At 37.3% G+C, this 72089-nt stretch overlaps 3 protein-coding genes and 1 long non-coding RNA gene across 4 annotated transcripts; 3 read left to right on the top strand and 1 right to left on the bottom strand.

Moving 5' to 3' along the window:
* Positions 1 to 18300: 18300 nt before the first annotated feature.
* Positions 18301 to 19477, top strand: LOC136225665 (acyl-CoA--sterol O-acyltransferase 1-like). The gene has a single exon (XM_066013772.1). The coding sequence runs from the start codon at positions 18408 to 18410 to the stop codon at positions 19383 to 19385; it is 978 nt and encodes a 325-aa protein (XP_065869844.1). The 5' UTR covers positions 18301 to 18407; the 3' UTR covers positions 19386 to 19477.
* A 15883-nt stretch (positions 19478 to 35360) lies between these two features.
* On the top strand, positions 35361 to 37414 carry LOC136226958 (acyl-CoA--sterol O-acyltransferase 1-like). Its single transcript, XM_066015671.1, has one exon. The coding sequence runs from the start codon at positions 35586 to 35588 to the stop codon at positions 36735 to 36737; it is 1152 nt and encodes a 383-aa protein (XP_065871743.1). The 5' UTR covers positions 35361 to 35585; the 3' UTR covers positions 36738 to 37414.
* Positions 37415 to 42080: 4666 nt separating this feature from the next.
* LOC136226677 (endo-1,4-beta-xylanase 5-like) lies at positions 42081 to 47451 on the bottom strand. The gene is made up of 7 exons (XM_066015297.1): positions 47231 to 47451; positions 46763 to 46809; positions 46442 to 46667; positions 45985 to 46151; positions 45774 to 45872; positions 43491 to 44282; positions 42081 to 42574 (listed from the first exon to the last, which is right to left on the bottom strand). Exons 1-7 carry the CDS (start codon positions 47316 to 47318, stop codon positions 42224 to 42226), a joined length of 1770 nt encoding a protein of 589 aa, XP_065871369.1. The 5' UTR covers positions 47319 to 47451; the 3' UTR covers positions 42081 to 42223.
* Positions 47452 to 60715: 13264 nt separating this feature from the next.
* On the top strand, positions 60716 to 68449 carry LOC136227672 (uncharacterized). Its single transcript, XR_010688177.1, has 4 exons — positions 60716 to 60832; positions 60920 to 61151; positions 61311 to 61857; positions 68169 to 68449. It is a non-coding gene; the product is annotated as an uncharacterized lncRNA (long non-coding RNA).
* The last annotated feature ends 3640 nt before the right edge of the window (positions 68450 to 72089 follow it).

Here is a 72089-nt window from a genome sequence, read left to right as displayed (position 1 = left end):
AATTCTCATATATATTTCAAACTTTCTTCTATTGCAGATCTACTCAAGGAAGAATGAAGTTTATCTTCTTTCTGTTTTTTCTTGTTGTTTTTTTTAAGTCGATGTTTATATATATTTTTGGATCTCTTTATCTGTTTGAGTTGTATCTTCTCTTTCTTATTCTTTTATTTATACCTTTTTCCGGATTTAGAAAGAACGGAAACAATTTTTATTTTTTTGTCCGTAGATCAATAGATCTATATGGTTACAACAAAAGAAAGGAAGTGTAACTATAAGAATAAATATTAATGGAAGTTTTTTTCTTTTGGTTGCTACTGTAACTATAACTATTAATGTACTCTTTTTTTAAGAGATAAGTATTAGTATATATATATATATATATATATATAAGTATTTACATAAGTTTTATTTATATAAATTTGGGATCCTTGTGGGAGTTTTCGGGGATCCCCGTATGGATCTTTTCGGGGCGGTAAAGGGAGTCCTACAATTCGGGGATAGTAATCCATGCTCCCACCCACGTTTAGGTTTTGAGGGTAAAATACCTCCTATCTTCACAACCACCTTTAAATATTTCGGGGTTTCCCCATTATCAACAGTTCGATTCCACGTGGGTTTCGAGGAATCCCCGTCCCGTTGCCACCCCTACATACATTGAAGGGACCTTAGGCCAAGTACAACAACCAAATGAATACTCAACAAAATCTTGTCTAATCTTAATGAATGACACTAAGAGATTTTTTCTCTTCCTTATTTATATAAATGGGATAAGTTTGCCGTTAACATTTTTGGGAAGTGCATATTTACTTTTAACGGTTGAAATGATGTAACTTTATCTCTAATGTTGCCAAGAAAGTTCAACTTTACCCCTACACAACATAAAAATGGAACTAAATGATTTAAAAGGTATTCGACTATCACATCTGATCTTCCAAACAAGTTTATCGATAAAATAAAGCAGTTAGATATATTTTAATGGATTGTTTATACATGTTTTAATAATATGGTAATCATTTTATGCCCTTTTTGTAATTAATTTGTATCTGAAAGATTGAAATATTGTCATTTTGACAGTTATTTGTAACTGTGTTAGTAACAGAATAAATATTTTAGATATAATTAGTGTTTGAATGGTCTGATGTGATAATTAAATAACAAGTTACTAATAATATAACGTTCAAATTTTTCTGTTAGGTATGAGTAAAATTGAACTTTCTTGGCAACGTTAAAGGTAAAATTGCACCTGTTGGGAATGAAATAAAAAATCGTTTGATTTCATTAAAATATCAAAAAATAGCAAAAATAAGGAAAAATAATTAGTCTATCTTAACGAGACGGGGTGTTGGAATTTTTTTTCTTCAATTGCCTCGTCTCGACGAGACAAGTCCTGATCTCGGAAAAACACGATCCCCAAGTTGTTTTTCTCGATATTTACTCACACATCCACTACCCACGTTTGGATCAACTAAGCCATTTGACTTAAGTAATTTCGTTAGTAGCTCTAGAAATGGCTTCAACTATGTTCAAGCATGAGGTCGTGGAGGTCGTCAAGGGAATGGGAATAGAAGATATGCCCTGATTCGTGACATCACCAACTCCTTTAGTTTGCTTCAATACGATGTCCCGAGTAATGAAGTTGACTCTTCAGAAGGAGATAAAATCAGTGATATCAATCTTGATAATTTTTTAATAAAAATATCATATTATCATTCCATTAGAATAAAAAGTATGGATAGAGCATAGAAATTAAAAGGAATAAGACCTCCCACCCATATCAATCTTGATCTTAATGATATTATTAGTAGAGGTAAAATAAGCAAAGTGGTCTAAGCATCTCTCCTTAGCACCTAACCAGTAATGTGGGAAAGGACTGGCCTCCCATTTTTAGTGGGATTTTTTAATGAAGCTCCACATTGTGATGAAAATGGTGATATGAAATGGTATTAATGATGTGATCATGAAAGTGATATAAAAAAAAGTGACTAATATAATATCTTAGAAAATAGAAGAGAAGCTCTTGAAGTAAAGCAATATGAGACTCTTCTAGAAATAAATATAATATCAAAATTCTATTAAAATGTAAGGAAGTTTAATGAGTATTAGAAGCTTATTGTTTCTTCTCATTTATTTGAAATCTCAAAAAGCGACCTCCACACCTTGATTGCCTCTCGCCCGATGAGGTGATATGGTCGCCCTTAGCACCTTGCCAATTTACAAGGCACTGGGGCAATCGAAGGATCACCTCTCACCTGAGGCGACTGAAGAGATCATCTTTCAGAGCTACGCCCATGTTCTCTAAATTAACCCTTCCATTTGGGGCTAAGCCATTCTCTAACAACCATTTAGGGCTAGGCTCAACCATCTTAGGCCTACTTTAAGCAAATTAACTGAGCTCCAAACACTTCTCCAAACAAAACTGGGATTAATGCCCAATTTGGAGGTAAGGAAAGTCCTCCAAGGGTAGTATTTAGCTTTGAACATTCGACTCACCAAAGCATTAGGCTCATTAATTAACTTTCATCCTTGCTTCCCAAATAATGCTATATTGAATTCTCTGAGATCCCTAAATCCTAGGCCACCCACACTCTTTTTTACACACTTGCGTTTCCATTCTAACCAATGGATCCTCTTCCTTCCATCTGCATTCGTACCCCACCAGAAAGAATTCATCATCTTCTGCAGCTTATCACATGTAGATTTGGGGAGTAGGAATGTGCTCATACAAAACGTAGGGAGAGCTTGAGCTATAGATTTCAAAAGTACCTCCTTTCCTGCAACCGACAGGAATTTAAAGGTCCAATTATCTAGCCACTTTGATAGCCTCTCCTTTAAGAACCCAAAAATAGAAAGCTTCGACCACCCTATTAAAGAGGGCAATCCCAAGTATCTCCTAGTGTCTAAAGGCGTTTTAATCTGGAGAATATCGTTGATAGCTTCTGTAGTCTCACTTTTAACGTTTGAACTAAAGAAAATCTCAAATTTTTCCAAATTAATAGCCTGGCCAGAAACTCTTTCATAACTTTCCAACAATTCTTTGACCCGATTACTCTCAGCCTCCGTCACATCAAAGAACAAGAAATTGTCATCTGCAAAAAAAAAGGTGAGTGATACTTGGAGCTCCACTACAAATTTGACAGTCTCTTATACTTCCTTCTTCCTCCTCTCTCTATATCATTTGGGAAAGGACCTCAGCACACAATAATAACAAATATGGCGATAAAGGGTCCCATTGCTGAAGCCCTCTCCCTGGTATAATAGGCCAATAAAATTAGAATTCACTGCAACTGAGTAAGAAACTATGCTAATGCAAAACATGATCCACCTGATCCATTTATCACAGCAGCCCAACCTTCTCATAACTTCCTTCAAGAAACCCCAATCCACCCTATCATAGGCTTTGCTTATATCAATCTTTAAGGCCACTTCCCCTTTTTCCCCTCTATTCTTTCTCTTCATGTAATGGATAATTTCAAAAGCCACCTGCACACTATCAATTAAGGACCTGTCAGGGACAAACGCAGGTTGACTTTCTGAAATAACCTCAGGGAGGATTACTTTCAGCCTATTAGCGAGTACCTTGGCAATTAATTTGTAGAGTACATTGCATAATAAAATCAGTCTCAGTTCTGTCATACTTTGGGGGTTTTCACACTTTGGTATCAGGGTGATAATGGTATCATTAAGATTTAGAGGGAACTCATTCTTTTCCAACCATTCAACACAGGCAACATAAACATCTCTTCCAATTACAGGCCAAAAGTGTTGAAAGAAGCCCGAGTTAAGCCCATCAGGTCCAGGGGATTTATCAGGGTGCATCTGATTCACAGCCTTGGTAAATTCCTCAAAAGTAAACGGACGAATGAGATCCCCATTCATAGCTTCAAGTACCTTCTCAGGCAGATTCATTATTTCATCATAATTGACTACTATACTACCAAGGAAAACCCTCTCGAAATTTACCTTGGCTACATTGCCAATTTCTTGACCACCAGAGACTTCAACTCCCTCTTCATTCAATAGGCTTGAGATCCTATTAATCTGTTTGCGTGCTTTTACACTTGCATGGAAAAACTTTGAATTACAATCCCCTTCTTTCAGCTAAAAAGCTTTCGCTCTCTGATACCAGTAATTCTCCTCTTGTTCAAGTAGTACATTCAGATTCCTGTGGGCGTGCAGAAACGTCTGCACTCTACTAGGGTCAGTGCAATCGCGAGTTTATTCCGTAATCAAACTCCACCTGCTTATCTTTCTATCAAAATAGGCCTTAAAATGTCTGCCCTACACCGACATCCCCTTACAACACATGTCGAGTCGTTTAGCAAGCTCGACCTTTCGGTTATGTTGCCAAATACTCTTAACCAAGCCATCGAACTCCGTCTCCTTTGTCCATGCTCTATCAAACCTAAAGCGATGTTTAGCTTTCTTCCTTGGTAAACCACCAGGCTCAACAAAGATAGGTGAATGATCCGAGTAACCTGTTATCAAATTTGTAACCACACACTATGAAAATCTGTTACACCAGTCAACTGACCCGAAGGCTCTATCTAGTTTTTCTCGGATCCATGCCCTTGATCCTTTCCCACGCTCCCAAACGAAATGGTTGCCTGTCATATTTAGTTCTATCAATTCGCAGTTGGCAATGATTTCAGAGAACTGATTCATTAGGTATTGTGGGTAAGCCAATCTTCCAACCTTCTCTTGCTGACTCAGAATACAATTAAAGTCTCCCACCACCAGCCATGGTAGTGTAGGGTTACAGGCTAAATTCCCAAGTAAGTCTCAGGATTCCTTATGTCTGAGCCCGACTGCATATCCATAAAAACTAACCAATCTCCAGTCTCCTTGAATCACCTCCCTTACTATAGCCTCAATATGGTGGTCCGAATAAGATTTCACCTCAACTTCATTCGATATTTTCCACAGTAGTGCCAACCCTCCACTATGACCTCTCGCCTCCATGGAAAAACAATCCGCATATCCAAACTTACTTCTAAGCACCTTCATTCTCGCTTTATTTACAATAGTCTCAATCAAAAATACCAATCTCGGAGCGTGAGCTTTCAACAGCTCATTAAGCGATCGAACTGCCCGGGGGTTCCCCAGACCCCGACAGTTCTAACTGAGGCAACTCATTATCCTTAGCGGACCTGATCCTCAGGTATTGCCAAACCATTAACTTTAGCGATAGACTTATCCTTGCTTTGCATGGAAGGTTCTGCCCCTGTCATAGTACCATGTTCACTTTCCTGATTACCTTGGGGATCTACATTTTCCTTGTCCCCATGCCTTCATTTCATTGCCTCCACCAGCTCCATCTCCATTTCCTTATTGAGGTCCACATCCCCTCTAGTCTCCTGACTCACTTCCTATAATACTGGATGGCTCCCCTGTCCGCTTCTCTGATTCCCATTCCTCCAATGACCCCCTCCTTTTGCTCCATAACCAGACCCGCCTGATCCACTACTACCACTAGGCTCCCTCCGCCATTTGGAACCATTCATGTCATTATTTCTTCGGATAGGTGCTCTTAGCCAGTCACCCCACTCCCTTACTACTTCATTAGGTGCAACCCGAAACAGCTTCTCACAATATTGATCTGTGTGTCCCAAAAGGCCACAGATGTAGCAGAAATTACATAAGCGTTTATATTTGAAACGAATGAATGCCCAATTTGTAGTTGATTTTTTAATTTTTTTGCACCTCTTCAGTGGCACTCTCGTATCCACAACTACTCTCAGCCTCATGATCTGTCTTCTCATACCACTATTATTATTGATGTCATATTCAATGAATGATGCCACGAAATCTCCTATTTGTTTACCAATTGCTTTAGTCATACACCCAATTGGTAATTCATGCACCTGTACCCACACATCCACCAGGTGTAAATCTGCTTCTTCCGGTAGGGTACCACTTTTCCACTTGGTTGTTACCAACATATTGTTGTCAAAAGACCATGGACTTCCAGCCATAACTATCCTTATCCACACAATGAAAGATTTCAAAAATAAAAAGATTTGACTCCACTTCTGAAATAGCCACTCCTCTTCCCGGCCTCCATATATCTGCCAATTTCGTCTTCATTGCAATGAAATTCACAGGCCTATTAGTAAGAAACCTACCTACTAGGGACAGTTCAATATCATCCTGCAGACCCCCTTATACCGGCCTAGAAAAATCAAAGGAATCAACCTCCTCATTAGACAATTCCAATTTCTCAAAATCTGCTTCCATCAGAGAAAACAGGGGCAACCCAACCCTACACAATCTAAAATCGAGACACTGCCAAGCAAAACGAACAGCAAAACAAGCCCGCAAGGAAATGAATATATACTGACTATAACAATAACAGCCTAGGGCTGCACAAAACTAACCGGAAAATCGAAAAATCGATTTTCGAAACCGAAACCAAACCGAAAAATAGGTTAACCGTAACCGATGGACTAGTTTATGGTTTTTATTTTAAAAACCGATGGTTAACCGAAACCGAAAAATAAACCGATTATGTATTAATACACATAAAACTAGTACAAATATATGTAGAATCTTAATTATCAAGCAATAAATATACATATTTGTATTTAATTTTTAAGTTAAAAATATCAAAATAACTTAAAACTTATTTGTTTTGGCAATTTTGTTAATTAAATTTGAAGTTACATATTTTTATTTAATATTTGAATAATTATATATTTATATTAAAGTGAATAATTATAGATGTAAAGTGATATTTACTGCAAAAAGTCACTAATGGTTAACCGACCGAAATATAGGTTAACCGACCGAAGTTTATATTAACCGAAATATGGTTAACCGAATTAAATGGACTGGTTAATGGTTTTTGTTAATGGACTGGTTAACCGACCATGTGCACCCCTATAACAGCCAAAACCCTGTAAACTTAGACCAAACCGCCGCCACCACCACCAGTAGCCGACCGCCTCCACAACACACCCAAAGCGCAGACCGATACCCCTCCCTCAAGAACGCACAAGATGATAGAAGCCACACCAATACTCAAAACCAGATATTGCACACAGACAACCAAAAATCACAACCAAGAAAACCGAAAACAAACAACAGAAAAGAGAATCAACTAACCAGGAAAAAACCAAGCGAACGCTATCGTCCGATGATAGGAAAAAGCGGCCGCCGGAAAGTCACCTTCTCACACCGACAAACGATGAAGAGACACTCTCACCACCCTAATCGCATTCGCAAGACGCACGAGACGCATGGAGCGGAGAGATTTTTAAAAAGCTCTAAATCTAAATCTCCTTTTTTATATAATAATTTTTTATTAATAAATAAAAGAATATAAAAGTACAAAATTAATAATCAATTAAAATCCACCCACCCAACTAACTAACCATATATACATCTTTTCATAAAAATAAAAAAAAAACTAACTATATATATAATTAATTATGATGGACGTAGTGAATAATAAATATTAAAACCAAAACTGTGGGATTTGTTAGGGAGAACCCCAATTATCTGCCGACAAAAAACAATAAAAATTACTAATAAGAAAGAAAAACATTAAGCGGAGAAATACTGATTTTAATAGTTTGACCTAATCCAAAATTATGATTTGATATAATTATAAATAGTTTTTCAAAGATGAATTTCTATGTAATTTTCCTATAAAAAAGGCTTAATACACCATTTGTTTCTAAATTTGTCTAAAAAATTTGATTGGTATTTTAAATTTTCAAAGTGTTTTGAGTCTCCTCAACTTGTATAAAATATTTAAATAGTCTTTCAATTTGCGTAAAATGCAATTAAATAATCATTTGGTTACAAAAAAAAAAGTAAATTATATGCAGAACGTATGTTGCACACATCTTAGAAAAGTAACACAACCAAAATCGGGATATACGGTTCTAATATTAGATAACATAAGTTTTACAGTTAAGCAAGAGATAACTTTCTTTTTTAATAATGTTTTAATCCATTCTCTGAATTATGTAATAACATTTTAATGTGCGTGCAATATATTTTTCGCATACAACTTACTTTTTTTTTTGCAACTGATTGATTAATTGATTACATTTTATGCAAAATGAGTAAATTTTCTAAACATTTTATGCAAGTTGAGAAAATTATTGAGATATTTTAAAAGTTCATGAATCAATTAATTTTTTTTAGATAAATATAGAGTACAAATAATGTATTAATCCATAAAAGAATATTTTGTTTTTTCTTGCATCCCTAATTCTGACATAAATAAAAAGTGAGAAGTTTTAACCATGTTCTCTCAAGGATTTCCCAAGTACTCCATACAAAAGGTTCGATCGTATATTATTCATTTTTTAAAAAAAATGATGGTTTTATGTTTTTGTATATTGGTATTTGTGATTTTTTTTAACAAAATAATTTTAATTTACATCGTTAATCAAATCAAAACAAATGATTTGATATCATTAAATTGCTGAGTGAGGGGAGACATTTTTGGCAATAACTAAGTTCTCTAAAAACAAAACTAAAAAAATGTACAAGTTTGAGATCTACTAGACAAATAATGGTTACATTTAGCTAAATTATATATATTATAAAAATAATTGATTTACAGTAAATTTATTAAAAATAGATTAAAATATCATCTATCTTCTTTTATTAATAATTTTCTTTTTTTCGTAATCTTAACTCTTCATTTATTAAAAATGATAAAATATAATTAATCTATCTATACTTCTATACTAAATTTGTAAACAGATTGAACACGTGGCAAAAAATAGAAAGCATTTGCTGCTGACATGTCATGTTCTCAGTTTTTACCTTATTTTTTTTATTTTAATTTTTTGCTTCTAAATTCATTTTAGTTAATTAAAACTATTTATACCTATCACGTTTATCTACTTAACAAACCTATGAACAGTTGCACTCTCAAAGAAAACCACCCCCACATCCTCTCCCACGTTGTGCATCTTCTTAACCGGTTTCCTCTTTCTCAATTCTCACACATTCAGATGGTTGAGAAGCTGTATTTCTAATTATGGTGTTGTTTGATAAAACTGAAAATTAAGTGCTGAAAAAATAAGTACTGAATTTTAAGTGCTGAATATTATAAGTGCTAAAAAGATTGAATGATATAACTTTTATAAAAATATTAGTTGTTAATGTTTAACTTAAAATGTTAAGTTAAATATTTTGACTTGTCAAAATAAGTGATTTTTAGCTTAATTAACGAATTTAAGTGATTGTTATCAAACATATTTAAATTAAATAAGTGCTTAATATTTTAATTTAAGTGATTAAGTGAGTTATCAAACGGGCTATGTTTAAAAACCACTTATACCTCTTCCCTTAGTATTCACTTCCTCTCTCACTCTCAGGTACACAAAATGGGGAAGGACTTAATATTGTGCCCATGGTTTCTAAGGTTCTCTTCTTACTCTTCTGGCCCAGTTCTGTTTCCATTTTCCTCTTCTATGTCTTCCTCGATCTTAGATTCGTCGCTAAAGCTGGTGATTTTAATTTCTTCTCTTTCGTTTATTGATTCTCGATTTGAATTTGGCAGTTTCGTGATTGATTTATAGTTTACGAGTTTTTATAGAGTGTGATTTTTGCAATGACGATTGCGGATTCAGGGTGTTTGATAGAGAATGGGGGCAGTAGTTACCTGCCTTGCACGCACAAAAGGGGAGAGACGGATCATCAATAAGTTGATTTCAAACCCTAATCGAAGGTTCGTTCGCATAATCTTTGTATGGTCACTATACTTTTCTCTTTTTTTCTTTCTTTTCTTACGTTTTCTATATTCTACATTCATAAATAATGGAGTTTTAGCTTTTCAATCATCTTCTTTTTTTTTTTTTTGGCTTAATACATCATTTGACCCCTGAACTTATCCAAAAAGCTTGATTGGTCCCCTGAACTTTCAAAGTGTCTCGATAGGTCCCTGAATTTGTATAAAATGTTCAGTTAGCCCCTGAACTTGCACAAAATGTAATCAATTGATCACTCAGTTGTAAAAAAGTAAGTTGAATGTGAAAGATGTATTGCACGAGTCTTTAAAAAAGTAAAATGAACGAAATCGGGATATACGGTTCTTAGATTAGAGAAGACAAGTTGTATAGTTCAGCAAGCAATAACTTCCTTTTTAATCTATTTTTTGAATTATGTAATAACATTCTAAGATGCGTGGAATACATCTTCTGCATTTAACTTACTTTTTTGCCACCGAGTTATCAATTGATTACATTTTACGCAAGTTCAGGAAGCTATTGAGACACTTTGAAAGTTCAGGGGGCCAATCAAACTTTTTGGACAAGTTCAGGGGCAAATGATGTATTAAGCCTTTTTTTTACTATGTGGTGATTCTTCTTCCTTCGTGTCTTTAACTATTTAGTATATACTTTGGTGTTCTACATTTGGGCAATTTTCATTGCTTGGGTTGCTTTTATCTTTTTCTATCCTTCTGAATTTGCCAATGGGATTGTTTGAGAAATGGATTTATGCTACCCAATGAATCCTTTTCGGTTTTTCAAGTTCAATCTCTCTCTCCTATTTCTCTTTATTTTCTCTGTTAAGTATCTTTATGCTTGCTATATTCGAATACTCAAAATTGAATCTGCCAATTGCAAATTGCAGGAAGCATTTTCCTTCTAACCTGAACTACACCAATTAACGAGGAAAGTATTAAAGGAATCGTTTGATAGTAAGAGGATAAAAATTATAGTTCAACATCTGAAGACTACCTCAGGTACCTCAATTCTAAACTCCGCTGCTAAAACGAGGCAAGTTTATCATTCATTTAGGTAACTGGGGCATGGTTACCATGTTTAACCATGGTTTCTATCCATATATAATATAACTAAATTGGACTATCTCCAAGTTTAAGGTTTATACAGTATTTAAAGACCATTGACTTTTATCCTCTCAATGCTTAACCAATAAGTACTGTTGATGATTCAAAATTTAACCATGGTTTTTATCTATGATAGTGAGAGGATAAAAATTGCAGTTGGACATCTTAAAATTGCAAATTGCAGGAGGCATTTTCCTTCTAATGATCACAAGTAACAATAGCTGCTAATAACAGAACCCACTGGTATTGTATATGAGAGATGATGAAAGTAGTTAGTAGTTACTGATAACTGTATTTTCTTCTGAACTTGAATTTTTTTAGGGGAGAGTAGATGTTACCTTGAAGGGAAAAGGACATCAGAAACCTTAACTATGGATTACCACAGAGGTGATGATGTTGAGGTAAATAGTTTTTATTACCAAGTGTATTTAAGCTACTGTGACTTGTGATCATGCTCAAAGTGATTAGGTAAACTTAAGGCCTAATTTTCAGAATGTATGAGTACTTAATAAGTTATTGTTGCTGGGATTGGGATTGGGATTGAGAATTGAATTCTCATTGGGATGGGACTGGTTTATTCTTTTTTTTTATTTCTAATAATTTGAGGGTCACAATGGGACTTTTACCCACAATTTATTAGGTATTATCAATTGCAAAATCTTATAGTGTCTGCAACAAATGTGTCTCTGATTGAAAATTAATATCTTATACATGAAACTAAATTTATATTATGATTGCACGACATCAAATGTAGACACTATAGTATGTTACCTAGAATAACTATATTTACATGTTGAAATTTTGAACTGTTCATTTTGAATCAATTCCTATCCATATAGTAAATCTTCATCTTATTTGCTTCAAAGGCTGTTAACCTTATTTGTTTAACAGAAACTCAAATTTTACATTGTATAATCCATTAGGCTCTATTGTCTTCAATGTAGATATATCTTCACTTATCCTTAGAGTCTATTGTGAATATATCTTTACAATTCGATTTTTGTTTATTATGTATAGTTTCACTAAGGTTTTTTCTTTCTTTTCTTTTACAATAATATTAAAATAGCTTTGCTATGTTAACGTTCTGAATTTATGGATGAAGAGTTTGTTAGGTTTGGTTGACAAATTATATTTAGTTATTTTTTAGAAATTATATTTTACTTATTTTTTATACAGTTTATGGTTATCCTGCAGGTATAAGAAGGTGAACAGCTTTAGTAAGATCTAAACGGTTGTGAAAAAATTAAGTTTCTTAAATATGATCAACAATTGTCAAGATGTTTTTGTTTCAAGAGTTAGCATTCCCATTATAATTTCGTGACATTTTGAATAATCTAATTACTAAAATGAGTTTTATTTTTATCTTAAAGGGTTAAATAAAATAAAAATATGGATCATTAAACATGACTTATTGGTTTCCTATTGCGAGATGGTTCAAGAAAAATTAATACACAGTCTATAAAATTAAACTTACTTACATATGGTATGAATCAAGCAATAATTTCATATAAAAATATTTTAATTATAATAAAATAATTAGAAAATTATATTGCATCCCGTGCATTGCACGGGTGTTCATGCTAGTGTTAAACTATTTAACTAAGGCGAAATAGAAAAAAGTTTAGATTGAAAACTTAAAGTAATAAAAATCTGAAATATTTTTTTTTGCTTCGTGTGATAAATAATATGAAAAGAAAATAGTAATTAAGAAAACAAAACTCTAGACAAATTTAGTCAGTCATTAGAATGACATGGCTTTTTAAAATACTTAGCTAAATTTATTTTTACTTTTTCCCCGGATGTTGGGTTGCTTTTTTTGTCGAAGCTTTTAGTTTCAAGAAAGCTTTTAGTTAGATGAACAACCTTCATCTCGATAGGACCGTCTTACTCTCAACTTCTAACGATTGTTATTAACGGAAATATTTCCCTGAACTTTTATGTAGATTATCTTATTGATGAATGTAGAATACTTTTAAAACTTTTAGTGCCGTTAAAGTTCTTTTGTTCGTAAATCAACAAATCAGGTTGCTCATAGGGTTGTAAACGACTCGAGCCGAGCCAAGTTTTGGTCTGCTCGAGCTCGCCTCGGCAGTTTCTTATCGATCTAGCTCGGTTCGAGCTCAATTTGTTGTTCGAGCTCGGCTCGTTTAGCAACTTGATTGTTCATGAGTTGCTCATGAGCCGAGCTCATTTATCGAGTTCACGAACATCTCATTTTATTTATTCGTGAACAGCTCATTCGTTGTGCTCGCGAGCTTTGCTCACGAGCAGCTCATTTATTTTTCTATAAAAAGAACGGTTTTGAAAATCGGACCAGATCGGAATTCACTGACCCCATTTGAACTAGAAAAACTGGTGAACTGGAAGTAGAGGTGGGCACGGTTCGGTTAACCGGTCCATTAGGCAAAAAAATTAATCGAACCGTTATCAACGGTTTTTTAACCATCCAAACTGAAATCGGTCCATATCAATCGGTTAACCATACAACCGGTTAACCATTAATTTCGGTTAGGTTTTTCGGTTAACAGGTTTTAATCAATTCTCACTAGTTAACCAAAAATCAACGGTTAACCATAATTTTTACCCAAACCTAAAATTTTAAACAATATTAAAATACACATAATTTCAAAAATTCAAACGAAACGAATTCATATAAAAGTTCAGAATTCAAACATAAGTACCGAACTAAAAAATAATCCATCAAATTTACATTTAAAACATAAAGAAATGTAAATAATATTTCATTGAAGTACTTATGTTTAAAAGAACTTTGTTTTTGACAAAGTAAGTATTACTTTGTTTTTTCCACCATTAGATGGTGAAGAACTTTGACAAAGTAAGCTTATCCAATGTTAGAAAAAACAAAGTAAAACTTACTTTGTCAAAAACAAAACAAAGTATAGAAGGCACCCTATATTATATATTTATATTAATATCTATATATATATACTAAATCTGTATACAATATTGCTGATGTGCTATGTTGCACGGACACGGACACGGATACGGTATCCGACACGGACACGGACACGGGAAACGTCATTTCTATAAAACACAGGACACGGATACTTGGGGGATACGTGTAAATATTAAAAATATTGGGGTAAATTTATAAATATTAAAAATATATCCAATCTCCAAGCAAAACAATTAGAAATTTGAGTAGGAACAGGAACGTAAGAATTTAGAATGTTAGCAGCCCTATTTATATAGATGGATGGAGAAGTTTGAGAGTTTTTGTATTAATGGCATATTAATTCCCCCTGTCCCTGTCCTTTGGAGTTTCTGACTCTCCAATGGAATAAGAATCAATCGGTTATTGAAGGAGATGAACGGAATCGGAAAGGATTTTTCGGTTTTGAAGGAGATGAACGGAATAGGAAAGGATGTAATCGGTTATTGAAGGAGATGAACGGAATAGGAAAGGATGTAATCGGAATCGGAAAGGATTTTTCGGTTTTGAAGAATTAGGGTTTTTTTCCTGGGACACGCGTATCCTTCACTGATACGCGTGTCCAACTTTCCGAAATTACAGACACAGTCCCGACACGGTGTCCCTGGAGTGTCCGGCCGTATCAGTGTCGGAAACGTATCGGACACGCGATAAGTGATGATTCCGAAGTGTCCGTGCATCATAGCTGATGTATCAAGTTCTAAAGCCTTCTTTTACTGACATGTCATTTTCTTAAAGCTTCCCATTCTCACGTTTCACATTCGTTAACACGGTTCACTTTCCCCAAATTATCTAGCTTTTCAGCGCTCATGCCCACGTTCTCCGATTCTTTTGTCCACATTCTCAAATGCCGTTAACAAGATCTGTTTCCCATTCTCTAATTCTTTTTAACACTATGTTATTTGGGTACAATTTCACATTCGCTTGGTTGTCACCAATTTTGCATTTCGTAAAGGGTTGAAGTTTTTATTAAGGAAATCCAAAGATTTTTCTACCATGTGGTTTACTTGATCATGCTTTGCTTCGGCTTGGCGGAATAGATAGGAAGATTGAATTTCCACTTCCTAATATTAAAATAAGGAGGTGTGTTTTCTAGGTATATGTGACTAACAATGAATTGAAGATCTTTTTCAGTTATCTGCAATATTACTTTTTGTAGCCATTATTTTATGATTACTGAATTATCATATGATGTTTCTAGATATACACATCAAGGATGACATTGGCTGATGACATAGAAGAATTTGTTATGGCCAAAGGTGAGTTCTATGGAGTTGATATAAAAGCTATTTGCACTGACATTGGTTTCTCTAAGAGAAGCAACTGTTCACTAAATGTCAAGTAAGTTCTATTTTCTTTTTAAATCTTTGTGCTTATTAATCAAGTAATGCATAAATTTCCTATAGTTGGTTGACAACCTTTTTCAAGTAATAACATTAATTTCAATCAGTTTTCATACAAAATTGAGTTTTTCAAAGTTGATAATTAACTTTTAGAATTCTAATATGATGTTATAAGACAAGTTAATTATCATTTCTTTCATAAATTTAATCATATTGTAGTTATTCCCCAAGATAAAAGGGCGGTCCGGTGCACTACGCGTCCCTACTTAAGCGAGGTCTAGAGAGGGGTCCCACCACAAGGGTGTACATCTTGAAAATAATATATGTTGTTTAATGACACAATTTTACCTACTTAACTCAAAAGCAAATGTGGATGTTTTTTTATCATAATTAGGTCTGCAATTTTAGTTCAGCACACCATTGGAAAAATGAAACTATTCCAATTTGATATTTTGATCACATATTTTTCTTTTAAGCAGATGAATTTGTTAATGTTCTTTTTTTAATGTGTAAGTACATATATTGAAATAATTATGTTCCGGGCTTAGGGAGCCTTTTTTTTCATGTTTTACTTGAATGGGTTTTGTGCTGATTTTTAAGTTCAAGATGTACTGTAATGTTAATTCTGGATTATATGGATCTATAGAGTTTATCAAATTCATCAACGAGCTTGACTTCTATAACTGCTATAAAAAAAGTCCTTCAAATATATCATCTTCTTCTCTTTAGTATGTACCTACAATCTTTCTGTATTTTAGTTTGTTAATTAGCATAATCATAATCATAATTTAAATGGAAATTTTGTTGTCATTTGATAATTAAAATTAGTTTATTTCTTTGGTATGATGGAGTGTTGTTTTAATTACATAACGCTTCATAATCTCAATCTGATATTGTCGGTTTGTTGAAATTGATACACATTTTTATGTCCCTAATTTAATTAGACTCTACTACATGGGTTAAAGTTGCTATAGAAAATTTGAAGGGCTGAAATTTTACAAAAGAGTGGTGATGTATCCCTCACAAGAGTGGTGATTGTGTCCCTTTGACAATGTAGCTTATTGAAAATGCTCACAATATTTCAAAATCTAAATTAACTTGACACTGAAGTATGATTTAGGCTGTTAGAATTGATTTTCAGCTATCATCTCTTGATGATGCTCTAATTCATCTATTTAAAATTCATGCAAAAATTTACCATAGGAAAGCAATTTGCACTGGTCCAGCTTCTTTAGATACGAGAATGCAAACAAAGTATAAGAGTGAAAGAAGAGAGAATTACCAAATTGAGGTCTATGAAAGTGTATTTTCTAATTTATTATGGTTGTGTTATTATTTGGGTATGAAAAATTTGTAATTATTTATTTTTGAATTCATTCAAGTAGTTCATATTTATTTAGCTAAACAGTGGCTTATTGCGCGCGCAACGAGTGGGTCTTCGACTAGCAGATGTTAGGTATTCAGCTAATGTATATGACAATTTCAAGAGTGTCCGGCGTAAAAAAGAATTATACTAAATTTTAATATTTATATATTCATTGAAGTTTTAATATACAAATTTGTAGATATTTACATATTTGTATTAAACCAAACAAACAATCCGTGCAAAGCACGGGTCTAAAACTAGTATATTATAATCTATGTTAAAAGCTTTTTTTTAATCTTATAATATAATATGATATATGTTATATAATATATTAAATTTTTTTAATTTATATTTATTAAACGGTTCGGTTAACCGTTAACCGTGGTTTTTAAACACTCTAACCCGAAACTGAAACCGTTATCTATCTATTTTTTTTTAACCATTAATTCAGTTAACCGTTTTTTCCGGTTCGGATTACTGATTTTCGGTTTGGTTACCAGGTTAACTGGTTTTTTTGCCCATCTCTAACTGGAAGTAACCCGGTGAACCGGTTTAACCCCAATTTATAAAAAAACAAAACAAAAAAAATACTCATTTTTATCAAAAGTTTAATTTTTGGAAAAAGCCCATTTAGCACCACGGCTTTTAATTCGTAACTGATAGCAAAATGCATCTAGTTTTGTCCAGACTGTCAGTGCCCCATTTATAATCTACAAAGTCACCTTTTTAGTCTCAAACTAGCGATGTGGGATGTCCACAAACTCTTTTTTCCACCAGCAGACCGTTGGTAGCTTTCTCAGTTTCTATGCATCTTCCTTGGCCCACAACACACACTTTCAAAGGGAGATTTATTTTATTATTTCTTTTTAACAGTAACAAACTCTTTTATTTTATAGAGGCCTAATACACAAATAACCCTTTGAACTTGTCCAAATATTACAATTGCCTTTCGAATTTTTAATTGTAACAACTTATCCCTCAAACATGTCCAATTATAAAATATAACATTTCAAACTTGTTCAATTGTAAAACATAACCCCAAATTGTTGACATGAACTGTAATTGAAGAAACACGTGAAATACAAAAGCTACAACGCTCGTGGAATATGATAATCAGATCTTTGGCGTGATACGAATCCGGAGAAACGTTTTTACAGCTTCAAGTACGGGGTAAAAAGATTCCCAATTTAGGGTTATATTTTACAATTTGACAAGTTTAAACGGTAAGTTGTTACAATTGAAAATTGGAAGGGCAGTTACAACATTTGAACAAATTCAAGGAAGTATTTGTGTATTAGGCCTTTTATATACACAAGTTAACTTTATTATTTATATTATATTATATCCGCAAAACTCGCCAAAAAAAACTCTTATTCCATATTACATAATTTTTATTTTTATTTTTAGATTACAATTTCTCATGTATAATTTTATTTGAATAGGATTTCTCATGTATAATTTAGTTTGTAATCATTTTTATTTTAATGATTAATTGTAAAATTTGCTTCAAAAAATATGGCAGATTTTATGAACTTGTTAAGCCTCTAATCGAGTTTGCTTACGAACTTGATTTGCTCAAACTCAACTTGTTTACAAACCGAATCTGAAAATCATGTCCACCAGCGGCTCGCTCATTTAAAGCCCTAATTGCTCACATATTAACTAGGACAACTCGCTCTCATCCTGCAGTGTTCCCCTACTTCTTTTTATCACGGGTGTATTTGTTTATTTATTTATTTTTGATGTTCTGTAATATTTTCATTCTGTGAAAGAAAAAGTTATAGCAATTTAATTCCATTTATTATGTGTTTTTTTTTTTTTGTGTGTGTCGTTTTTCTAGTGGATTCATAATCACTAAAAAGACAATTCCATTTATTTATTTGCCTATTTGTTCTTCTTCCTCTCAATCTTCATTCCATACATCTTGGAGGTATGACAGCTTTCTTCATTGCTTGGCTTGCAAATTTCAAGCTCTTACTTTATGCATTTGGTCTTGGTCCTTTATCATCTCACCCTTCAATTTCTTTAATCCGATTTCTCCTTCTTGCTTGTTTCCCCATCAAAATTCAACAAAACCCATCTCAAAAATCTCATCTTTATCCCCAAAATGAAGAAAACCCATCTCAGAAATCTCATCCAAATGGCAAAAATGAAGAAACCCCATCTCAAAATAGTCAAAATAAAAAATACCCAATTCCTCATAAATGTGAAAAGTCATCTTTTCCAAATTATGCGGTCATAAAGTTCATACTTTTGGTTATATTGATTCGTGTCTATAATTATAGAGAATTTATACACCCAAAGGCAATTCTAGTCCTATATTCTCTTCATATATACATTTTTCTAGAATTGGGTTTCGCCATTTTGGCCATCCTGGCTCGAGCCGTTCTGGGTTTTGAGCTCGAGCCACAGTTCAACGAGCCGTACAGATCAGCTTCGCTCCAAGATTTCTGGGGAAAAAGATGGAACCTCATGGTCACGAGTATTCTACGTCCGACTGTATACGAACCTCTCCTGAGAACAGTTTCTCCAATTATTGGTCGGCGGTGGGCTCCACTTCCAGCAATTATGGGGACATTTGTGGTGTCAGCTATTATGCACGAGCTTATTTTCTACTACTTGGGGCGCGTGAAGCCCACTTGGGAAATCAGCTTCTTCTTCTTGCTTCACGGAGTGTGTTTAGTGGTTGAGGTGGCTTTGAAGAAGGTAGTTAACGGCCGGTGGTGGTTTCCGGTGTGGATATCTGCGCCGTTGACTGTTGGATTTGTGTTGGTTACTTGTTTTTGGATGTTCTTTCCGACTTTTCTACGATGTAAAGCTGATCTTAGAGCGCTTGATGAGTACGTTGTCGTAGCTGCTTTTGTGAAAGAATGGTGGACTAAGTTTTTTTGGCTTAGGATTTGGGATTAAACACTCAAATGGTGTTAATTAGTAAAATAATTCCTTATATAAGTATAATGAATTTTTTTTATATATATATAAGGAGCTATGTTTAACCTATAGTTAAAAATAATTCCTATAAATAAATACATTGACCTCATTATGGCATTTAAAGTGTCATAATGAAATAAAGTTGATGCAAGAGTATGTAATAATTGCAGTGGGTACATATTTGAAGTCACCTACTACTTTCCTCTCTTTGAAAATGACTAATATCTAAAAAAAATCAATATAGAAAAGATTATATTAAATAAATTTATGTAATTTTTTATTATAAATATTTATGATAGATTAAAAAAAATTATGATAAATTTTACTTTGATTTTTTTATAAGATGCAAAAATACTTCTAACGTTAGAGTCAGGAGTAATTTTACCTCTAACGTCTAAAATGATATAATTTTAACCCTAACGTTTGCAGCCAAGAGCAATTTTACCTCTAACGTTGATAAGTTGGGTCAATTTCAGACATTATTATAAAATGCAGATATTTTGTTCCTTATTTTATACCTATTGCACGTGGTTGATTCTAAAAAAAAATCATATTTTTTATTATTTAATAATAGAATTGAAAATTAAAATTTTTAAATTTGACGAAATATTTGATTTTTTTTTCCATCTCATACAAGTTACAATATATTATTTAATTTTTTTTCTCATTTAATCATATGTTTGTGACTTGTTACTAATTAGTGATAAAATGACGCACATGCGAACCGTAGATGGCAAGATTTACCGAGAAAGACAATTTAATGAACTATTTCTCAAATTGAACTAACTTGTCAGCGTTAGGGGTAAAATTACTATTGACTGCCAATGTTGAGGGTAAAATTACACCATTTTAGATATTAGAGGTAAAATTACTCCTTATTGTATCATTAGGGGTATTTTTACATCTTATTCCATTTTTTTTAATTGAGGGATAAATGCTTGATTTAATACTAACATTTTGAAAAAATTATGGATTTAGTGTTAATGTCTAAAATAGTGCAAATTTAGTTCTAACGTTTCCAAATAATATTAATTTTAGCTTTATATTATTAAAAATTAGAAAGAAAAAAATTATATCAGACATTTCAAATATCAATTATATCTAAGTTATTTAATTTATTACTAACAAAATTATAATTTTTTTTTTGTTAAAATGCTAAAAATTAAATCTGCTACTTATAAATTAATCACAAATTTTTTTGTTAAACTGTCTAGAATATTTACTGTGTTATTAATATAGTTATAAAAAACCCAATAAAAAATGTACGAAACTATTTTAATTTATCGACAAACTCATTTGAAAAGTCTGACATGACAGTAAAATTAATAATAGCCAAATGAGTATTTTTAAATTTTCGATTGCACTAAGCTAAAATTGATTTTTCTTGGAAGCACTAAAGTTAAATTTTATACAATTTCATACGTTAGGCTAAATCGTCCATTCACTTAAAAGGTCAGAGTTAAATTTGGTCCTTATCTCTTTAATAAATTATAATGAATCGTGATTAAAGTATGAAAGGTTGTGATCGAAATAATTAGAGTGTAAAACAAACTAATAAATATACTGTGATCGAACCATAAAAGGTATTTATGGATTGAGAAGCACAGTGTGCTACGTGTCCTCTTTTGATAGGTAATGTGTTCCCAGATATCAGAGACTAATATTCTTCAAGTCCACTAGGTCCATGATTCTCATACAACGACTGGATCCTTAACTAGATATAGTGAGATTTTCTAGATCAAACTTCCTGATACGTAGTCGTTCTACTTTATTTTATTGAGGAGATGCCACATGCTCTCTTTCTCCAAGAGTTGGTTTCAGATCTTTAGCGCCATGTGACAGAGTTATATTCCTTTAATATCACTTGCAATAAAGATATATATATATATATATATATATATATATATATATATATATATATATATATATAATAGAATATTTTTTATATAAAGAAATGTTTTTAATTCCACAAATTTGAGGTTGCTAGGACTCGAACCTTTGACCGTTTGGTTCTAGAGGCTCTGATACCATGTAACAGTTTGAATTCTTGAGTGACTGTTATTGATGTGTAATTCAATATATATACAGAATACAATTCACGTTGTAGTGAAAGTCTAATCCTATATTCTAGGCTAGAAATAGGGAACTAACTATGTTGAATATACAGATAAGATATAATCTATAAGTATGCCGGATTGAGGCGGTTGTCGGCCTGAGGAAGTCTGATTCGTCCAGGAGTTCGTTGGATACGGACAGGGTGGGGTGGCCATGGTTGTTGCAGCGCCCAGAGGTAGGAATAAGCCCAAGGCGGGATGAAAGAGTGGCGAAAGTTGGAACCTGTCGATGACCGAGAGCTGTAACGACCCCCTCTGCCTCGGTTATATCGGCTGTTGTGCCTGCCGCCGCGATGGAATTGGTTTTCACAGTGGAGCGCCGGCCGTGCGGGTGAAAACTATGACGGCGATGGTGCTGATTCGGCGGATGCCGCGGTAAGAGCGATAGAATCCGAAGATAGAGTGTTCTTGCGGGCGCGGGCGGTCTTTTCAAGGATGAGCATGGATCTAGCTTTGTGAAAGGGAGGGAGGGGATTCCCATGTCGGATCTGAATGCCAACATTATCATAAGCATCAGTTAAACCGAATATAAGTTGTAAGACCATTTGATCATTGGTAACAGGACAGTCCACATTCGATAATTGACCGGAGAGAGATTTAAGGTGTTGATAGTAGGAAAAGATATCAGAAAAGTCATCCAGCTTGATTTTCGAGAATTCTTGTTAAAGAAAAAGAGCACGAGAGTGCTTGTTGTCTGAAAATATATCTTATAGATGGCTCCAGGCTGTGGCTGCGGTGGAATCTGATTCAAAGATGGTGTGAAGCAAGTCAATGGAGATAGTGCTATATATCCATTGGAGGACAACAACATCGATACGGGACCAGAGTTCAGGGTTTTTCTGTTGTAGGGAGTTGGCGGAAGTGTTTGTGGTTTGAAGGGGAATGATGTGATCGAGGACCTGGAAGGCTTTGGCATAAAGTTTAAACAGGACAACCCAAGTTGGATAGTGTCCTTTTTCGATGTCTAGGGTAATTTTGATAAAAGTGGAGATGTTCGATATAGTGAGGGACAGATGGGTGGGAGAAGTTATGTCGGTATTAGCTGTCATGGTGGTGGAGGTTTCGGTATTAGGAGTTTCGATATTGGAGGTTGCGGAGGTGGTTGTCATTACGGCGGCGGGGGTAGGAGAGAGAGATATTTCGATAGAGAGAGATAAATGGAGATAGATTAGGGTTTGGTCTGTGATACCATATCATGGAACCGATTAAACTAAAAGCTCACACTGATAGTAAAGGTCCAATCATATATCTTATATTAATCTCTGAAATTTCAGAAATTTTGCATCATAAAGTTCATATATATCCGGTGGAGGAGCTAGAAACAAATACTCAGAGGGACAATGATAAATATGTTAAGAATTACATATTTTCCTGGGGACTAAGCATCAGAAATGAACAATTTCGACCTAAATTCTACCTTTGATTCCATACCCGCTAGAGATTTTTTTGGTTCATAAGGGTATCCACCGCCGGCAGCAGTGACTATTCACTTTCGCAGATGGTTTGCACCTCTATGGGTGGGACTACTGGCTACGGAAATTCTTTCCATTCCGAAAGGTGAAAACAGAAATTAAATTATAGATTTCGACAAAAAATTCTGTAAATAATTTTTTTATTGTCCCTGGAATCACGGGTTGGCGGACCATCCGTGACTGCCTTGCCAATGTATATAGCATACAATGGTCAATATAGGGGTGTAAAATGGAAAGAGAATCGACACGTAATTTTAGTGTTTGAGTTTAGTTTAGCAGATAATATGTCATTTTTTAGTTGATATTGACACGTAAATTTTTAGGTTTAGTTAGTATTGACATGCTAATCCAAAAGAATGCCAGCTGATGTGACATTTAGTTTGACAATTTTTAAAGAGTGCTTATTATTGGAGTGATGATGGATGCTAAAAAGTTGACAATTTTTGGCAACCTTGCTACAAGGTTGTCAAACATTTTTTAATGTAAAAAAAGTTGATTTACTTGAATATTGTTGGTTCACATTTTTGATGACTTTCTCTCTCATTTTACTATTGGTTGACAATATTTCTAATTAAATAAATTATATATTAAGTAATGATTTGTGGAGTCATTGCGGCAACTTTTAAAGTTGCTTACTATTGAAGCATTTTTAATTAAAAGTTGTCAAGAGTAATATAGATTACTAAATTAATAAAATATTATATTTTAGTATGGTGTGTTAATTTTTGACACTCTTTGAAACAACCTCTACTGGAGATGCTCTAAGTAATCCATCAATTAAAATGTATACTAGTGTTTTTTGTTTCTAATATAATGTATAATAGTTAATAGTTATAATATGTAGCAGTTAAAGAAATCAAAACATGTCGTATCATAATCATGTTATCTGATCTATATATGATTAGATATGATATAAATGTAATAAAAATTATAATTATGTCAAACAAAATGGATTATCTCTGTACCAATAAAATAATAATAGTATTCTTTTTTCTATATATATAATTTATACCTTGTGAATAATATCATGATGGTGAGATGTCCATTCTTCCATGGTAAAAGATTGTAAAGAGAAATTATCCACCCATATCTCCACCTTAGTTGTATTATTGCTCTGCAATAAGATTAAATTAGAAAACAGAACATTAATCATATTCATAATTAGATTAAAAAAGTTAAATTGATTAAAAGTAATTTGGATAAATATAATATAGTTATCTTAAATAGAATGTCAACAGGAGTGGAAAAGTTAGCAAAAAAAACCAACTTTAAGGAAAGACCAGCACCCATTTTTGCTGTAACTCTGCCTCCCCTATATATTTTACCATTTTCATATCGAATAATAACTGCTACGTTTTCACTTCCATTATTGGTCTGAATCCAGGCTGTAATTACCAAATTAATAACCATATTTATTTATAATTCAAAAACAGGAAAAATATATTATTTCATCATTCGACTTTAACTTTTTTTTTCTTTTCCATAAATAAACGGATGTACTATTAGTTTGTAACGTCCGGATGCTCTACTTTAAAGATAAAATATTGCGTGAATAGGACACGGTTTTACATAATGCTGACACGATTTGAATATATTTTAAATAATAAAATTAAAATTAAATATTATATATATTAGAATTTTAATTTGAAATTTATTTTATTTAGAGGTAGAAAGAACATTATTTCTTAGTTTGGATGAATTATATTATTTATGTACATTATTTTTTACTTATCTAAGCTAAAAAAAAAATGACATTGTTTGCATATTTTAAAAATATAGATTACAAATATGTAGCAGTATTCACATGAACCTTAATGACTAAATGAAGTTATATATTAAACTATTTTAAATATTATAATATATATTTTAATTATATTTATATAATAATTTTTTATTACTAAATAAGAAAATATAAAAATATAAATTTAATTAATAATCAATTAAAATTCACCCAACTAACTATAATATTTTTTTAATAATTTGTCCGATTTCTTGAATCGAGGTAGGGGTGTTCATCGGTCGGTTCGGCCTGAAAACCGAATCGAAATAACCAAAAACCGAATAATCTTAAAAATAAAAATCGAACCTAACCAAATAATAATAAATAACCGAACCGAATGGACCAAATTATTTCGGTTGGTTCGGTTCGGTTATTCGGTTTTCTTATATTAAAAAAATTCATTAACAATTATTTTTATATAACGTTAATATTACATCGTTAATGATGTTGTTGGGTATTTACTTTTTTTTTTTGGTAGAAAAGGAAAAGAAAAAACAAACAACAACAAACTACCCAGGGATTAGCCTAGGGAAGCTAACCCCAATCCTATCTTCTAAAAGAAGAGGAGAAATGAAACTAGGGGAAACAAAAAGGGTAGTAACACCTAACGTCCCCTCATGGCCCGCCGCCGCCAAGCGATCTGCAACTCGATTCTGCTCTCTAAATATGTGACTGAACTCTAAGAACTCAAAGGAGGTGCAAAGCCTTTTAATAGCTTTGATGAGGTTGCGACTGTTAAGACCCATAGTATGATTCTCAGAAATCATTTTGATGGCTTCCATATTATCAGACTCAACAGAAAGCCTCTTAACACCCAGCCTTTTAGCAAGATTGATACCAGTGAGAATAGCCCAGAGCTCCGCAGAGAAAGAAGAACCCAACCCTAAATTCTGGGTGAACCCAGAAAGCCAGGCGCCCCCTGCATCTCTAAGCACACCTCCAGCCGCAATCTTACCATTACTAAGGCAGGAACCATCAGTATTCAGCTTCACAACCCCCTCTCTTGGCCTGCTCCATCCAACGAGATGGACATCACAACACTGGGAGGATCTGGCAAGGGACTCTCCTTTGAAACTATCGATAATAGAGAAAAGTTTTTTCGAGAAGAATTCAGCTAAGTTTGTCATAAATACAGTTTTATCTCCAAAAATCTCCTCGTTTCTCCATTTCCAAACTTGGTGACAGATAATAGCAAAGAAAATGTCACCATGCTCCATGTATGGAAGTAACTTGCCACTAATACCATCAGAGAACCAGTCGACCTCAGAATGGGCCATGAAGGAAGAGAAAATATGGTGTGGGAGAATTTTCCTCCAAACCTCTTTACTATTAGAGCAATCTCTAAGAGCATGGCACAAAGTCTCAACATGGCCTCTGCATCTACTGCAAGCTCTAGAATCAACCAAGTGCCTTCTGTGCCTATCCGAAATAGTAAGAAGCCTGTCCTTAACGCCCAGCCATAGGAAACTCCTAATACGGTAAGGAACTTTGAGGGCCCAAATGGACTTCCAAACATCCGAGGGAGGATCAGATCTATTAATAGAGAAAGCTTCAAAGGCCGATTTGTAAGAATAAACTCCATTGTTAGTCAGCGCCCAGCAATGCCTATCCAAGTCTTCTTCTTGATTACTCACCTTCACTCCCCGAATTCTAAGGAGAGTCTCAAGGCTAAAGAAAGTATCAAACTTCGACCAGATCCAGTCCCCTTCCGAGTCCACCACATCGGCAATCCTCCAGCTGCGGATATCACTAGGGGGGGAAGAACACACATCCATTAACGGTTTATCCCCAATCCAGTTATCAAACCAGAAACTAATGGACTTACCATTCCCCACCTCCAAGCCAACCCCCGAGCAGAACTCATCAAACACAGCGCTAAGCCCTTTCTAGAGGAAGGAACAATTAACAACTCTCTCTTTCGGGCCCCTGAAGATTTTGTCTTTCCGATACTTACCACAAATGAGGCGAACCCAAAGAGAGGAGGAGATTTGCCACATACGCCAAAGGAGTTTCATTAATAAAAATTTATTATTGTCCTTTGCTTTCCTAATTCCCAGACCCCCAGAATCTTTAGGTTGGCAAACCTCACTCCAAGGCACTAGATGGATCTTCCTGCCCTCCGCAGCTTCCCCCCACAGGAACCTACGGTTAATCTTATCAAGATCATTAAGCATAGGGTCCAGAAGCTTACAAGCCTGCATGATGTGATTGGGAGCAGCACAATTAACAGATTGAATTAACGTGAGACGGCCAGCGAGAGACAGAGTCTTGGCCTTCCACGTGGCACACTTCGTATTAGCTCTATCCAAAGTATCTTTGAAGGAGCCCTTAGACACACGCTCACTGTGGAGGGGAACGCCCAGATACTTCCCAAGAGAATCAGTAAGAGGAATACCTGAGAGATTACTTAATCTTTTACAAACTCTCTGATTCATATTCTTAGAGCACATCATCCTAGATTTCTGGATATTAAGTTTCTGCCCAGAGGTCGAACAAAAACAATCCAGAATATCCATAATGACCCTCAACTGCTCCTCATTGCCCTCAAGAAAGATGAGGACATCGTCTGCAAAGAATAAGTGAGTCACCTGGGGAAAGAAGCTGTTGATCGCCACAGGGTGGAAACTCCCATTATCAATCGCATCCTGAATCAGGTGAGAGAGCCTCTCCATAGCAATAACAAAAAGGAAGGGGCTCATAGGATCCCCCCTGACGGATTCCCCTGCCCGGGGAAAATTCCTCCGACATATCCCCATTGACCATAACTTGAAACACAGGAGAAGAAATACATACCTTAATTAATCTTCTCCAGCTGTCCGGGATTCTAGCTCTCTCAAGGCTCTCCATCAAGAAATCCCAATTGATACGATCATAGGCCTTCTCCAAATCCAGCTTCAAAGCCACAATGCCTTTCTTCCCCTTCCTAATCTTCATCGTGTGGACCATCTCTTGGGCGATCACCACATTATCCATCATTTGTCTACCAGGCACAAAACTACCCTGATTCTGACAAATGATCGCAGGAAGAATGCCACGGATTCTATTAGCCATAATCTTTGTAACTGTTTTGTAAAGAACATTACAAAGACTGATAGGTCTCATATGCAAAAAGGAAGAAGGCTTATCAATCTTAGGAATCAGAACTAGGAGGGTTCTATTAACCAGCTCAATATCCTTCGAACCATTGAACACCCCTAAGATAAAATTATAGATGCCTTCCTTCACGACTTCCCAATGCTTATGGTAAAAGCCCACCGGCAGACCATCAATCCCAGGAGCTTTAGAAGCCCCAATGCTGAAGATGGCTTGGTCAATCTCTTTTCGGGAAATAGGTTGAAAGGCATCCTGACTACTTTCCTCACTGATTAAAAGAAAGGTAGCAATAGAGTGAGCCCCCTCCAAAAGAACAGGTTCCTCTTTGAACAGATCCTTATAGAAATCCAAGGCTAAGTTCCGAATAACCTCATCTTCATACACCCAATCACCATTAGAATCTTTAATGGCCTCAATTCTATTTCTCTGCCTTCTGATCAGGGTAGATAGATGGAAGTATCTGGTATTACAATCCCCATCTCTAATCCAAGACTTCCGAGACTTCTGGAACCAAAGGAACTCCTCCTGCCTAAGCACAGCCTCCAGCTCCTTCTGAAGGGATCTGAGGAGGCCCTCCAGGCTATGATCAAACCTCCCCTCCAACCTTCGTTGAATGCCCTCCATCCTCTTTAATAACTTGTTCTTCCTTCTGATAATATGCCCAAACACATTCCTATTCCACCCCTGCACCTTATTCCTAAACCCTTCAGCAGCTTGCAGGACATTCGAATGAGGTTTCCAATTCTCGTGAACGAACTCTTTGAACTTAGGATGGGATTCCCAAGCCAACTGATACCGGAACGGTCTCTTACCCCTAGGATGCTTACCTCTCAAAAGTCTAAACAAAATAGGACAATGATCCGAATGACGGAACGGGAGGTTCAACACAGAACACTCAGGGAAGGAAGTCAGAGCTAAAACATTAGCGTAGACTTTGTCTAATCGAACAAATGTATTATTACGCTTCCAAGTGAATTTATGACCAGAAGCCCCCAGATCGGAAAGCCCACATAAATCCATACTATTCTTGTGGTGAAGACAACGATTGACATAATGATTGGATCCCCCTCTCTGATCACTCATAAAGGCGATATCATTAAAGTCACCCGCCATAAACCATGGCTCAGAAATGCTGACACTCATAGAATAGAGAACCTCCCAGAGTCGTTTTCGATTAGACAAGATAGGATCGGCATACAAAAGGGTAATCAAAAAAGGAGTATTGCCGGAGATACTCACTTTACAATGAATGAACTGCTTATCCATGCTAAGAACATCAAAATGAATCCGATCTGGCCTCCAAAAAAGCCAAATCCCCCTAGCTCGGCCAGTTGCCTCCGATCTAACACAGTACCAGTTCTTAAACTTCTTAACCACCTCATCTGCTTTCTCACCACTAATCTTAGTTTCCAAAAGAGCAAAACAAGATGGATTAAACTGCTTAATAAGATCATTAATATGGATACGGGTAGCCTTGCTAGCCGCACCCCTAACATTCCAACATAACAAATCCATAGAAAGGAGGACAACTGACCACACCCCTACCCTAAGCCAGGTATTTACTAGGGGCTCCTGAGAGCCTTACCGAGGTACTCGCAGGCCCCCTCTTATCTGGAAAAGCCAAAGTGTTAAGGGCACTTTTTTGTTTTCCTTTAAGCTTTTTCATATTAGTTTTGTTAACTCCCATAGATTTCCCAATCCCAGGATCAATACCAGGAACAGGAATACTAACCTCATTTGATTTCTTCATCCTTCTAGCTACAAGGGTCAGGGTCCCCCCCTGGGCTTCATCTTTAGAGACAAAAAGCGGGTTAACAAATTCAACCACCTTCTCGACTGGATCAACAGACTCCAATCCTAGCATGCTCTGATCCATATGATTCTCATCTTGGTCCGACTCTTGAACTTCCTGAATCATCAGGGCCCCAAATCTGGAACCAGGCAAGACTGCTGAAGAAGCCCCAGTCTCCTCCCTAGCTTTGAGGACAGGCTTCTCCTTGACATTTGGAATAACAGTAGCTTTAGAAGAAGGGGACTTAGAATTTGTGATGATATCAGGAGGACAATTGTAAACAACTGAAGGTTGATTCCTACGTCTAGCGGGCCTCTTTGCCACCATCCAGAGACCAAAGTTCCCTTCGTTCCCCTGGTTCCCTCCAGTTATCCCCACACTACTCTCAACCCTCTCTTTAACAACCTTCTCCCTTTTAGGGCAACTCTCCTGAGAATGACCATACATGCCACAATCATAACAAATGTTATGTAAACCTTCATACTCAATGAAGAACACTTTATCCTGAACACAGAACTTTGATAGTAAAGGTTTAGCCAGATCAACATCTATACACACCCTAGCAAACTTTCCCCTAATGGCCCCAATTGTAGTTTTGTCCACATGGTGGACCTTACCAACCAAACCTCCTATTTTACTAAGAAAGTTTTCACTGTAGTACTCAATGGGAAGGCCCGGGAATCTTACCCAAGTCAAGATCATGTTAACCGAACAGTCGTGAGGATTAAAATTAGGAACCCAAGGCCGTAAGGCCAAAACATGATTGGAAATGATATATGGGCCTCCCTTGATAACCGAATTATAATCCTCAACCCTGGTAAATTTAATGACATAGTAGTCATTTTCCAGGTCAGTAATACTGACTTTACCTTTCCTTGCCCACTGCGCTTGTATTCTTTGGGCAAAATAGTTAAAACTAATTCGCTTACCCAGGACAGTAACAATCAAAGACACCTTCCACTTCTCTCTGAGCTCACGCTTCTCTACAGCGAAAAGTCTAATGACCGGACAGAGAGGATCCTCCTGGCCATTATCTTCCTTATCAGAATCCGAGAACATATCATCAAATTCTCCCACCATTAAAACTTCCTCTAAAACCGGCTCTTCCTCAGCCACCCCCATGACCGTGTCCTTCCAAGAGTTTTTACCAACCTCACTCATCTGAACCCTAGGTCTGGGGGAAACCGACTTCCCTTGAGCTACTCCTTCAACACCAACCCTTCCCGATTTATTAGAAACATCCAGACCCGAGGCAGCCTGCCTCCCTGCCGTTGCCCCTGCCTGCCCATCACTGCCCGGAGAAGAGGATCCCGCACTAGGCACTGCGCCGATAGCCCCAGCCCACTGCCCGGCCGAGGAGCCGGCAGCGCCTGGGTAGTGCCCGGTACTATCGGCGCATAGCCCTGCGCCAGGCACCCCCCGCCCCGCATCTCCCCCCGAGATTGGGGGAGCCTTGCCCCCTGCATCAGAGAACCCAGCCGCCCGCATATCCCTTTGATCCGCCCCCAGCCGCAGGATAGCCTCCCGCGACATCACTGCCGACTCTACCGCCCGCGGATCACACAGATCCGACCCCAGCCGCAGGGGAGCCACCCGCGAGATCCCTGCCGACGCCCCATCTATGCCCACAAGATCCCTGCCGACGCCCCTGATCTCCCCTGCCTCCACTCCGCCGAGCGCCCCGCCCCGATCTACACCAGGCGCACGCCCGCCGCCAACCATACACGCCTCACCCTTCTCGCCCCATACCACCAGGTCGCCGCCCCCTTCCCTGCCGCAAACCCCCTCCTGATCCGACCACCCCTCGCCGCCCACAGCCCCCCTATCCCTAGATCTATCCCTAACTCGTTTCACCATAAACCGTAGTTCACCAAAGTTGTGTTGGCTAGTCCACGGGCAGAAGGAGAATAGTATTTATTAGGAGGCGGAAAATCAGATTTGTTGGGTATTTACTTATATATATAACAATTTTTATTTTTTATTTTCCTTTTTGGATTGAAAGAAAAAAAAGAAGAGAAAGAAAAAAACATCGAAATTTTATATAGAAATGAAATCAATCTTAATTCCAAATATGAATTAGTGTATAATTGTACTAAATTGATAGATAAACATTAAATAGACTGATAATATAATCAGTTACAGGCAATCCAAAAACTATCATGCTTAACAAAGGTTCTAATAATATAATTCTAAATCAAATATAACTTAGAATAATAAATGACATACACTAATTATATAATAAATCTAATTTCTAATTATATTTAATTTCTTTCGGTTTTTTCGGTTAATTTAGTAATTTTGATTAAAAAACCAAACCGACCGAAATTACCGAAATATTATAAAAATAAAACTGAAACCGAACCTAATAGACCGAAAACCGAACCGAAAAACCGAAATTCATCGATTCGGTCGGTTATTTCGGTCCGGTTTGATTTTTGAACACCCCTAAATCGAAGCTCGTCAGACATCCTATCCACCCCACTAATTATAATGTTTTTTTAATAGTTTATCCGATTTTTTAGTTCGAATCTCGTCAGACATCCTTTATGTGGATTCTCTCTCAATTAAAGCTTTCTATATAAGCTAGGATTCGAATTCGAGATCTAACTTAGACAACTTAAAGTTCTTAACCACTCAAGTCAGTCTTAACCGATAAATATAATGTTTCTTACAACTTTGATATATATATATATATATATATATATATATATATATATATAGGGGAGGGATCAAGTGAGAACCTCCTCTTAGGTGAGGACACTTCCTTATGGCGAGAACACTCAAAACTACGTCGTTTTGAGTATAAAAATCAATAAAAATAAATAAATGTTGCTTGAGGGAGTTGAACCTAGACACTTCCATCTACACTCCACCCTACTTATCACTAAGACAATTGTTTCTCCTGTACATTATAACACGCGTGCTGCTTAATATACCATTGTACTAGTGGCTTCTATATTGTTTAATATTTGAGGCATGCACTTATTAATATCAATTAAATATGCATAATAATGAATTATTAATAGAAAAAAGAAATGTGCATAATAATGAATTATTAATAGAAAAAAAAAAATCCAAGAACATCCGCCAACTTCTTATTTATTTAATTCCTTTATATTTTTGTAATTTATGTTATATAAGAAAATATATTTTTTAAAACATACGTTAGAACATATATTTTAACTTTTAAAACATGAACTATGAAGTTTAGAACATACGACATATTTTTTAGAACATACGTTATGTTTTTTAGAACATGTGTTATGTTTTTTCGAACATGAGTTATAAATTATATTTTTGGAACAAATGTAAAAACGATCCAGATATCTACTGATTTTTTTAGAACATTATACTTAATTTTTGGAACACAAACTATAAACTTTAGAACATACGTTATGTTTTTTAGAACATACGTTATGTTATTTAGAATATGAGTTATAAATTATATTATAGCACAAATGCAAAAATGGTCCATATATTTACTGGTTTTTTTAAAACATTATACTTAATTTTTAGAACACAAATTATAAAGTTTAGAACATATGTAACAATATTTAGAACATCGTCCTTAACATTTTAAAAGATAAATTGCAAAAATATAGAGGAATTAAATAAATAAGAAATTAGAGCACGTTTTTTGAATTTTTTTTCTATTAATAATTCATTATTATGCACATTTCTTTTTTTTTCTATTAATAATTCATTATTATGCACATATAATCGATATTAATAAGTGCATGCGTCAAATATTAAACAATAGAAGCTACAAGGGAAGTTGTATATTAAGCCGCACGCGACATAATATACAAAAAAAGTAATTGTCTCAGTGATAAACAGTGTGGAGTGTAAATGAAGGGTCCAAGGTTTTTGAACCCCATCATCAGCAGCGTTTTTTTCTAATTTTCATACTCAAAACGACGTAGTTTTGAGTATTCTCACTATAAGGAAGTGTCCTCATCTAAAAAAGGTTCTTACAAGAACCTCTCCTATATAATATATATATATATTGTTTCAAATAATTAATTATAATGGACATTATAAGCATTAAAACCAAAACCCAATTATCTGCTCTGCCGACATAAAAAAGAAATTAATAAAAAGGAAAAACAATAACTATCAAAAAAAAAAAACAAAAACAAAAGGAAAAACAATAAGGGGAGAAAAATATGGGCCATATTGATACTTTTTTATCACGTGGAAAATAAAAGTAAGATGAATTGTTTACTGAAAAGGTTGATTACCTTGTGAATTTTTAAAATGTTTCAAATGTGCCTCAATTTACATAAATTTTCCAGCATTTTCTTTTAAAACTTATGTAAAATTTAGTTAATTAATTACTTAGTTAAAAAAACAAGGTTAAACGCGGAAGATATATTGTACGAGTTTTAAAAAGCAAAAGGACAAATGTCGAAGTATACAATTTTAATATTTGAGAAGATAAGTTTTATAGTTCAGCAAGTAAAAACCTCTTTTTTAATCCGTTATGTGAATTATATAATAACATTCAAAAATACATGCAACACATCTTCCACACGCAACTTACTTTTTTCTTTTTTCAACTGAGTGATTCATTGATTATTTTATAACTTAAAAAAAATTTGAATATTTTATATAAATTGAAGAGACTATCGTGACACTTTAAAAGTTCAAGGAAAAATGATGTATTAAGAGAACAAGTTGTTTTTAACCGTGCGGTTGACGGTAAATTTTCAAAGTCCAGCCCGTTCGGACTGGACAAAAATTTTTTAGCCTCCAACGCGTTAAAACTGTAAAAATGTTATCATTTCTTAGAAACTAGCATTGAACTAATAGAAAATTAAACATGTTTACTTTTTTTTACTGGTAAAAACATAATAAAAATGAATATTAAATATAAAAGTGTTATCAAAATAAAAATAAAATAAATAAAAACTTTTTAAAATAAAATGAGATTGGAGGGAGTTGAACATAGGACATTTCAAATAGAAGTAAGCAGTCTTTTTTATCATAATGGAGGGGACGAAACCCCGAAACACAACAAAGAACAAGCTAAGTGATACTAGTCATCCTAGGAAGACAAGTACCACAAATATCAGAGAATAAGATATCTAGGATGCCTGTAGGGGCACCTTACACTCGTGAAGACCCAGGGGTAAACTTCCTGCGTAATTCGCCATCTAGTCCGCGACATGGTTACCTTCGCGGAGAACATGAATCAATCTAACCTCTTCCCAATCATGTCTTAACAATCTTTGACACTCATCAATCAGCTAAAAGAACCTATTCCTATGATCCTTACCATTCTTCACCAAATCCACAACCACAAGCGAGTCCATTTCGAATACAACTCTACGGAAATATCTATCCCAAGCAAACTTCAACCCGAAGTACAGACCCCATAGCTCCGCAAGCACAACACTGCAAATACCTAAGTTAACAACGAACCCTCCTACCCAAAAGTAAGCAGTCTTAACCATCTTATCTACTTTTAAACATTAAAATAATACTACATAGAGTCAATATAATTCTCTCCAAAATATTATCTGACACCATAACTAATTTTTTTTTTCTCAATTCTCCGGCGGCCTGCCGGGGCTCGAGCCCACCCCAACCCAACCCTCCTAGTTCCGCCCCTGTTATCACAACCATCAAGTATTGAAAAAAAAAATCATTTTCTCCTCTATCATATGCATCTATATATTATATATATATAAGATCAACTTCCAACCTAGAACCTTAAAAAAAAAAAAAAAAAACAAACTTAAACCCAGAAAATCCAAGGGCTAAAAATACTAATAGAAATGTGACCATTTATCCTGACACACTGTCCGGGATAGTATTCACAGGTTATCGAAAAATCTATTGAATCTGTATATAGATATCCAGACATCTGTCAGTCAATCCTGGATCCGTGCTGACGAATTGAGAAGTCAAGGTCCAGTTTCAAAAATGGAATTAGAGGGAGAATTTCTCAACTTCATCAAGGTATGGATATTGATTTTTCTATCTCTATCTTACTGCTATTCAATTGGAAAGATAATCCCAAAAGGTTCAACAAGGTTGTTTTTCTTATTACCAATTATTTGCCTATTTGTTCTTCTTCCTCTCAATCTTCATTCCATAAATCTTGGAGGTATGACAGGTTTCTTCATTTCTTGGCTTGCAAATTTCAAGCTCTTACTTTATGCATTTGGTCTTGGTCCTTTATCATCTCACCCTTCAATTTCTTTAATCCGATTTCTGCTTCTTTCTTGTTTCCCTATCAAAATTCAACAAAACCCATCTCAAAAATCTCATCTTAATGCCCAAAATGAAGAAAACCCAATTCAAAAATCTCATCCAAATGGCAAAAATGAAGAAACCCCATCTCAAAATAGCCAAAGTAAAAAATACCCAATTCCTCAAAAATGTCAAAAGTCATCTTTTCCAAATTATGTCGTCATAAAGTTCATACTTTTGTTTATATTGATTCGTGTGTATAATTATAGAGAGTTTATACACCCAAAGGCAATTCTGGTCTTATATTCTCTTCATATATACATTTTTCTAGAATTGGGTTTCGCCATTTTGGCCATCCTGGCTCGAGCCGTCCTGGGTTTTGAGCTCGAGCCACAATTCAACGAGCCGTACAGATCAACTTCGCTACAAGATTTCTGGGGAAAAAGATGGAACATCATGGTCACAAGTATTCTACGTCCGACTGTATACGAACCTCTCCTGAGAACAGTTTCTCCAACTATTGGTCGCCGGTGGGCTCAACTTACAGCAATTATGGGGACCTTTGTGGTGTCGGCGGTTATGCACGAGCTTATCTTCTATTACTTGGGGCGCGTGAAGCCCACGTGGGAAATCAGCTTCTTCTTTTTGCTTCACGGAGTGTGTTTAGTGGTTGAGGTGTTTTTGAAGAAGGTAGTTAACGGCCGGTGGCGGTTTCCGATGTATATATCGAGGCCATTGACTGTTGGGTTTGTGTTGGTTACTTGTTTTTGGATGTTCTTTCCGACTTTTCTACGGTGTAAAGCTGATCTTAGAGCGCTTGATGAGTACGTTGTTGTAGCTGCGTTTGTTAAAGAATGGTTGTCAAGTTTTGTTTTTTTATGAACTGTTTCATATATTAGTTTTCCTCTCCTTTTCTTCATCAGCCGTCGACTCCCTCCTCCCTTTTCTTCTCCTCCCTTTTCTTCAGTCGTATATCAGTTTTTCCCCTCTTTTTCTTTTTCTCCCGACTACTCACATCAAGGTTCAAGTTGCTTCTATCTAGTTGAGGAGGAAAACCTATTTTTTCTATTTTTGCTTTTCTAGTGTACTAGTTGTGTTTTTTTGTTGCGTTATATCAGTTTATTTTGTTTGGATCCGATATATTTTATTTGATCTATGAATCCGTTTGAAGTGCATTTGTTGGTTAAGATCTTTGCTTTTGTAATCTTTTCTGTTGTAGCAAGTGCAGAAAAGGTAGATCTTATCTTTAGATCACTGGATCTACGAGATTGCAAAAGAAGGGACTTAGATCCGAAGTTTCAGAATGGTTCAAGACTACAGTTGCTCCGCTGCGAATCTGGAATTACGATAAATATATGATTCAATGGTTTTCTATTTTAGATGTACCTTTAATGGTCTGTTTTTCTTTTTATTAGTCATTTTCTTACCCGTCTGGATCATGTATTAGGCTTAGCCTATATGTATGTGAGGTTTTACTCCTTAATCTTTCATGTTGTACTAACAATCTTATTATTTAATGAAATTTTAGCATTCCCATAAAAAAAAGTTTTTTGGCTTAAGATTTGGGATTAAACCAACAAATGTTGTTAATTAGTAAAATAATTCCTTATATAAGTAAAATTAAAATTTATTTTTTGGTTCGTAAGTGTATCCATCGCCGACAGCAGGCCACATAAATTCTTTCAATTTCTAAAGAGGATGATCGAACCCTAAACCTTTAGTTAAAGGAGTAGGAACTTTTATCACTCTAGCATAACCCCATGGTTATTTATTATTTTTTTTATAAGGAGCTATTTTTAAGTTATAGTTACAAATAATTCCAATAAATAAACATATTGACCTTATTATGGCATTTAAAGTGTCATAATGAAGTAAAGTTGATACAAAAATCTTGTACAGATCTGTAATAATTGCAGTGGGTTTATATTGAAGTCATCTACTTTCCTCTTTGAAAATGACCGAAATATATAAGAAATCAATATAAAAAAGATTACAGTATATTAAATAAATTAAAAAAATAAATTAAAAAAATATTTATGTAATTTATTTATGATAAATATTTATGATAAATGCTAGATTTAATACTAACATTTTGAAAAAGTTATGGATTTAGCATTGAGGTTTAAAAGGGTTTAAATTTAGTTTTAATGTATTTATAATATTAAAAATTAGAAAAAATAGTTCTTTTTTTTTTTTGGTAAGAAGGGAAGAAAAAAACAAACAAACAAAAACCTAACCCGGGATCAGTCTAGGAAGACTGACCCCAATCCTATCCTCAAGAAGAGAAGGTAACAGAAAAGAAGGAGGAACGGAAAGGGTAGAAACACCTAACATCCCCCCATGCCCAACAGCTGCCAAGCGATCCGCCACGCGGTTTTGCTCCCTATAAATATGGGAGAAGGTAAGAGAATCGAAGGCAGGACGAAGCCTCAAGATGGCTTTAATGAGATTCTGACTCTTAAGACAAACAGTCTGTCTATCCGAAATCCTGTTGATAGCCTCCAAATTGTCAGACTCCACCAAAAGTCTTTTAACACCCATGCGAATGGCGAGTTTAATGCCAGACAAGATCCCCCAGAGCTCTGCAGTAAAGGAGGAGCCCGTACCTAAGTTATGGGTAAACCCAGCCAGCCAGACGCCACCAGCATTCCAAATATCAATAGTTCTAATTTGTATAAACATTCCAAATATCAATTATATCTAAGATATTTAATTTATTATTAATAAAATTATAATTTTTTTTGTTAAAATGCTAAAAATTAAATCAGCTACTTATAAGTTAGGTTTAATAGACATTCAACCCCCTAAATTTGTAACTTTTTTTTCATCTAGCCCCCTTAACTTAGGGGACAACCTCTCAACCCCCTCAACTTTTCAAAAACATCACATACAACCTCTTACTTCCCTATGTTCGGTCAAAATATTGACCCGTGTAGAAAACGCGCTTGCCTGTTGACCTCACCAATGCCACGTGTCATTTTTTTATTAAATTTTTCCAAGTGATTATTGTATGCGAGGTGTTGTCGTTGTTTGTCGTCACAACCTTATCGAGGTGCTGAGGTTGGCGGTAGTGGTCGTCAAGGTGAAATCACTTGGAAAAATTTAATAAAAAAAGTGACACGTGGCATTGGTGTGGTAAACAGTCAAACGCGTTTTCTACACGGGTCAATATTTTGACCGAACATAAGGGTGTAAGGGGCTGTATGTGATGTTTTTGGAGAGTTGAGGGGGTTGAGAGGTTGTCCCCTAAGTTGAGGGGACAAGGTAAAAAAAGTTACAAGTTTAGGGGGTTGGGTCCTTATTAAGCCTATAAATTAATCACAATTTTTTTGTGAAGCTGTCTAGAATATTTATTGTGTTATTAATATAGTTACAAAAAAAAAAAACCAATAAAAAATTTACGAAACTGTTTTAATTTATCAATAAATTTATTTTAAAAGTACGATATGTCAGTAAAATTAATAACAACCAAATTAGTATTTTTAAATTTTCAATTGCACAGAGCTAAATTGATTCTTCTTGGAAGTATTAGAGTTAAATTTTATACAATTTCATACGTTAGGCTAAATCGCCAATTCACTTAAAACGTCAAAGTTAAATTTGGTCCTTATCCCTTTAATAAATTATTATGAATCATGATTAAAGTGTGAAAGATAGTGATCAAACTAATTAGTGTAAAAAAAACTAATAAATATACTGTGATCGAACAGTAAAAGGTATTTATGGATTGAGAAGCAAGGTATACTACGTGTCGCCTTTTGACAGGTGAATGTGTTCCCAGATATCAGAGACTGATATTCCTCAAGCCTACTAAATCCGTGATTCTCGCGTAATGACTGGATCATTGACTAGGTATAGTGAGACTTTCCAGATCAAGCTTTCTAATACGTCGTCGTTCTATATTCTATTTTACTGAGCAGATGCCACCTGCTCTCTTTTTCTGAGAGTTGGTTTCGGGTCCTTTAAACGCTCTGTGACAAAGTTATATTCATCTATTATCAGTTGCAATAAAGAAATATATAAATGTATATTAATTTATTCAATATAATATTTTTTTTATATAAAATAAAATTGGAACTATTTTTTAACTATGGTTAAAACAACCCTACGGGAAAATAATTGCTAACCATTCTTAGCTTAGCAATTATTTTCCCAATTAACCTAAGTTTTCAATACATTTTGGAAATATTTCAATTTTGTTGTTGTTGAGGTAAATTTAATGAGAAAATATAGTGAATTTTATTTGTTATTTGTTATTTTTAACTTAATTCGGTTTGTTCGGTTTAAATCGAACTGAACCGCATATTTCGGTTCAGTTTTAATTCGATTTTACCTATTATCCGGTTCGGTGTCGGTTTGAATTATTTTGATCATTTCGGTATTCGTTTTCTTTATTCGGTTCGGTTCGGTTCGGTTTTGTACCGATGCACACCCCTAGACGTGAGATTTGAGAAATGAGAGGTTAGATGACAATGTAATGAGAATTCAAGTCATTTTTCTATGTAATGGGGATTACAAGATTTCTTCAACAAAATTTAACTCAAGGTTTTCTCATTCCATTACAATGAAATTGTAATATGCAACCAAACATGGTAATGAGCCTTCAATGTAATGGCCATTCCATTACGAAGCTCATTACGTCTTACCAAACGGCACCTAAGAGTAAATTATTTATATTATTTTTAGAGAGTCCATTTGGTATGTCGTAATGCAATGTAATGTAATCAAGGTCGTAATGTAATCAAAGTTGTAATGTAATGGAATGAAATAGTGATTCTATTACCATTTTTGGTTGACAATTATAATGTAATGTAATAACCATTACAATACTTATATTTTCCTAATTAAATGCAATCATAAAATTTACTTATATAATTAAAATCAACGAAAAATGTGAAAAATCGAATCGAAATCAAATATAAAATTAGATTAACCGAAATCAATAAATTATTGTATAGTTTTTCGCTTTTTCATATTTTTTTTTTACATTTTTCTCGTTTCTTTTAATTTTCATTTTCACCGTTTTTCTATTTTCTCATTTTTCCGGTTTTTCTATTTTTTTTTCATTTTTCGCATTTTTTCGGTTTTTCAATTTTTTTTTTTGCATTTTTCTCGTTTTCAATTTTCATGTTTTTCTACTTTTTGCGTTTTTGACAAGAATGAGAGGTAAGATTGAGAGGTGAGATTTGAGAAATGAAAGGTTAGATGACAATGTAACGAAAACTCAAGTCATTTTTCCATGTAATGAGGATTACAAGTTTTCTTCAACAAAATTTAACACAAGGTTTTCTCATTCCATTACAATGAAATTGTAACATGCAACGAAACATGGTAATGAACCTTTAATATAATGTCATTCCATTACCAAGATCATTACATCTTATCAAACGGCACCTAAGGGTCTCTTGGAGATGCTCTTAGCACCTTATTGCAAAAACACTTAAAAGTTGAATTTTTTTATAACGGGACAGGACTAGTACTGGTTCCGCCAGTGGCGAATACATGATTGGTCGGTTGGAAAGCCGATTTACACGTGCGTGTGTAAAAAAAAAAGTTTCTGCTAAATTGAAATTGTTCAAAAGAAAATTCGTATATATATGTGTTATAATCTGAGTGATCAAGTACAAATGTAAAATTTCTCAAAATTAAGTTACATTGTGTTTAAGATTCTTAACATTTAAAATAAATGTGTCTAATAGAAAAAGTCGGATTTAGGAGAGAGCCTAATAGGTCAAAAAAATTAGAAACTTGAATTTAAGAAGTGCTGATAGGCTAAAAAATTTAGAAATTCGAATTTAAGGAGGACGAACTAACAGGAAAAAAAAGAATTTTGAATTTAGAGATGTCTTAACAGACGAAAAAAAAGAATATTGAATTTAGATAGGACTTAACAGATAATTTTTTTTAAAAATTTTGGATCTAGAGAAGATTTAACAGGATATGAAATGCTAATTAATTAAGCACCCCATCAAAATTTCTTGGAGACAGGTTCAGAACTACCCCTAGTCATGGTGGTTCTAACGGTCGGAGGGGTTCAAGACTCCCTTGGCCCCCTCCTGGTATCCGCCCCTAGATTCTGTCCACTCAAATGATGCCACATTAGCCGGCCAGAGGGACCTGATGCTGGTCCAGAGTAGAATTCTCCTTAAAGTATTATGATACTCATAATATTATAACCAAGAAATACATATTGTGTTTTTAATTCTGTACAAATTTGCATATAGGACTAAATTAAATCTTTGTTCGTAACCATTTCATGCTTCTTGTAGTATCATTGATGAAATATTGCTCTAATTAGAAGCAATTACACAGACCAATTATTGATTAAATACAACATAATCAGTAATTAGAGATGGTAACAGTTAATTTCAGACATTAATAGGAAGATTAACAATCTCAGTTAATGTATCATCTTTTCTGAGATTATAACTGAAACTTGTCCAAGAACTAGTAACTGGGTGTTTAACAGATATGTTGTAGTCTCCATGATATAAGGAAACTTCAACGAATCCTTGACTGTCTGATTTAACTTGTGTAGTCTGAGATTTCCATTCATCAATAAGTTTATCCACAACATCTCCGGAAGGTGTGTTCTTGAAATCTCTGTCGGCTAAGGTTGTGACATTGAAGCCTGCTATTGCCGGTCCGACAAACATGATAATCCCTTCCACGCCAGGGTGACAGTACCCTTCTCTTAGTACTTGTTCCAAGTACTCTGCCTGTTCGATAAATTAGGATATCAAAATCAATTATCATGTTACAATCGTATTGTATAGCGTTAACTAACTCTCTTATAAGGTAATTTGAGTCGCTATTCATCTAATCACCTTAAAACATTTAATAATGTATAGCTCTGGCAAGTCTTGAAAAGGGGTTTGAGGGTGCAAATGCAACACCACATATCCTCTTTCGAAATAAAATTAGAGGTGTCAAAATAAATCATAACACATTTAATGATCCACTTAACTCATATAATAGATGGATTAGGCTGTGAGTTAATTAACTTGACCTATTAATCCATTTAGAAAACATTAAATAAAATTTTAAGCAGATAAAATCAAGGGTTAATTTAAAAAAAAAAACACTATGGTTTCACGTTTTCGCAGATGGTACTTGAGGTTTTTTTTTCTAAATTTTTAATTAAATTTAGTTAATTGGATTAAATGAGTCAACTGATATAATCAGTTTAATAAATGTATTGAATCATGTTAACCTATATATATATAAATGAGTTTCTCGACCTCTCTACTAAATGAGCTGGGTTAGGTTGACCTGTTTATTAAATAAGTTTAGTCAATTCTTTTATTCATGTTAACACCTCTACCTGAATCACATCACATGGTAGATTTCAGTTATCAGGAGCAAACTGCTATGTTAGGGAAAAATTTTACACATACGTATATAAAAAAAAATTTCACGCTACCTTGACACTACAAACTCGAATCTTCCGGAGACAGGGAGACTGAAACCATTCCTCGTATGAATGATTCCGACAGCCAGAGGTGGGTTAGGGTCCCTCCAGGCCCCTCTTTGTCTCCGCCCCTGATCTGCAGTGCAACAGACCCCTGCCCCCCTCCCTCTGCTAATGATATATAGTACATTTTTTGACGAGACAAGCTGAATTTGTAAAATTACCTGATTTGGGCCTCTATCAACATCTACTTCAGTTAACCAAATAGGCAATCCTGTCGAAGCTAAAATGTCCAAAGCAGCTCTCATATAAGCAAGATTTGGCTGTTCATAATTAAAATGTCCTTGCACACCTATTCCCCCCAACACATTCTCATTTCCAGGATATGACAATATCTCCTTCAACCTACTCACATATCTGCCAGGACTCGAATCCTCGTCCTGACAATCCTCAATCGTATTATACTCATTCATAAACATTCTCGTCCCCGGATCAATCTCATAAGCCCTCGAAAAGTACTCGGCGGACGCATCTTCCCCAAGCCTATCCTCATAAAACCTGAAATGTAGATTCTCATTCATCACATCCCAAGCAATTAGCTCCCCTGAATACCTCGAAACAACGGAATCAATCCTCTTCGAAGCAGCCTCTCGTAACTCGTCAGGTGAAAGATTGTTAACCCAATCCGGTTGATACTTAGGATCATCCCAGAAAATGTTGTGGCCTCTTATACAAATGTTGTTGTGTTGAGCAAACTTTACCATAGCGTCTGAAATGGTGTAATTTTCGTGGCCTCGTTTCTTCTCGGTGCTGTACCATTTCATTTCGTTTGTGAAAGTAGTGTACTTGAATCTTGAAGAGAACCATTTCTGATAATCTTTGTTTTCTAGAATGTAATGGTTCATACCACATCCGAATGGGAAACTTGTCTCTGTTTGTTCTATGGATAATTCTGCATCTTTAATTGCATTTCTGTTTGCATCTGTCACTTGAAATTTCACTTTGCTTTTTCGTTCCTGCACAATTTTTAGTACTTTCTGTTAGCAATTAATATGCTTAGAACCACGGAGATTTCAGGAATTACAGAGTAAAAAGTACACATGATCCGATTATACGACATGAAATCGATACATAATTTTAGTGTTTGAATTTAGCTTAGTAGATAATATGTCATTTTTTAACTGATACAAAATTGATACCTAATTTTTTTGATTTAGTTAGGGTTGACATGCTAATCTGGAAATGACTTGAAATGACACGAATATTAAAAATTATTGTTATATTCTCTTAATTTTTTCATGCCACGTTTCTTAATAAAATTAATTATTATTTGCAAACACGAATCGAACATTATCTATTATTATAAACACATTATACGACTCTCAACATGATATAGAGGTTCTTTGGATGGTTAGTGTTAACATATTAGACAAAAAAATAATATAAAATATTTAAAAGTAAAATCATATCTATCTATGTTTTTAAAAGTCACAATTAATATATGTATATAGTAAAATTACATTTGACATGAAAACGGCACACGAAATCAACACTAACCCTATTATAATACAATTTTTTTTGGGTTAGGTTAAAGTTACTCATTTTGACACTAATCCGAAATTAATAATACACGAACCCATAATTGCTACCTCTAAAGAAAGTGCATGGGAGCCATTAGACCACTTGTCACCAGAATCGACCTTAACTAAGGGTGGTTCCAAACACACTTACGCCTCGTAAGAGGGTTTGGAGATATTGTAATTACATTTCGTTGACTCTGTTGCTCTTTTTTTTGTCACAAAAAGTTTAGGGATAAAAGTGTATCAAAAGTAATAATATAAACTATTCTTTGACCTTAACTGCCGGTTTAAATTTTTGATTCAATTAGTTCGTTGGTATGAGAGCTTTTTAGACCAAGTGGTCGAGATTCAAATCCTAACAACACATTTATTAATCTCAATACATGATAAAATAATTTTGTATTGCATATACTTCAAGCTTAGGTGGCATTCACGAATCGCATGTTGGGTATATTAGAGTTAAATAGATTGTCTTGGATTTGGAAATGAATTTCAAAGTCCAAGCCTAGAGCCCAACACAGTTTGAGCCTGTATAAATGTTTAGTAGGCTAGAATGGACCTGGGCTAATATTTTTGGGTTCAGCCTGATTCAGCCCATAACCACGTCTAGCCCATAGAAGTTTTGATCCCAGCCATTTTTTTAATTTTTTTTTCTGAGGAGTATATATATAAAATACAAAAATTATAAAAATAATAATAAAACTAAAAAAAAAGTGTTGTCTAAGTAATACACCAATTAGAATGTATACCAGTTTTTTTTTCTAATATATAGCTGTTAAGGAAGTCAAAATCTATCGTGTTATAATTGTGTTATGTGATCTATATGATATAAATATAATAAAAATTATAATTACGTCAAACAAAATGGATTATCTCTATACCAATCAAATAATAATAGTATTTTTTTTCTATATATATAATTTATACCTTGTGAATAATTTGATGATGGTGAGATGTCCATTCCTCCATGGTAAAAGGTTGTAACGAGACATTATCCACCCATATCTCCACCTTAGTATTATTGCTCTGTAATAAGATTAAATTAGAAAATAGAACATTAATTATATTCATAGTTAGATTAAAAAAAATAAGTTGAGTAAAAGTAATTTAGATAAACATTATTATAATAATATTTTACCTCAAACAAAATGTCAACCAGAGTGGAAAAGTTAGCAAAAAAACCAGCTTTAAGGAAAGACCAGCACCCATCTTTTGCTGTAACTCTGCCTCTCCTATATATTTTACCATTTTCATATCGAATGATAACTGCTACATTTTCACTTCCATTATTGGTCTGAATCCATGCTGTATTTACCAAAATTAATCAGCACATTTATAATTAAACAGGAATTTCATCATTCTACTTTTACCTTTTTTTCTGTTTATTTTGTAACGTATGTATTACTATTTTATAACGTCCCGATGCTCTACTTTAAAATAAAATATTGTGTGAATAGGACATGGTGTTACATAATACTAACATGACTTGAATATATTTTTAAATAATAAAAATAAAATAAAAGATCATATATATTAGAATTTTAATTTCAAATCTATACAATTTTTTTTTTTAATTTAGAAGTAGAAAAACTAACCAGAAAAAGTGTAGAGATTTCCTTGTTGAAATTGAACTTTCTGAGAAATACTATCAAGTGAATTAGTTCTGGAATGTGTAATAATATATCTGTTTCTTCCATCCTTTGAGAATCCTTCTGAAATTTCTGCTTTACCAAACACATCCCAACCCTCCAAACTATCACTAAATTCTGCATTTTTTAGAATTCCTCCTCCATATTGTGCTTTTTGGGGCTCTTTCAAGCACTGTTTTAATAAAAATATTTAATTTCTTAAAAAAAAAAAAATTCAAATAATAAATGAAAAATGCTAAAAAAAATAAATAAATATAATTTTCTTGCCTCAGTTGTTGCAGAATAGTCATAGGAGAGAGCATTAATTCCATGGCCTGCATATATTAATAAATTAATTATCAAATAATTCATGCAATTCTTATGAACCAAGAACATAGGAAATTAATAATAATTACGGTCTACTGTTTGTTGTTGTAGTCGGCAGAAGTTTGCTAATTTTCTTTCTAAAATAGCTAGAACTAGGGGGCTACCTAGGGGTCTAACCGTCAAAATTTGGTGGCCACTCGGAAGTAGCTAAGTTTGAGTCCCGGATTGTCCGATGTCCTAGTTTCCCAACTTCCTAGTTGCCCAACTGCCTATCAATAGTTGCTTCTCGATCCTAATAACCAACTGGGTTTTATTCTAGTGTTTGGAGCGAAGAAAAATGAAAAGAGCTACGAAAAGGAGAACTAAACGGAGTCTCAGAGCATGATTAGTTAAATAAAGAGAGTGAAAGGGAGAGATTGAGAAGGGAACCTGAAGAAAGGAAAGTGCAGAACAGCAACCATACATATGCTCTGGCTGTTGTTGATGGAGAATTCCACATTTTTGCACAACAAAACATATAAATGGGGAGAAATTATAATATATATAGTACTTTTTTTTAAAAATTTATTTATTGAATTCAAAAAAAATTTATTTATTGAATCATATATAAGTTTTGAATTGCAAAATGACAAGGTAAAATGATGAATATGGAAGAAAACAAACAAAGTCCTTAATTTAATTTTGTTTGTGATGAGAAAAACAAAAGATAATGAATCAACATAAAAAAAAAAGCCTAATTCACAAAATAATGTTAGTCCGTGTTGTTGGTGTAAGAAAATTCCCAAACATTTTATTTTGTTACACGGGTGGGGTTAAGGATCCGGGGGAACAAAAATGAAAGATTCTAATTGTATAAGGAAGACTAGAGCCACTAATATCCGAAAAGAGAAAATCATGGGTGCTTGCAAAAGGCACATCACACTCATGATGATCTAAAGACAGTTGTCCTGTGAAACTAGCTATATAATCTGTTGTATGGTTTCCCTCCCGATACATATAAATGAATCGAACATCCCACTCTCGAACAAACAAGTCACAACACTTCTAAATAATCCAATAAAAACGATGACACATAGAGGAACCTCAAAAACCATCTATAAAACAACATTTGAATCAAGCTCAAACACCACCATCAATTCTTATTCAACTGTTTAGTATTCACCTTTCGAAAAAAAATTACAAAACTGAAAAAGAAAATGCAGATCAAGAAAAGTACATCGAACTTGATAACTTGCCGGATCCGATTTGATATTCTCTGCCAGAGTTACCTGCAAAACAGAACCGGAGACAGGATCTCCGGGAAAACTCTCCGACGATCAAGTCAGTTTTTGTAAGAAGGTTGGTAATTTGACAATAGTATTGCGGGGAAAATTGTGAGCGTACCTTTTTCCCTCGTTCTTAAGGCCTTTTATAGGTGTTTTTTAGGTAACCGCCGAGGGCGGTTACTCCTTAGTGGGCCACGTTCTGAGAGCGGTTCCCCCTTTTTAGGCCATGTCCCTTTCGTGGCTTTCATGGCAACGAACGTGGTTTTGAGTGGGAGTCTTGATGCTCCGTTTAGGAATTCGGGGCGGTTACTCGCTTCACCCGTTTCCGCTTATTCGGGTCCCATTCGGGGCGGTTACTCGCTGCGCCCGCTTCCTTTATTCGGGTCTCATCCGATCTTAGACCATAGGTCTAAGTATGGGCTGGGCCTGCGAAATGAGTATGACCCGGTTTAGCCTCGCGGGTCATCACATGCCTCCCCTTTAGTTTGATACAAGAGCCCTTTAGGGTCTGTTCATAGGGGACGCTTCGTTTTCGCTTGTCTATTCAAAATTCAAAAACTTGTGAATTTTTCCTCTTTCGTTATTTCTTTTCCGGCGTCGTCTTTTCCGGCGTTGACCTCTTATTTCCGTCATTTCTCTGTGTTGTCTTTCCCATGTAAGTTTTCCTCTTCATAATTTGTACCTCGTTCGGCTTTTTACTTCTGTTTATTTCTTTTCCTCAACATGTCGAACCCCGACCTTGACTTCGCACCGTTCGATGAGAGCTACGTCCGCGAGGTTTCTCATGAAGTTGATGAGATGGTTGATGAAGTTTCAACCAGTTCTCATGGGTCTGATTCCCACCCCGCTGACTTCCTCCACCTGGCGAATACAACCGACGAGGGTCTAGGTTTTGACCCTAAGAAGTTGATTCCGCCACTTGTCCCAACCCCCCGTTTGTTACCAAAGAGGGACAGGTCGGGAAGCCTAGTTTGTCGCGAGACCATTGAGGATTTGCAGGTGCAATATCCTTGGCTCCAAGGTCTCGAGACCATCATTCCCGGGGAGGATAGAGGACCGGGCGATTACCCAAAGGGGTATTTCACCATTTTCGTCGCCCAGATTATCTGCGGCTTCACTTATCCGCTGGCGGATGAGATTGCTTCCATCCTCGACGGTTACGGAATCGCACCCGGGCAGTTACATCCAAATGGATGGGCCGACTTGACCCTGGATAAATTTCTGGCGGATTGTTTGGAGGTTCCTTTCTCGCTTAAAATTTTCTCCAAGCTTCATCATTTCATAAGTTCGGCGGGGTATTTCACTTTCATCCGCCAGAGCGGATACTATGGTTTTGACGAGAAACTGAACAAGATCCGCGAGTGGGATCGCTCTTACTTTTTTATCAAGTTTAATGAGGGAAATCCGAACTTCCTTCGCCATTGGGGCCGGCCCAATGTGAAAAGTTTGAACTTCGGTTATCCCAGCGAGGAAGAATCCGCCGTCATCAAGTTCCTGAAGAATACCCCTCCTTTTGTATGGACATATGATCAGGCCTTCCATATGCTAAGGAGCAGAGTAGCGATTGCCTACCGCGAGGGGGATCGCGTGGTCTATATCCCTTATCGCGTTTTTGTACAAGGTACTTTTTATTTCCAAGTTGATGATTTCTTTTAACCCTTTGCAGGGGTGATCCTTTATCTCAAATCGCTGCAGATCGGGAGGCTAAAGCCTTAGCGAGAAGGAAGAAGCGGATGGCGGGAACCGCCTCCGTTGTAGGGGCGGATTCTTCTGGAGGAACGATTCCTTCCATTGAGGCGGCTTCTCCTATAAGGGCCTCCGTTTCACAAGGTCCCACTTCTGCCTCCGAGGATCTTCCTTTGACGAGGAAGCGGAAAATAAGTGCGGATACAGAGTCTTCTCGTCCCAAGAAGAAGAACACCTCCGTGTCCCTTACTGTTGGCGGTACACCCGTATCCGCCTCATCCAAAGGAAAGAGCAGTACCCCAATTCATGAGGTATCCTGATCTATTCCCTCTTTCTATATTGCTACTTTTTTCCTCATGAGCTATCTGCTGTTCTCTTGATATTTTTCTTTACGCCTTTGCAGCCAATTCCCGACATCAGCGGATGGTGGACTAGGACCTTTGGCATGGCCGTGAGTTTTTCTTGCAAGGACATTATCTCTTCCATATGCAATGTCCTCGGGCGGCTTCCCTCTGCTTCCCGTGTGCGCGAACAAGTACCGCTCCCTACCGCTGTGGAGGGGATCGAGAAGTGTTCTGTAGAGGTATATTTTTGCTTGTCATTCTCTTTCAAGGATCTTGCGTCCATTGTAACCGCCTATTTCTATTCGCCCTTTTTTATTCGTGAGCCGTCTTATATGCAGATTATCAATTTCGCTGAGGGCATTCTCCGAAGGGATGCCGAGCGAGCCAAGGAGTTGGAAGGTCTTGGTACTGAATTGGCGACTCAGAAGTCGCTTTATGATGATGTCCAAGGGAAGGTGAAGGTCCTAGAAGGCGCCCTTCAGAAGGCTGTGAGCGAGAAGGAGGAGGCTCTTAAATCTCTTCAGGCTAAGTCCGATGAGCTGCGAAAGGCCCTCGATGATCTAGCTGATTCCAAGGAGATACAAAAGAAGAGGGCTGAGGAAATTCTGGCTGAAGACGGTGCCCGCATCTACTGGTATGGGGAGCGGATTCATGCCGCTTATGAGCATGGACATCAGGGTCTCGTACTTAACCGCCCCAAGGTTCCCATCCCTGAAAAGGATTTAACTGAGAAGTGGGACAAGCTGGAAGCCGAGGATGCTGATATGGATGAGGTACTCCTCTTAGATTGGAAGAGTTTTCAGGAATCTCCAATTATCGGCGAGATCTCTACCCAGAATGCGGAAGAAGGGGCACCGCAGGACATCTCTCAGCCTGAGCAAGAGGTACCGCCCTCTGAAGCAGTTATTGATTCGAGGGTTGAGGATTCGCTTGAAGTAGATCCGCCCACTGAAGGAGATGAGGGAGTCGCTGGAGGCGAGGAAAGCAATAGGGGTGAAGGAGAGGAAGCCGTAGCATAGTTTAATTTATATTTGGACTTTTTGTATGTAACAAACTGCCCGTATATATTAATTTTCTTTCACTTGCCGCTTTGCCTTGCCTATACGTGCGATCATTGTCACTTTATTTTCATGTATGATCCTTGCCTTTTGCCGACTTCATACTTGTAATTCTTCATAGTAATTTTTGCTTTCGCTAGGGTGGCCAAACCCTTTTTGCAATTTTTGAGTACTCGTTTATTCGCTTAATTTTATGCCTTACTCTATTATTTTTCTTTCGAAAATAATATAATCATAAGGTTAATCATAAGGTTTTGCGAGTGATGCGTAATCATGCATCCGCCTTTCTTTAATAGGCAACACATTTATGTGTTTTTTGAGTTTAACCCTAAGGGTTTTGCGAGTGATGCGTAATCATGCATCCGCCTTTCTTTAATAGGCAACACATTTATGTGTTTTTAAGAATAATCCGCATTCGGGCGTAACATATTGAATAAATGTAATAATTGAATACCTTTATTGATAAAGAGAAAAGGTTTATTACATAGGTACACCAACTGTGTGGGATCAAAGCCTCATTAAAACCTTTTATCAGAAAACCCAATGGGAAAAACTCATAAAAGGAAAAAGAGTACTCGTCATTTCCTCGAACTACTCGGCCTTTTTATATAGGCGTAGATTCTCTAGATTCCAGGTGCGCGGGAGCTTCTTTCCGCTTATTTCTTCTATTTCAAAAGTGGCTGGTCCCAGCTTCTTGGATACTTTGTATGGTCCGATACAGTTGACGCCCAGCTTGCCTTTGCCATCTCTGGATTGTATTTTATCCGCTTTTTTCAAGACCAAGTCGTTCTCGTTGATTATTACTTTTCGCATTCTTCTGTCATGATATTTCTTGATTCTATTGCGGTATACTGCCATTCGCATGTAAGCTTTTTCTCTTCGTTCCTCCACAGAATCCAAAGCATCTCTAATGTTGATAGGATTTTGTGTGTCGCAATAATAAATTATCCGATCTGTGGGCGACTTGATTTCAACAGGTAGGACTGCTTCGGCTCCATAAACTAGCGAGAAAGGTGTTTTGCCTGTTGCTGTCTTTACAGAGGTTCTGTATGCCCACAACATATGGGTATCTCATCCGCCCAACCTATTTTTTTGTCTCCTAGCCGCTTCTTGATGCCTTGAATCATGGCCCTGTTGGTAACCTCCGTCATACCATTCGATTGGGGATGGTTTACGGGAGAAAAATGATTTTTGATCCCCATGCTTTCGCAGTATGCTTTGAACTTGGCACAGTTGAACTGGGTGCCGTTGTCGGTTATAAGCTTTTGCGGGATTCCAAATCGCATGATAATGTTCTCTCGTAAGAACTCGATCATTCGCTCAGGTGTTTGTGCGGTTACTGCCTCCGCTTCTACCCATTTGCTGAAGTGGTCAACTGCGACTATCAAGTACTTCCTTTTCTTTGTCGTTTCTGGGAATGGACCCACTATATCGATTCCCCATGTTGCGAATGGCCACGCCGTCATTATAGCGATTTGTTCGGCTCCGGGAACATGCTTTTCATTCGCATGTATTTGACAATTGTGACATTCCGCAACCATCTTCTGGGAATCTTCCACCACCTTGGGCCAGTAGTATCCCATCAGTTTGACCTTTCTTGCCAACGCCGCCGAAGCTTCGTGCGCGCCACAAATTCCTTCATGTAATTCTCGCAGCACGTAGTCTCCTTCGTTGCGACTAATGCATTTCAACCATGGACATGTGTACGATTTCCGATACAAAGTTCCATCCCGAATTGAGTATCGAGCTGACTGCCCAATTAGCTTTCTGGCTAAGCTCTTATCAACCGGTAAATCTCCCTGCTCCAGATATTGGCGAATGGGCATCCGCCAATCTTCATCGTCTTCCAGTTCTTCGATGACCATAATCTGATCGACCTCGAATGCTGGTGCCGATTTTATTTCCAAATTGCATGCCTTTTGACTCCATGGTTCTCTACTTGCCGCTGCTTTTGCCAATTCGTCAGCCTTTGCATTTTGGCCTCGCGGAACATGCACCATCTCCCAAACGACTCCCTTGTGCGTTAACTCTTGTGTCAATCTGCCGACTACCTGATGGTATTTTACTAGCTCCTCCTGTTTCACCAGATAATTTTTTGTGATCTGGTTTATCATGAGTTTGGAATCGCTGTAGATTACCACTCTTTCTGAGGTGAGTTCATTGAGCAACTTCAATCCGCATATCATTGCTTCATACTCTGCGGCATTATTGGTAGTTTTGAAAGTTAATTTTGCTGCATAGCACAGGCGAATAACCTCCGGGCCCTTGATGACGACTCCCAGCCCAGCTCCATCTGTAGATAATGCCCCATCTGTGTACATGCTCCACTCTTCTTTTTGTGCCTTCGGACATTCATCGTCATCCCAGGTGAATTCGTTCAGGAAATCGGCGAGTACTTGGCTCTTTAGCGCTGGTCTCCCTTCATAGCGAATATCGAATTCTCCCAGGCGAATTGACCATTCCATCAACCGGCCGGATGCGTCAGGTTTCTGTAATACCTTTCGCATTGGGATGCCAGTTCTCACAATGATAGTATACGCCTGAAAGTATGGTTTCAATCTAGCCGCCGTGGTTATCACTGCGAGGGCCATTTTGTCCAACTTCGAATACCGGAGTTCTGCATCCTTCAGGACTTTGCTCACGTAGTACACTGGATATTGTTGCCCTTCTTCTTCTCGCACCATCACAGTGCATATCGCCATATTGGTGACGGATACGTAGAGAAATAAATCTTCTCCATCCTCCGGCCTACTCATTAAGGGCGGATAACACAGTAATCGCTTTATCCCCTCGAATGCTTCTTGACAATCCGGCGTCCATTCAAAGGACTTGGATTTTTTTGATGGCATTGTAGAAAGGTAGACATCTCCTAGCTGAGCATGATATGAATCGCCCTAATGCCACCAACCGCCCATTTAGTCTCTGTACTTCTCTTATGCTCCTCGGCGTTTTCATCTCCATTACTGCTTTAACCTTCTCGGGATTCGCCTCAACTCCCTTGCCGCTGACAATGAAACCCAGGAACTTTCCCGCTCTTGCTCCGAATGTGCATTTCTCTGGGTTCAATTTGAGGCCATATTTGATTAGCACTTCTAGGATTTCTTTAATATCCTGCGGGTGGTCTTGCATTTTCTTACTTTTGATGATCATGTCATCAACGTAGATCGAGAAGTTCTCGCCGGATTTGTCTGAAAATATCTTGTTCATCATCCTCTGGTATGTTGCTCCCGCGTTTTTCAATCCAAAGGGCATCACCTTGAAGCAATAAGTCGCCTGGTGAGTTATGAACGATGTTTTGATTTCATCCGCCTTCTCCATGGGTATCTGATGGTAACTGGATTTCACATCGGTGAATGATAAAGCTTCATATCCTGCAGTTCCATCTACCAATATATCAATGTTAGGAAGCGGATACATATCCTTCGGACATGCCTTGTTCAGATCTTTGAAGTCGACGCACATTCTGTACGTTCCATTTGGCTTTTTGACTAGCACCACATTGGCTAACCACTCCGGATAGGTGACTTCTCGAATTGCATCTGACTTTAGCAGATCCGCCACTGCTTTTTCAATCGCCTTTTGCCGCTCAGGAGCATGTCCTCTCTTTTTCTGTCGTACTGGGGTTGCACCTTTGTCTACATTCAAACGATGGGTTGCTACGTCTGGACTTATTCCTTTCAGTATTTCATTTGGGGCGGCAAATGCCGACTCACATTGGACCAGCACCTCGGCAATGGCTTTCTTTGTTTCTTCGGGGAGGCCCGTCGCTATTCGCACATTTTTGTCGCTTGAGATGGCGAATAGTTCCATTTCTCCCAATGCTTCTGCTGGCAACTTCTCCTCTACCCTATCTTCCTCGTCTGGCTTTGGTTCAAGTGACAATGTATAGGCCTGTTGAGATACAAGTTGATCACCTTCAACTATGACTCGCCCTTGGTGTGTTGGTAAATGTAATGTTAAATGCTTCATTGAGATGAGCGACTCCGTTTCTGACAGGAATGGGCGTCCCAGAATTATGTTGTAGGCCAATGGGAGATCAACAATTGCGAATTCTAAATCACCTCGCCATTTTAGCTTTTTATCGCCCATTTCTGCCTCCAACACCACCTGTCCACTTGTTTGAGAGGATTGACCCCCAAAACCTGTTACATCCATGAATGTATGTTCCACTCGCTCATCATTAATTCCCAACTTGTTGAATGCAGTCCGAGTAATAACATTACAAGAACTGCCAGTATCAATAAGGACCCGCTTGACGTCCCACCCTTCTACAGCCATTGTAATCACCAAAGCATCCGCATGCGGCTCCGTGATTCGCGCGAATGAGTAATTGAGGGCATCCCCCCTATGAGTGTTGCTTTTTCGCTGTTCACGGCGAGCTCTTTTTGTTGGAGGCTCATAGATCCCGCCGGATATCACGTTTATCACTCCTTTTTTCTGCTTCTTTTCGGGCCTTGCCTCTTCTTCATGTGGTAATGTTGCTTTCTCGTCACTAGTCTCCTTTCGTACAAATTGATTCAGCTTGCCCCTTTCGATCAGCCTTTCAATCTCCTTCTTCAATTCATAGCAATCGTTCGTGTCGTGGCCGTTCAATCTGTGGAACCTGCAATATTTGTTAGGATGTCGCCCCAAACTAGTTCGACCTTTTACCTCGGGAAACCGCACATCCTTCTTCAGGGGGCTCTTTTCGATCCAAAGTAACACCTCTTGGCGAGTCGTGTTTAATGGTGTCTGATATCCGCCACTTTGAAAGGGGCGATCGCCTCTTCGAACAAAATTACTTTTGGACTGGGTCTGGCGCCGATTGTCCGAAGTGGATCTAGCGGCATCTCTTTCTCGCCGGGTTTGAGCCCTATGTTCCCTGTTGACATCATCCACTTCCATGAATTCCTTTGCTATTTTCATGAGTTCGGCCACTGTGCGCGGCTTGTTGCAGATGATTTCCTCCCGCATACTCCAATCTGTGGTTCCATCTTCCATGATGTTGCGGATGCTCACGATATCCGGGTTTTGCAATCGCACCAGAATATCGTTGAATGCGACAATAAATTCCCTTAGGGAATTATAGTTCCTCTGTTTGATCTCCTTCAGCTGCCTATCCGTCACATCCGCTGCTTTACAGCCCACAAATTTCACACAGAAATCCCGACTATATTGATGCCAATTGTGAATAGATTCTACGGGTAAAGATCGAAACCAATCAGATGCGGCTCCGCCCAAAGTTGTCGAGAATAACCTGCAAATGATGCTTTCACTCGCTCCTGGAACATCCATTAGTTCTCTGTAGTTCCTGACATGAGCCTCAGGATCAGAATTTGGATCCCCATAGTATTTAGGTATCGCGGGCGCTTTGATTCTGTGATCTGGAATGAATTCCCGCAACGAAGGGGCAAAAGGTGAATCGCTCTAGACCTCTGCTCTCAGCCTAGGCGAGTACCCCATTCGCTCCATCATGCTTCGTAATTAATCTTCTAAGTCAATATCGGGTATTCGCCGGACTTCTTCCATCCGCTGCTGGTGAATTCTAGGTGGCATCCACCCGCCCATCGGTGTTGAGATGTGTGCCTGTTGGGGGACTAACCGCTGTCCCGTTATAGGATCAAAGTTCCATGTGTGCTCTCGCCCAGGAGTCATCAACTCCGAATGTCTGTGAGGAAAAGGTTCCACTTGCTGTAGCGGAAGAGTGCCTTGCACTCCTGGCAACGGTTGGGATGGCTGCCAGGTCGGATGTATCGTCATAATGAGATCTGGGTGCGAGTAGTTGCTCGGGTGGCTGTGTGGGTTTGTGCGACTACTCTGGCCCACTTGATTTGGCGCCTGAGATGGCTGCGGGAGGGCCGATATGACAGGGATAGTCGGTGATTGTGTTGAGATAACCACAGGTTCTTGAGGAGCAGCCGCCACGGCGGTATTGTGTTCGGCGAGGGCAGTTAGTAAACTAATCATTCGATCTCCAGCCGCCTGGCTCATGTTCGAAGCCAAGACTTGTCCTGCCATCTGCACGAAATCACTATTGGACATTTCCATCTCAGTTTGCACTTGGACTTCCAATAAGGGACTCAATTGTCCCGAAGGACCCGATGAGCTAGGCACCACAGGCTGTGTACTTGCAGGTTGCGAATTCGCAATCCGTGGTCCCCTAGAGTTCATACTGGTTGATCTAGTGGTAACGCCGGTCGTTCGTGATGGTTTTGACATGTTCTTCGTGTACCTTTAACCAAATGTTGGTAAAAAAGGTCCACGCTCACCGCACCAATGATAACTTGCCGGATCCGATTTGATATTCTCTGCCAGAGTTACCTGCAAAACAGAACCGGAGACAGGATCTCCGGGAAAACTCTCCGACGATCAAGTCAGTTTTTGTAAGAAGGTTGGTAATTTGACAATAGTATTGCGGGGAAAATTGTGAGCGTACCTTTTTTTCTCGTTCTTAAGGCCTTTTATAGGTGTTTTTTAGGTAACCGCCGAGGGCGGTTACTCCTTAGTGGGCCACGTTCTGAGGGCGGTTCCCCCTTTTTAGGCCATGTCCCTTTCGTGGCTTTCATGGCAACGAACGTGGTTTTGAGTGGGAGTCTTGATGCTCCGTTTAGGAATTCGGGGCGATTACTCGCTTCACCCGTTTCCGCTTATTCGGGTCCCATTCGGGGCGGTTACTCGCTGCGCCCGCTTCCTTTATTCGGGTCTCATCCGATCTTAGACCATAGGTCTAAATATGGGCTGGGCCTGCGAAATGAGTATGACCCGGTTTAGCCTCGCGGGTCATCAGAACTAAATCTCACATTGATTATCAAGTAAGATATTATGGATACTTATAAAAAAACACGTAACACTCGTGATATCCTACAGCGTGATACCTTATAGAAAAGAGTACATGGAATTCGTTATTCAATTAATACTTCTTCACCGAAGTATAGATATATATATAGGAAATCTTGAACTCTAGTTTATATATATTGAAAATTAATTAGCAAAAGTGGAAATGTATATTTGAGAAAGCTATGGTCATCCTCCTTGGACTCTATTTTGGGGTGAAAATTACAAAAGTCTGTCTTGTCTCGTGAACTTTTGTTTGGAATATAGCCTTGAAATTGCTGCTATGAGAATTAATAGATCTTGGAACTAACCATACTTCCAAAACTATAATTTAATGGTGTCATTTCTAACCAAATTATGGATACTAAATTTTGGAAATTATGAACAAACGTTCATTTCAAAATTAATTTTGGAAATTTTGAATAAACATTTATTTCAAATTTGTACAACCGTATAATTATGGGATCCACCTAATCTATTATTGGAAATTAATGAATAAAGGAGAAATTTCATATTTAAATAACTTCTAATCAATTTAATTTTTAATAATCCATTTATTACGTTGTAATGCAATGTAATCAATGTTGTAAAGTAATCAAAGATGTAATATAATGAAATGGAATAATGATTCCATTATCATGTTTGGTTGACAAATTTTAATAAAACTGATAAAATGTAATACGTATGTTTATATTAGTTAAATACATTTTTTATATTTTTTTTGTATTTTTCTCTTTTTTGTTTCGTTTCACATTTTTCCATTTTCTTTTTCTTTTTCCGTGTTTTCATGTTTTTTACATTAGTTTTTTCATTTTTCATTTTTCCTGTTTTTCGTCGTTTTTCTCATTTTCTCATTTTCGCATTTTTCATGTTTTTTCTTCTATTCCTTTTTTCATGTTTTTCATATTTTTTCTCGTTTTCATTTTTTGTTGCCTTTTCCCGTTTCCCATTTTTTGATTTTGCGTTTTTTTCATTTTTTTCATTTTTGGTTGTTTCAATTTTTTCTCGTTTCTGTTTTTTTTTTGCATTTATTTCTCGTTTTGGGCTTTTCACGTTTTCTCCTTTTCAAATTTGGTTGGTTTTTATGTTTTAATGTTTTTCCGTATTTCGCTATTACTAATAAAAATATAAGAGTAAATCGTAATGAGAATTTTGTTTGTAATGACCATTACATAAATTTGTAAAGGAAAATTGAATGATATATTTATGATTCAATTACGATAAAAATAATGTGACTAACCAAACATGTTAATTAACCTTGATTGTAATAGACATTCCCATTACAATGTACCAAACCGGCCTTAAATAAAATTAGTGGGCCCGTTAGAAGATATACAATCAATACATTATACATGGTTCAGATTTTGAACAACCACAAACCTCCATTTTAAAGATAATTTTTTTTTTTTTATAAATTTTCTTCTTTTCTTCTTAAAAAAATAAAAATAAATACTAATGCATATATGCCTTATCAAAATGGATCTTATTTTTCCTGTGTGCAATCCACGTAAAGACCCATATATAAATCCTCAAAAAATGGTGCTTCATAACATCAACATTCATATTAAATTATATGAATTTTGGACAAATCATGTTAACCTGAAATTCATGAAGTTGGCTTGGTTGTTGGATTAGGAACTAATTATTTTCTAGCGCAAATTACTAATAAGTGTTGCAGTGGAAGAATCAAACCTCAATTTCATATTACCGGTTGATATAACATCAAATAAATGAGCTTGAATGCTCATTTAAAGGGCTAACAACCGATTTAAAGATATGGATCTAAGCCAAGAGACCCATATCGAAAGAGGACTGCAAAGGTTCATACATAGAACATATTCTCTTCAAGGAGCTGCCTAAGAGTACATATGGACCAATGATCGGTTCGGACCTCAAAGACACGCTCCTAGCTTTCATACTCAATTATGAAATGTGGAATGGAATTAACCAAAAGGTCCAAAGCTAATAAAGGGTTCGAACGTGTAAAGGTATTAAATCATCTATAAGTAGCCTTGATTTCAAAACCTCAGGGTATGTCATTCTTAATACAATCAATCTTCTAATAATTGCTTTCAAATTTAGTTGTACTTCTCAGTACATCTCTGACTTAAGCATCAAAGAGGGTTCGTCAGACCCCGGCCTCTTTCTGTCCGTGTGTTGCTGTCTCAGATCACCTGAAGTAGTTGGAAGTCAGAATTCAATACAAAGAACATTACTAGCCACAAAAATCCTACACGAAAATGGATTCGGGTAAGATAAAACCACGAACTACAAACAGACGTAAAAGAGGAGAGAAACAACAAGGGGTTCAGACAACAGGCTTGGGTTAAAATTATAGGTAGGTAATACTATTTATAACTAAAGTGCTAGAATTAATTAGTTGTTCTAAAAAAAAAGCTTGAGACATTTTTTTCTGGTTAGTTCCAAGACGAAAGCAAAATTTGGTTATAAAAGGGTTTGTTTGCAGCATTTTATGAATGATATTAACAAGAATGATGAATTATTTGTCCTGAAATTAAATTTGATATTGTTAATTATTTTATTTTTTTTCATAGGGAAATTAGATGGATAATGTATTTCCTTAGAGTGGGCCAAATATGAAACCACCGAGATTGATTGTATGAAATGGTTAATGTACATTGTACGTATAGTGGACCAAGTGTGAAACCACTTACTGAGTCCACTTGAAGTTGTTTCATAGTCCAATAAAATGTCAGAAATCATCCTAAGAAAGCTCCAAATAGAAGAAAACTATAATTATTAAATAATAAATGATAAACAGTTGGAGCTCCTCGATAAATCCTACATTTTCGAATAAGATCTAATCGGACTTTAAAAATCTATCTATTACTATATACTAAAGCTGTAAACTTCTTAATCTCTAAACGCTGATCTGTTATTTTCTAATTTTTTTTTGTGATTATTTAATTTATTCCCTAATTTATGTCACAGATATTGATGGTTTACGGTTTCAAAACCCTGTCCACCTTCTTCAATTATGGTTTCAAAACCCACTTCCATCAAATGTTTACTTCATTTCCAATTTCATCAATTGCTCCAGTCCCCCTCTCCTCGATTGCGATCTCTCTCTCAATCCAAATCAGACGGTAATTTCTGCTTCATCACTATAGCCGCAAGTTCTTTTAGCCCTCACTCTCCTTCATCCGTTCGTCCTCCATCATTGGTTCGTACTCCATCTTCATCTTCAGTTAATCATCATTGGATTTCTCTTCAGTTCATCATCATTATATTTTAACTTTCGTTTTAGATTTCATTCTTTTGGGGTTAATTTTGTTTGCACTAACAAGTGTTTGTTTAGAAACGATCTAATTAAATTTTGCAGGTGCACGCATTGCAAACGACAACTTCATGGACATGAACTCTAATTGAGGAAGCCAACCCAGAATTTTAACACAAAAAATCCAGGCCGTTTTAAGGTGCGATTTTATTATATTTGGTCTTTTGGTTGCTTCTTATGTGTGGTATTGTTATTTGGTCTTTTGGTTGCTTCTTATTTGTGGTATTGTCATTTATTGGTACTTTGTTTTTTTTGTGAGAAAATTGAGTACTTTCGATTTCTATTCAATTTCCAACGACAGAAGATTCTTGTGGATTCATTCTCTCTCAATTTTTGTTATATATAATGCCCTTGAGTTTCTCATGATGTCCTTCTATAGTATATACTTACTCCTTGTGCTGCTCTTTCTTATTAGTTTCTCATGATGTCCTACTATTTTGCCTCTCATCTTGCTGCTAGAGTTTAACTATTCATATCTATATTCCCTCACTGAATCTCTTGTACATGTAATGGTGGTCAAGGTAATGTTTCTCAAATAGACAACTTTGGAGAATAAAGAAGTCTTCCAAAACAAAGTTATTGCAGGAATAAGGTAAACACTCATGGTTAATATATTGTACATTTCCTTACTTCCATGAGTTTCAACATTAATTCATATATATTATGATTTTTTTTTATTTCCCTAAAATTTGCAATTGCTTGGTTTCTCTCTTTTTCTTTTACAAATCGTTTTGCTTATGAAATTCTGTTGTAATGCCTGTTTCCATGAGAAAACATTCTTTTATCTATATGTGGCTAGGTAACCTTTCTTTATTATTAATTTCCCTGTAAGTAAGTGATACAGATTGAAAGCGATAAATGGAGGTTTTAATCGTAAACCAACGAAGAGTTTCTTCTCTAGCTAAACTAGAAGGGGTGAATCCCAATAACAAGGTATAAACCTCGGTTCTCAAAGAGAATAATGTTTTATTGATATAAGTTGCCGTCATTCTTACAAAATGAGGGTTTAAATACTTCCCCTTAATGATAACAAAAGACAAGGATTACCCCTACTAGGGTTACAATAAGGCTATCCCTAAAAGGGTAAAATAGGTGATACGCCCCGACAAACAGTACATTGGTATAGGTACGGATTGTCAGGGTTGTTGGTGATACGCCCCGCCCAGGGTAGATGTTGATACGCCTCCTTGCGTACTCCTAGATTCGCCCCCCTTGCTTGTCCTGGGGATCCGCCCTCCTAGGTATAACCTCCATGGGTCTGATGTCTGGGGATTCGCCAGAGCGCCTGTGATCAGTGATCTCAGTTAGGATGTCCGCATCATTCTCTCCTTCTTTAAAAGAACTCGGCACTGATTCGCCCTGTTTGAACTCCAAAGGACCATCCGACTTCCATGGGCTAAGGTCACGGATGTTGAATGCTGGTGAGATTTTACCAAGCCAGTTCCGCAATGCTATATGATAGGCATTGGCATTGACCTTCTTGGTGATCTTATATGGCCCGTATTTCCTAGGCCGAAGCTTGCTACTGGCGGCGTTGGCGAGTCTCTCTTTGCCCAAATATACCATAACCTCATCCCCGACTTCAAACTGTAGGTCCCTGCGGTGCTCATCCGCCTTAGCCTTTAATTTCTGATTTCTCTCCTCAAAAGTCTCTCTCACCTCTTGGTGCATCTGTACATAATCCTTGGCCAGCTGGTTGGCAGTCACGTTTCCTTTAGGAAGATAGGCTATATCAAGGACGTGATTCGGGGTCTTTGTGTATACCACCTCAAATGGGGATCTCCCGGTTCCCGAATGTACAAAGCCGTTGTAGGCGAACTCAGCTTGGGCTAGAACCACATCCCACATCCTGGGCTTATCCTTACACTTGCTGCGCAGTAAGTTTCCCAAGGTTCTATTGACCACTTTTGTCTGTCCATCTATTTGAGGGTGGGCGGTGGTACTAAACTTTAGAGACGTATCGAACAAAGCCCACAATGTCTGCCAGAAGTGACTGAGGAACTTCGTATCACGATCCGAGACAATGCTCTTAGGTACGCCATGTAGCCTGACAATCTCTTTGAAGAATAGCTTAGCAGTCGCTGAGGCATCATTAGTCTTGCGACATGGTATGAAGTGAGCCATCTTTGAAAACCGATCAACCACGACAAAGATGGAATCCATGCCCCTCTGAGTTCTGGGTAATCCTAGTACAAAGTCCATGGACAGATCCTCCCATATGGTCTCTGGCACAGGCAAAGGTAACTGCAAGCCCGCATTTGTAGTGCGTCCCTTAGCGGTCTGGCAAACATAGCACCGTTCTACTAAGTAGGCAACATCCCTCCTCATCTTAGGCCAGAAATAACGGGAACTCACTGCTTCATATGTCTTGTCTCGCCCAAAATGTCCTCCAAGGGATCCGCCATGTAGATCACGAATAACCTTCTCGCGGATCGAAGTGCAGGGTAAGCAAAGTTGGTTGCCCCTCATGAGATACTCATCCATCAGGTGATACGCTCCATCTCCATACTGGTTCTTACATTTTTCCTAGATACTACCAAAATCAGGATCCGCCAAGTATTCTCCTCGGATGTGTTCAAAACAATTGGTCTCCAGGTTTACTGTCTTGATTAGTGACACCCTTCGACTCAAGGCGTCCGCCACCTTGTTCTGTTTTCCAGCCTTATGGATAAGCTTATAGGGGAACTTATCTATGAAGGCGGACCACCGGGCATGCATGGAGCTTCGAAGTTGTTTCTGACTTCCCAGGTACTTGAGAGCTTGATGGTCAGTGTAGAGGATGAATTCTTTTCCCACCAAGTAATGCTCCCATACTTTCAACGCTCTCACTACAGCATAAAACTCTTGATCATACGTTGCCCACTTTTGCCGTGCCTCACAGAGCTTCTCACTGAAGTATGCAATGAGCCTCTTTTCTTGCATCAAGACACCACCAATCCCAACTCCACTGGCATCACACTCAACTTCGAACAGCTTATCAAAATCGGGATACGCCAGCACTGGCACTGTACTCATCTTTTCCTTGATCAAGGCGAAGCTCTCTTCTTGGGCGTCCGCCCACTCGAACCCCCTTCCCTTCTTCAAACATTCCGTCAACGGGGCCACTATGGAACTGAAGTTCTTAATGAATCGGCGATAAAACGTTGCTAGCCCATGAAAACTCCTGATATCCCCCACGTTCCTCGGAGTGGGCCATTCTCGGATGGCTCTTACCTTCTCCCCATCAACTTGGACCCCATCGCCACTAACCACGAACTCGAGGAAAACCAGACTTTCCATGACAAAATCACACTTCTTAGTGTTGGCGTATAGCTGGTGTTTCCTTAATAGGTCAAACACTATCCGTAAGTGCTCCACATGCTCCACCAAGGTCTCGCTATGAATCAGGATGTCATCAAAATACACAACTACAAATTTTCCAATCACTGGGCGAAGCACCTGATTCATCAGCCTCATAAAAGTACTGGGGGCGTTGGTCATCCCAAATGGCATAACTAACCATTCATACAATCCATCTCTCGTCTTAAAGGCGGTCTTCCACTCATCCCCAGATCGGATTCGTATCTGATGATAACCACTCCTGAGATCAATCTTGGAGAAGACCCGAGATCCGCCAAGTTGGTCCAGCATGTCATCCAATCTTGGAATCGGGAACTTGTACTTGATGGTGATCTTGTTAATAGCCCTACTGTCAACACACATCCGCCAAGACCCATCCTTCTTCGGTGTAAGTAAAGCTGGAACGGCGCAAGGACTCATACTCTCCCTAACGTATCCTATCTCGATGAGTTCCTCCACTTTCTGTCTCATGATGTCATTCTCCTTTGGGCTCATTTGATAATGTGGAAGGCTTGGTAAACTAGCCCCAGGCACAAGATCGATATGATGTTGGATGTCCCTCAAAGGTGGTAACCCACTTGGCAGTTTGTTAGGGAACAGATCCTGATATTCGCCAAGTAGGCGGGTCACTTCATTCGGCATCTCCCTTTCGTCCTTTTGGGCGGATTCGTGATTCGCCTTAACCATTACCACATACACCATTTGGCTCTCTTCACATTCGCTGACAAACGATTTGTGTGTAGGACAGACTACCAAAGTAGATTTCTCGTCGGCCTTTGGCTCTCTCATCATTGGCGTAAGGACGAACTTCACCCCATTCTTCACAAATCTGTAAGTGTTCTCTCTTCCTGCATGGATGGCATCGTTATCAAACTGCCAGGGTCAGCCCAACAATAGGTGGCAGACATCCATATCGACCACATCACAACAGACTTCATCACTGTAATCACCAATCACAATAGGTACCCTGCATCTCTAGGTCACCCTAAGCTCACCCACGTTTTTGATCCATCCCACTCTATAAGGGTCGGGATGCGCCTCCGCCAACAACCCGAACTTCTGAACGGCGTTGCTGCTCACAATATTCTATTGGCTCCCACTATCTATTATCACATTGCATCGCCCACCTTTCACAAGACAACGGGTCCTGAATAGGCGATGCCTCTAATCTCCCTCTACCCGGCTGGAGACTAACAAACGCCGTACCACATGAATGACGTATCTCTCTTCATCCGCCTCATCATCATCTTCTCCTAAGGGTTCGCAAAATACTTCATCCCCTTCGTCATAGTCATCCTCATACCTCTCCACCATGTTGGCGCTCTTCCTCCTAGGACATTCGTTGGATCTATGGCCTGGCTCATTGCACCGAAAACATTTGAAAGGTGATGGCCTCGCATACAGATTGTTGCTCTTAGGTGGTATAGGTGCTTCCTTGTATGGCCTAGTATCTCCAACAGATCCCCTTCCCACACTGTTAACCTTGGCCCCACTGGCACTCGCCACCTGCTTGCCTTTGTCGTAAGACTTCACATTATCTCTTCCTCCAGGCGTATACTCAGTAGTGGCGGATCTCCTGGATCTCCCAGTCAGTTGGGATTCAGCCTTGAGGGCTAAATTCCTAGCATCTTATACTCGAACCACCATCTGTGTGCCAATACGATCCTGGATGTTGTATCTCAACCCTTCTAGATACCTAGAGGTCTTTTGGCTTTCAGTTTCAGACAAGTTGGCTCTCGCCGAAAGCCTTAAGAACTCAGAAGTATACTCATGGACACTTCGGGTCCCTTGAGAGCATCCCCTGTAGGAGCTGTAAATATACTGCTCATAATCCGGCGGTAAGAACCGCTCCCTCAACATCGCCTTCATCCGTAGCCAAGATCGAATCGGATCTCTACCCCCTTTTCTTCTCTCTTCCCTTATCTGATCCCACCAAACTGATGCGCCACCCTTCAGGCGATACGCCACCAGCCTTACTTTCCTCTCATCAGGAATCCCAGCATACTCAAAGAAACGTTCCACTTCCGATAACCAGTCTAAGAATCCCTCTATATCCAGTTCGCCTCCAAAAGATGGTAAGTCTATTTTTAACTTAAAGGCATCATCTCTATCAAAGTTTCCTAGACCTGGATATACTCTAGCAACCTCCACACGTCGGTTGTCAACAAGCCCCACATCCCTCATAGTTCTAACGGTATCATCATTCCCGATACCCTCAAAGTCATCACTATCACTATCAGCGTTATGCACAAGGACAAAGTTGGGTCTTCTTACCTCAGGATCCCTAGGATCCATTTGTGGAAGCTATTGTTCAGGAACTCCTTCCTTTCTCTGGGTTGATCCTCTCGCGTTTGGTCGGATTAGAGCCCGAACCTCCAGTTTGAAGTTTTCTAGGGAGGTAGCCAGCTTCAGGAACCGTTGGTCGGTTTGCCTCTGCCGCTCATGGCTGGCCTGGATCTGCTCCGCGAGGTGCTCCATCAGCTCCTCATATCTCCGGTCACTGGTTTCCATGGAATCTTGCGGTTGTCGGGGTTGAACCATTGCCAAAAGAAGTTTCGGGTCAGGAAACGATCGGCTCTGATACCAACTGATACAGATTGAAAGCGATAAATGGAGGTTTTAATCGTAAACCAACAAAGAGTTTCTTCTCTAGCTAAACTAGAAGGAGTGAATCCCAATAACAAGGTATAAACCTCGGTTCTCAAAGAGAATAATGTTTTATTGATAAAAGTTGCCGTCATTCTTACAAAATGAGGGTTTAAATACTTCTCCTTAATGATAACAAAAGACAAGGATTATCCCTACTAGGGTTACAATAAGGCTATCCCTAAAAGGGTAAAATAGGTGATACGCCCCGACAAACAGTACATTGGTATAGGTACGGATTGTCAGGGTTGTTGGTGAATTACTTCGGGAGGAAGTAAACCTAGAGATCCGCCCAGGGTAGATGTTGATACGCCTCCTTGCGTACTCCTAGATTCGCCCCGCTTGCTTGTCCTGGGGATCCACCCTCCTAGGTATAACCTCCGTGGGTCTGATGTCTGGGGATTCGCCAGAGCGCCTGTGATCAGTGATCTCAGTTAGGATGTCCGCATCAGTAAGCGTTTTTAGGAATCATATATTGTTGTTCAACCTAATCTGTTTCTTTAGAATAACCCAAAATACAAAAAAAAAAAAGAAAGGTATTGTTCAACCTTCAACCACTTTGAACTTAGTAGAAGTAATGGTTGCTGGAACATGTCACTTAAGCCTGTTCATCAGTTGACAAGTTCAGAATAAGAAAAGCATGTTTGAGGTAGTTGTTGCTAAAGATTTAGAGCTTCTTGCTTAAGATCGAAATGGAGCCGTTTCTCGGCTTTGTATAATTGCTGTATAATTGCTTTGATATTTAATTTTTTTTTTTGTATCTGTGATTATAGTATGTATTAAATTAAATGGAATGTAATCAGCACGACATCTATTTTATAAATAAATCTGGAGAAAACTTTAGCTTCTTGGATGCCATGATATCAGGTTATACACAAAATGTTCTGATAGAAAGAATAATATATTTCTCTTTTACAGGAGATGCAAATGTCTAATGTCAATCCAAATCTTGTCGCAGTTATAAGCAGTTTGAAATAATTGGTTAAAGAACGTAATAATGAATGTAAAAAATTATAATTTGAGATGTATTTGGCTTCAAGTTTCAAGTTTATATGATCTCTATATGATCTTCAATTTACTTTGTAATCCATCTCTCCTTGCCACACTCTTTTTTCTTTCCAGTGGCTTTGTCTTCCTCTGTCTTTTCTTAACTTATTTATTGGTTTATTTTGTTTACATTTGTTTATATTGTCATTACCCTTGCTTATGGACAACACTTACGACAATTGAAATAATTAGATGTATGGATTTTTGAACTTTTGATGTATATGGATTAATTTAAACTTTTTAGTTCTTTCACATTTATTGTATCACGATAATCAAATTGTTTAGATATATACATTTGATTGTACTTATCATAATCTAGAACTTGGAATTAATGTGAGAACAACTTTACAATTTAAGTTAATGTAAGCACAATTTTATAATTAAAGGTTAAATAGAAAAATGAGTGCCTTACTTGATGTTTAATTATAACTAATAATGAAATGACGAATTTGTGGTTAATGAACTAATTTGGTAATTAATAACCATGATGAGTTTTAAATTTAAGGCTTTCCCAATATTTAAAAATATATCCATATGTAAACCTTAATTAGAAATATAAGGTAAATTATACTTATGATCTGACTTTCATTTTCATTATGGTTTTTAAATTTTAAAATTGAAGATTGTCATACTTGAATTTTGCATGGGAGATGGCTACAATTTTAATCACATAAATTGTATGAACTTACATACGTGTGGACAGAGAAAATTAATTTTTAATAGTATAAAAGAAATTTGTTATTGGAGTTTAAAATTCACTAAGTTATCAACATTAGATCTTTAATTGTATCATTTCAAACGTTGGATGTATTATTGCTCTTAGATGTTCACGTTTGATGATCCGTGAAACCAAACCTGGCCGAATCATAAACACGGGCCCAACCTATACTTAGGCCCATGGTTCAAGATCAAACGGGCTCCGAATAAAGGAAGCGGGTAAAACGAGTAACCGCCCAAAATCCTAAACGGAGCATTAAACCTCCCACTCAAAACAAACGAGACCACGTTTGTAGCCACATAAGGGACGTGGCCTGGAAAGAGTAACCGCCCCCGGCGGTTACCTAGGAACACTTATAAAAAGGACATAGAAGCAAATGGAGAGGTACGTTCACATCTTTTCCCCACAATACCAGTATCAATTTACCAACCTTCCCATAAAACTGACTTGATCGTCGGAGAGTTTTCCCGGAGATCCTGTCTCCGGTTCTGTTTTGCAGGTAACCGCGGCGAAGATCATCAAATCGAATCTAGCAAGTTATCATTGGTGCGGTGAACGTGGACCTTTTTTACCAACATTTGGTTAAAGGTACCCTAAGAACATGTCAGAACCATCACGAACGGCCGGAGTTACAACCAGATCAGCTAGTACGAAATCAAGAGGTCCACGGCAGCCTGCGAGTACACAGCCTGTGGTACCCAGCTCGTCGAATCCTTCAGGGCAGTTGAGTCCCTTATTGGAGGTCCAAGTGCAAAATGAGATGGAGATGTCTAATAGCGATTTTGTACAAATGGCAGGACATGTCTTGGCTTCGAATATGAGCCAAGCGGCTGGGGATCGAATGATTAGTTTGTTAACTGCAATCGCTGAACACAATACCGCCGTAACGGCTGCCCCTCAAGAACCTGTTGTCATCTCCACACAACAACCAACTATTCCTGCCATATCTACGCTTCCACAGCCATCTCGAGAGCCAAATCGGATGAGTCAGAGTAGTCACATGACACCACATAGCCATCCAGACCACTACTCACACCAAGATCCTATTATGACGATCCATCCGGCCTGGCAGTCATCCCAACCAATGCCAGGAATGCAAGGAATTCTTCCGCTATGACAAACGGAACCCTTTGACCACGGACATTCAGGGTTGATGACGTCTGGAGGGAATATGTCTGGTCGGGAGCATACTTGGAACTTTGATCCTATAACTGGACAGCGGTTAGCCCCACGGCGAGAACAAGTGACGACACAGTATGGCGGGTGGACGTCACCCAGAATTCATCAGCAATGGATGGAAGAAGTTCGGCGGGAACCCAATACTGAATTGGAAGATCAACTGTGAAGCATGATGTAGCGGATGGGATACACACCTAGGGCAAGAGCAGCGGTGCAGAGTGATTCGCCTTTTGCCCCATCATTGCGAGAATTTATTCCAGATCACAGAATAAAAGCACCGGCGATACCTAAATATTATGGGGATCCAAATTCTGACCCTGAGGCGCATGTCAGAAACTATAGAGAGTTGATGGATGTTGCAGGAGCAAGCGAAATCATAATTTGTCGATTGTTCTCGACCACTTTGGGAGGAGCAGCATCCGATTGGTTTCGGTCCCTACCAACTGAATCTATTCACAACTGGAATCAATACAGTCGTGATTTCTGTGAAAAGTTCGTGGGCTGTAAAGCAGCGGATGTGACGGATAGGCAGCTGAAGGAGATCAAACAGAGAAACTATAATTCCCTAAGGGAATTTGTAGTCGCATTCAATGATATTCTGGTGCGGTTACAGAACCCAAATATCGTGAGCATTCGCAACATCATGGCGGATGGAACCACAGATTGGAGCATGCGGGAGGAAATCATCCGCAATAAACCACGCACAGTTGCTGAACTCATGAAGATAGCAAAAGAATTTATGGAAGTGGACGATGTTAACAGGGAGCATAGAGCTCAAACCCGGCGAGAAAGAGATGCGGCTAGATCCACCTCGGACAATCGCCGCCATCAAGGCCAAGCATATTCTAAGGGTAATCTGGTTCGAAAAAGCGATCGTTCCTTTAAAGGGAGGGGGGGATATCAAACACCATTGAACACGACTCGTCATGAGGTGTTACTTTGGATTGAGAAAAACCCTCTGAAAAAGGATGTGCAGTTTCCTGAGGCGAAAGGTCGAACCAATTTGGGGCGATATCCTAACAAATATTGCAGGTTCCACAGATTGAACGGCCATGACACGAACGATTGCTATGAATTGAAGAAGGAGATTGAAAAGCTGATTGAGAGGGGCAAACTGAGTCAATTCATTAGAAAAGAAACGATTGATGAGAAAGCAACGCTCCCGCATGAGGTAGAAGCAAGGCTAGAAAAAAAGCAGAAAAAGGGGTGATTAACGTGATAGCAGGCGAGATCTATGAGCCTCCAACAAAAAGGGCTCGCCGTGAACAGCAAAAAAGCAACACGCGTAGGGGGGATGCCCTCAATTACTCATTTGCACGAATCACGGAGCCGCATGCGGATGCTTTGGTGATTACGATGGCCATTGAAGGATGGGACGTTAAGCGGGTCCTTATTGATACAGGCAGTTCTTGCAATGTCATTACTCGAACTGCATTCAACAAGTTGGGAATTAACGACGAGCGAGTGGAACATACGTTCATGGATGTAACTGGTTTTGGAGGTCAATCATCTCAAACAAGTGGACAGGTGGTGTTGGAGACAGAAATGGGCGACAAGAATCTAAAATGGTGAGGTGATCTAGAATTTGCAATTGTTGATCTCCCATTGGCCTACAACATAATTCTGGGGCGTCCGTTCCTGTCGGAAACGGAGTCGCTCATCTCAATGAAGCATTTGACATTGCATTTGCCAACACACCAAGGGCGAGTCATTATTGAAGGGGATCAACTTATATCTCAACAAGCTTATACATTGTCACTTGAACCGAAGCCAGATGGAGAGGATAAAGTTGATGAGAAGTTGCCGGCTGAAGCGTTAGGAGAAACAGAACTATTCGCCATCTCAAATGATAAGAACGTGCGGATAGCGACAGGACTTCCAGAGGAAACGAAAAA

This window comes from Euphorbia lathyris, chromosome 4 (assembly GCF_963576675.1).
Source record: "Euphorbia lathyris chromosome 4, ddEupLath1.1, whole genome shotgun sequence".
In the NCBI taxonomy this organism is placed as follows: domain Eukaryota; kingdom Viridiplantae; phylum Streptophyta; class Magnoliopsida; order Malpighiales; family Euphorbiaceae; genus Euphorbia; species Euphorbia lathyris.
This window is presented reverse-complemented; position numbering and strand designations above follow the sequence as displayed.

Bases quoted from the DNA above. Each gene is read 5' to 3' on its own strand.
- LOC136226677 (XM_066015297.1), bottom strand. From the start codon at position 47,318: ATGTTTTGTTGTGCAAAAATGTGGAATTCTCCATCAACAACAGCCAGA. The intron at 46,152-46,441 runs GTTAGTTTTTCT...TGGTAAATACAG, and splicing joins AAATCTCTACACTTTTTCTG to CATGGATTCAGACCAATAAT. The intron at 44,283-45,773 runs GTATAAATTATA...AAAATTGTGCAG, and splicing joins ATCATCAAATTATTCACAAG to GAACGAAAAAGCAAAGTGAA.
- LOC136226958 (XM_066015671.1), top strand. From the start codon at position 35,586: ATGGAATTAGAGGGAGAATTTCTCAACTTCATCAAGGTATGGATATTG.
- LOC136225665 (XM_066013772.1), top strand. From the start codon at position 18,408: ATGACAGCTTTCTTCATTGCTTGGCTTGCAAATTTCAAGCTCTTACTT.